Genomic DNA, 69,476 nt, shown 5'->3' with positions numbered 1-69,476 from the left:
GCACAGTTGCAACCTGTAGTGCTGTATTCAAAGCAACAAATAATTACTACCATCAGTAATTAATTAAATCAGGTAACAATCCAGTTCCCTTTACTGTTAAATTAGACTACTGACTAACACTTACTCTACTGAATGTTAATTCAGTGTTAGGACCTAAGTAAACACTATATGTGTTTTTAATTTGTGTTTAGTCCTCACCAGTGTATCTTTGCCCTGGTTCCTGTCCTCAGTGTTAATCCCAAACCGCTCCCTGTTCCCTATAAAAGTGCACTACATAGGGAACACGGAAAACTGAACACCCTGTGTGTTCAGTACAAAGGCATTTGGGATGAAGCCGCGGTCAGAGCATCCTCTGATGAGCTCCGGTGCTGCGTGTGCAGGACGTCTGTCTGTCTGCCTGTCTAATCTATCTGTCTGTCACCCGGTACCGGCTACGATGATTAATTAACGGAAATCCGGCTCTGACACTCGGGCACGAGGAACAATAGGAGGCAGAGCGCTCGAGAGAGCTCGAGAGGGGGAGAGGAGAGGAGTAGAGGAGAGGAGGGGGAAATCCTTTTCTTTTAAAGGGGACGCGCACGCTGTTGACAGATTAGGGAGAGATGAAGGTGCGCGCGCGGCGTGTGTTCTTTAAGAACCAGGGGGGATCCGGGGTTCTCCTCACCGAGCATCAGAGACCAGCATCATTACAGAGATTACAGAGGAAAAAAGATAAGAAGCTGATTGGCAAAGAAACGACCAAACATCAGCAAACAATAAAGATCTAATAAAAAAGAGAAATGTATAAACACGATACTTTATGATTATTCAATTTATCTGATTCATCACCAACAAGTCAGCTTCTGCTATGAGAAATAAATACACACACACACACACACACACGAGAAAACGAGAAATACACTACAAAATGAAACAAAATAAAAAATTACTATCTAAAATAAAAATATTTTTACTCTATTTCATCAAAAAACAATTCTGTGTTTTTCCTTGTGGCTGCACATGTAATCAGGTAAAGTCCTGTAGTAGCTGTAGTTTGGATATTTTACCTGTGTGTGGTGTGGCTATTAGATTTTAGAGTAAAGTTTTTGGGTTACATTACTGCTCATGTACACATTAGTGCAACGATCAGACCAACTGGGACCAAACTTTCACTTTAAAAGGAAATAACTGAATTTGGATCAAAACAACAATTGTAAATCCACTGCTAATTATGAGGTTCTATGTAAATATTCAAGGTGCGGGCAGTGCAATACTCTGGAGTGTATTATTTTTGTATGACAGCGTGGTCTGAAGTATGTTATTCCTCTTGTATCGATTCAGCAACAATTACACCACTTAATTTATTAATGTACAAAACCTTCTACATTTGACAGATACAGTATGTGTACTTCCTTATCCTCTCACACTAATCCTGTTTTTTGTTTCAGTGAGATATTGTAATGAGACAGACAGATGTAACCATGTTAGTTAGTAACTCCCCCAACACAGACACACACACACACACTCACACCACATCTGTTTTTGGAGATTAATGATATTGTTTTGTGGCCATTATGTCCTACCAATCCCCCCAACATGATGTTAGAGCTACTGTTATTACGTTGAATATTTTCTAACAGCATGTCTCCGTGTGTTTAATTCCTTTTACACCACAGCAATTTACCAACACTTACATTTTTGAAATCAAAGAGCGCCTCATACTTTTTATCCATTTATAGTTACCTATATTAACCTAACAAGGCATGTCCTTGTACACTTGTGTACTATCAGCTATAAACAGTGTTTCCCTCAGCAGTGTCTCTTCATTCTCTCTCTTTAAGTTAATATGAGAAAAATCTCAGCTTGTCATGTTACTGAGAAACCACAAAGAAGTGTAAGCACTGACACTGGAGACTCCTTCCATGTTAAATAGCTCTGTTCATCATCAGTGGAGTGTGTTGTATACGTCCACGTGAATGACATGTTGCTCTAAAAACACTAACACATTAAAGCAAGTGCATTAATATAAATATGTGATTAGCAGCTGCACTACTGTCAAAGCTGCTGTTATAAAGAATTAATCAACGCCTTCTGACCAACAGTCATGTGGTGTAAATGTAAATATCTGACAGACATCAGAAGTGATTATGTGTTAGAGCATGTCTAACATAGCATCTCCCAACATGACTTCCAAACAACTCTCACTCCTTTCTCCTGATCTTCATGTTCCTCGGTACAGTCAAACCTGATCAGATTCCTTAGCTAGCCAAACAGCAGTTCATGACAAGTTCTCTCTCTTACACATACACACACATGCAGAGAGCGCCATAAAGATTCTTCTCTTTCCTCCCATAGAAAACTAGGACCATTAGCCATCCAAAGAATCCCTTAAAGAAACTATTTCTTTTCCAGACCATGTCTCTAAGCTCTATCTAACAAGGTGATAATTGTGTATAGCCACTGTTTAATGATGTTTGTGTGTGTGTGTGTTTGTGTGTGTGTGTTGCGGTACTCACACTCTCTCTTATTGCAGTAAGTCCTCGAGGTAAGAAACATTCATCGGCTCTCTCCTTCTCTAGATGAAAAGTGTTTTTCACATGTTTTTCACTACAAACACGCCTTCCCAGTCTGTCTCTCTCTCGGACACTGAAACAATAGGGCCCATTTCCTCTCTTCCCCTATTTCTGTTCCCAAGTGCCACACACACACACACACACATATGCGTAAAAATGCATAAAAATGAAATATTAATAAATTATTAAATAAATGATTATAAATGTAATGTAATAAATTACATTACATAAATAATTAATAAATTAAAACATAAAAAAGGACAAAATCCCTAGATGCATCTCTCTCTCCCTCTCTCTCACTGTCACAGAAGTCTTTCGGTCGTTTGTTTGTTTGTTTGTTTTAAGCAGTAAGACAGACTCTCAAATGGCTCATATCCAAATAAGAACACTAGCCTACATATGAATTGTAGAATTTGGTATTGAGCCTAAATTAGTGTTAGTCACAGAGTCCTTCACTCTGCCTCTGATCACTCTCTACTCTGAATCTAATCCGAATCTTATCTAATATCTACGTAACACCAAAGTACTCAAAGCCTGGTTCCACTCAGTGAGGTCAGCAGAGTGTTTTAAGATGATCTCTGGTCACAGTGTACGAGATCCTGTATGATAGACTGTGTAGTGATTCTATAACACTCTGTGAGAGTTCTGAGGGGAATTTTCTTTCCATTACAATGCTTCGTTTACGTTTTCCCATGAGTTTGCAACCCTCTAATTTGTAGATATTAGATAAGTGTCATAGAAGCACTCATACACTGACAGTTTAATCACATATTTCCTACACTCACACAATGGCACTAAATTGGCATTTTTCAGTCATTTTTGTACATCTGAATATTAACAAACCACTCTGACTATTAGTATGTGAGCTTTTTCTCCTCCTGTGCCTGTTCAGACCTGTTTCTGGTTATTAGTCTCATTAGTGATTATTGACCTGTGTGTGTGTGTTCAGCTTATGACTGTGTGATAACTAATTCTGTTGTTGAGTTTGGAGTGATACAGCCTGAGTCAGCCATTGTTCAACCTTTTCCTGTTTTTACCCTGTTCATATCTGTCTGTAAGAGAGAGAGAGAGGGAGAGAGAGAGAGAGAGAGAGAGAGAGAGAGTGACCGTAGAGAGAGATAAAGAGAGAGAGAACAAGAAAAACATGCGCATACACACACACCCACACAAACTGGATTTTTAATGATGTTGCAATAAATAAATGAATGAACAAATAAATAAACAAATAAGTTAATTAGCATTTAATTAGTAGTTAATGTGTTATTAATTTTTTACCAGTTAACATGAAAAGTGTTATTCATTCACTTTAAAATAGAACTACAACATAGTGTGTGTGTGTGCACTTAACTTAAAACACTTTGGTTCTCAAATCACACACATACCAAGACAATAAACAACATGAGAACATGGTGCACTCCAATATACAATGCACTGTTTAGTGTGGTACTGTGAGGGTTAAAACATAGCGAGAGACTATGAGTTATTATCTATGAGTTAGAGTTATTATCCAGTGTGTGTACGCACACAGGCCTCATCCCAAATCTCACTAGCACACTTGTGTGTTTAGTCCTTCCAGCAAGAGGGAGAACTGTCATGCTCTTTCTCACTGTCCTCCACCTAACTGTCATGCACATCCTTGTGTTCTTCATCATCTTCCTCCTCGTCATGTCTCCCTTCTCCAGCCCTTCTTTCCTTCAGTTTTTCTGATCTACACTTCTCCCTCTCTCTTTTTCTCTCCTTCTCTTCTCCATAAAATTGCACCATCTGGTCTGCTATGTTTAGAAAATTGCATTAGTGTACTACTTAACGTTTGGAGGACAGTGGATCTTGACAATCTTCACATATTTTGAAGTTTGCATTAAGTAAAATAATATTTGATTTTTTAAAGTATAAATTATAAGGTATTAATTCATTTATACTTTATATACTTTAGGGATATGATTATTAGTAAATTTATTCTACATTCTATCTCAAAACTCTTCTCCAGCTAATGGGAAAATTAAATCTAACCTGTCCTGCTTGCCGGATTCGTGCAGCTATTAGAGGTCGTGTCAGTGACATCACCTGTTTTGTGTTGTTTCTTTTTCTTCAGAGAGAATGTAGGCGTGTGAGAATTTTTCTCTTTTCCTTCTTTCACAGGTACACCATCAATCAAATCTAGAAAACAGAGAGAGAGACAGAGAACATACAAGAAATAAAGAGAGACAAACAGCCAGTTGAAATGTTAATGGTGCGATATCTCTTTACGACCTTTCTGTTCTTTCTCGCCCTCATTTCTTTCTTTCAGCTTCTTCTTCTTCTTCTTCACTCTTTTCTTGTTCTCACCCGCTCTGTACGCCTTGTCCTCTGTCACCCATCTGCTCTTCTTCCTTTCTCTCTTCCTCTCTATGAGGGAGAAGTTCTTATAAGTCTGACTGAGTTATGCACCTTGCACTGTTTTTATAGGCTCTGAAAGTGCTCTCTACCAGAATTTCTATTAAAATTTTTTAAAAATATATCTTCAATATTGTGACATAAAAACTGCATATTGTGACATAATTTATCAGAATATCGATATTACATTGTCATCTCACCCAGTTCCACGGATGATTATCTAATAACCAGACTGATTCCTTTCCTTTTATTTTAAAATAGGCTATAAAGTATATGGTGATCATAGGCTTAACCAGATTATTATAACAAATAAATTAGAGACACAAACTTTATTACACAAGACATTTTACTGTTTACACACCTTTTTGTTTGCTTCCTGTTGATCTCTGCTTTTTACTCCATGAATCCTGAAAGACAAGTTTTTGCAAACATAAACTTTTTGTGTGTGTGTGTGTGTGTGTGTTTAATGAACCTCATTGTTGCAGTCATTTCCAGCCTTCCCAAAAATCACCTCAAACATCTCTACAAAGGCACAAATACACACACACACACAGCAGCAGCATATGTGTCAGTACAACAATCCCAACCTAAATGTGTGTGTGCATGTGATTGTGTGTACCTGCGATATCACTGTCCTCTGAGCTCTCTCTGTCTGACACATAACGACTATGAAACCCAAACTTCACTAACCTCTCCTGAGAGAGAGAGAGAGAGAGAGAGAGAGAGACACACACACACACACAGAGAGAGAGAGAGTGAGAGAGAGAGAGAGAGAGAGAGAAGGTATGCATAAATAAGATGCCACCACAATCGCTGCTGGTATTCTTTTAATTCTAGGTATGTCTACAAATCTCCTGCAATGCATTGTGAGTATTCTGTAGTGGTTTAGTGTACTTTGGCTGTGTGTGTGGGTGTGTTTTACCTTTAGAGACAACTGGAGTGCTTCCTTGGCTCTACAAATGGAATCTTTTAGGCCCTTCTCACCTACCTACACACACACACACACACACACACATATATGCAGAGATACACAGTGCAAAGTCCAAAAACCACAAACACACCATTCTTCCAATCAGGAAAATAATCAAAAAGAAAGATGTGTGCGTGTTTACATTAAGAAGCTTCTCCTCAGACAGGTCAGAGTAGATCCTCACTCTGCTGCAGGTGACCCAGGCCCGGGTCACCGGTTCTCCAAAATATGTCACATGGCACTTATACTGCGACATACAATCTGTTTATCTCAACCTGCTTTACTATTTATTTAAGTACTTTATATTTCCAAAAATATGCATAAATGCATTGCTCTAGTACACTGTAACATAGAATATATATGATGCTAGTGGAAATGTGAGTGAGATGGAAATAGTACCGGAAAGAGATCAGACTCTGTGCGGAATTCCAAATATTTCTCTGTGTCAGGATCTCGCTCTACAATTGCCGGCCACCTATAAACAAAATCATCATCAACATCATGGCTGTCATTTAAGAGACTTTCCAAAGCCATGCTCAAATTAATGTGTGAATATTATAAAACAACATCATCAACAGTGACTGCGAATCACAGACACACAAGACTTGTTCAAGAACTGTTTGCAATGCGCCATGGGCTAATTATCCCTAGCTGAGTTGATTTCTTAAAGGCCAATATGATAAAAGCTGGTCAGATGAAAACAAGTTACCCAGAAGGCACTGCCGCAGTTTCCTTTAGTGGATAAGGCAGTTTATTATAAGTGTAAAAACGAGTGTGTAAACTAATAATTATTTTTTTTATAAAAAAAGTGTAAACTATTTACCTAGACAAATCACACACATTATAAAACATTATTATACATTATAAAACACATGTGTGTATGTGTATGTGAGTGTACCAGGGACAGCCACTTTGCCGGGCCCAAACCAGTGATCCAGGCACCAGTCTATAAAAGAACATCTCCTCCTCAGGCACGTTGGACGTCTCTTCTGGAGCTGAGCAACTGCTAAAGGAGGCGTCTAAAACACACACACACAAAACAGAAAGACAAAGAGTGCTTAAACACCTCAAACAAGCAAATTAACTATCAGATAGCATTTATTCTCAGACTCCTCTAAACAATCAAGACTATTTTGTTGTTAGTGTAAAGTAAAGTAAACTAAAACTGTGAAGTAAAACTGTAATTTATTGAACAGCAGATGGGACCTTCACTATACGATCCAATAGACGAGCTACTGTTGCTCAAATTGCTGAAGAAGTTAATGCTGGTTCTGATAGAAAGGTGTCAGTTTGTTGTGTATGGGGTTGCATAGTAGCAGGCCAGTCAGGGTGCCCATGCTGACCCCTCTGCACGGCCAAAAGTGCCAACAATCGGCACATGAGCATCAGAACTGGACCACGGAGCAATGGAAGAAGGTAGCCTGCTCTGATAAATCACTTTTTCTTTTAAATCACATGGATGGCCGGGTGCATGTGCGTTGCTTACCTGGGGAACACACATGGCATGTGTGTCATGCTTTGGGCATTGTTCTGCTTTGAAACATTGGGTCCTGCCATCCATGTGGATGTTACTTTGACATGTACCACGTACCTAATCATTGTTGTAGACCATGTACACCCTTTCATGGAAACGGTATTCCCTGATGGCTGTGGCCTCTTTCAGTAGGATAATGTGCCGTGCCACAAAGCAAAAATGGCACAACAACGAGTTTTGAGGTGCTGAAATTCCCCATATCTTAATCCAATCGAGCATCTGTGTAATGTTCTGGACAAGAGGCCCCACCTCTCAACATACAGGACTTAAAGGATCTGCTGCTAATGTATAATGCTAATGTATAATGTATAACCTGATCTATTATCGTTTAACAGAGGGTTTAACAGAGTCTCTTCTTTAGTCACTCACACTGATGTCCATAACTGGCCTCATCCCTTTGATCCCTCTCTTCTTGACTCTTCTTCCTGTCTGTCTCTGTGTGAGTCTGAACCAGACTAGACTTATATACCTCATCCCGTACTTGCCTGTAAATATCAGGACAGTGATGAGGAGTGATCAAAGAGAGAGAGAAAGCGAGAGAGAGAGAGAGAGAGAGAGAGAGGGAGAGAAAGAGAGAGACTGTACCTGTGTTTCCCCTGTTTGATGTTCTTGTCTCCACCTTAATAAAAACAATTTTTAAATATTAACAATCTTTAAAACTCATGTTCTACGCTAGTGTAATATTGAAGATGTAAAAGTAAATTAAAAAATAGACACCACTTAAACAAACGTGGTGTGAATAAACCATATAAATGTCTACTCACCAATTAGATCCACCGAGGGGGAATATGACACACTCAAAAAAAGATTCTGCTGCGAACACACACACACACACAAACTTTTTCTTTCCATCACTAACCGAAAAATAATAATTTTCTGCTACACCACCTTGCTATCTTTTTCTCCTCTGCTTTTCTTTATAATCGGACTCTCTTTCATCTCCACTATGTTCTCATCCTCCCTTCTTTTCCTTGCTTTCTCCTCTCCAGATGCTCCTCCAGCACCTGACACATCCCTTCCTTTTTCTTTCTCACTTCTTTTCAGCTTCCTCACTTTCTTCTTCTGCTCTCTTTTGCTGTTTTTCTCAGTTGCTCCCTCCATCTCTCCTGATTTTCCCATCCCTGATGTTGAGGTTTTTATGTGTGAGGCTATGGGACGCTTCAATTTTTGACCTGACTTCAGTTCATTTGGCTTTGGTTCTCCATCTTTTCCTCCATCCATCAGCTGTCTCTTGAGCTGTTCTGTTGTTCTTTTCATGACTGTCTCTGTGTGGGCCATTACGGTGATTACGATTGGATTCTCCTTCTTACCTTACACACAAATTATTTAATTAATTAATTATCATCTTAATGTTATTATTATTATTGCTGTTGTTCTTACTATATCTTATAAGCTGAGTTATTGTGATTAATATGTACTTTAAACATACAGCACTTCTCTAATATAATTCAGTAAATAACCTAAGCTAATTTTCTGATAACGTTCTAGTAAGCTACCTCCAAAAAAATAAGGTTTTCTAGTAAGCTACCTCCTACTTTAGCTAAGTTAGTTAACTTTTACCCCAAAACCCTAAAATAATCTCTTCATCCTTATTTAAAGTGAATCATATATTTAACTCATTTCGCCGTTTGTCTTTAGCTACTAGGCTAAAAGCCTGAGAGAAAATTGACACGCGCTCGGTCAAGCTTGCGCCACAGGTGAGGAATGAATCTTTTTAATGATTCGAGTCATTTGGTTCGGTTCACTAAATGATTCAGATCTTGTATGCACAAATAAGCTGCCGGTGTTTCCTTAAAATTATAAAGGTTATATTATATAGGGATTATATTATATAGTGGCGACCCCGGATATATGCACCTCTCAGTCATAACATTATGACCACCTGCCTAATATTGTGTTGGTCCCCCTTTTGCTGCCAAAACAGTCCTGACCCATCAAGGCATGGACTCCACTAGATCCCTGAAGGTGTGCTGTGGTATCTGGCACCAAGATGTTAGCAGCAGATCCTTTAAGTCCTGTAAGTTGAGAGGTGGGGCCACCGTGGATCGGACTTGTTTGTCCAGAACATTCCACAGATGCTCGATTGGATTAAGATATGGGGAATTTAAACACATCAAAACTCGTTGTTTTGCCATTCCTGAACCATTTTTGCTTTATCCTACTGAAAGAGGCCACAGCCATCAGGAAATACCATTTCCATGAAAGTGTGTACATGGTCTGCAACAATGCTTAGGTAGGTGGTACGTGTACATGAATGGCAGGACCCAATGTTTCAAAGCAGAACATTGCCCAAAGCAAGACACTGCCTCTTCTGGCTTGCCTTCTTCCCATAGTGCATCCTGGTGCCATGTGTTCCCCAGGTAAGTGACGCACATGCACCCGGCCATCCACATGATGTAAAAGAAATCGTGATTTATCAGACCAGGCCACCTTTTTCCATTGCTGCATGGTCCAGTTCTGATGCTCACATGCGCTTTGTTGCCGCTTTCTGTGGTGCAACAGAGGGCAGCATGGGCACCCTGACTAGACATACACAACAAACTCCTTGTGATTCCCTGTGTATTCTGTCAACTTTCTATAAGAACCAGCATTAATTTCTTCAGCAGTTTGAGCAACAGTATCACATCTGATGGATCAGACCACACGGGCCAGCCTTCATTCCCCACATGCATCAATGAGTCTTAGCCATCCATGACCCTGTCGCCAGTTCACCACTGTTCCTTCCTTGGACCACTTTTGATAGATACTGACCACTGCAGATGGGAACACCCCACAAGAGCTGCAGTTTTGGAGATGCTCTGATCCAGTCATCTAGCCATCACAACTTGGTCCTTGTCAAACTCGCTCAAATCCTTACGCTTGTCTATTTTTCCTGCTTCTAACACATCAACTTTGAGGACAAAATGTTCACTTGCTGCCTAATATATCCCACCCACTAACAGGTGCCATGATGAGGAAATTATCAGTGTTATTCACCTCACCTGTCACTGCTCATAATGTTATGCCTGATCGGTGTATATATATATATATATATATATATATATATATATATATATATATATATATACATATATATATACACACACACACACAGTTGCAAGTATCTTTAGATCAGTCCAATCAATGCACTTCAAATATTCAGTCTGTTGTTGGTATGCTGCACATCACTAGAGACCATTAGATATTATATTTAGCAACTGTTAGACCCTGTAAGATCCTGACTCAGAGCTCAGCTCGCTAAGTAAGCTATGGATGAATCACTCTTATTAATACTAAACAGTCCAAAGAGTGATGCAAACAGTGACCATTAAGTATAGTGTAAATTCAAAATTCCTTTAAAAAGGTTCGCTTATTTTTGCTGTTACCTAGCAACAATAATAAACATGTAATAATGAATGGTGTAGTTTTAATGTATAAGACTGGAAATAGATGTTTTTTGTTTTGTCTATTTGTTTGTTTTCTTTTTCTTTTTTTCCATTTTTTTCCGATTAAATCTTGAGTACTGCATTTATAAACTTGGACTACATTTTCCAAAGGGTCACATCAGCGAAAAGTGGAAGCGTCTCCTTTTCTCTGTGCTAAGATTGGACAGAAGTACGCGGCCTTCTCAACTGTGATTGGCTAGTAGTTCTTCCTCTGGCGCAGTCCACCAATCATTGAAACAGGAGCTATTTACCGGAATATAGGTGGGAAAAGTAAGAATTTTAACTTGGTATGATTGTGTGTAAAAACAACTTCTTGTCGACTGAAACGCGGTATATTCGTAAACACTATTTATTTTGTGCAAAAGTGACTTTTAGATTAACTAACTGCTTTAAAATTGAACAAGTTTGATCAGAAACCTTGCTTGTTGTTTACACGGGAAGTTGGTGTCCGTGCAGATTCCTGAAAAACTTTTATGAATGTAGAAGGCTTTTAACAGTAAACATAATTCTCGACTTTCTCATAACGGAAATATGTGTGTATTCTGAATTGTATTTTCATTTGGATAATATTTGTTGATGATATGAAATGAAACGGATGATCGGCTACGTTTCAGGCAGATAGTTTAGACACCTAACGAGGCGTAAAGGCGGGACCTGGCAGCGCGTGCTTCAATATGAGCAATTCTATTGGTCATCACGACGCGTACGGATTCCATTCTCGTTTGTTATTGGTCGAATCGGCTGTCGGTTAGAGTTTCCTCAGGGCTGTAGTGAGGTATAAGAGCGTGGGTACCTCAGCAGTAACATACAGAAGCCTTGAAGGCTCAGAAGCATACACTCTTTTACATATTAGACAGAAAAAATTGAAAAATAATCTCGCAAACGTTCACGCACACACCATGCCGAGTCCTAACCGTGCTCGAATGATTTGAGAAATGCGTGTTTTTTGGAATGGACGTCACAGAGAGAGATTTTTTTGGTGCATTTTTTGGTTTGGGGTTCAAGGGTCACGGGATACAAACAAGTCCGACACGGTAAATAAGATGGCGCTGAAGTCACAACTGTGGGTTTTTCTTGGTGTTTTGCAGAGAAAGCAGTAACTTGGGGGAGGGAAGCTCTCAGCCACAGCTCAACACAAGCAAGAAGGCGGAGCTCCGTGTGTGTGTGTGTGTGTGTGTGTGTGTGTGTGTGTGTGTGTGTGTCTAAGAGAGAGAGAGAGAGTTAGGTAGAGGGAGATCTGTCTTAATTTTAGTCTCACCAGTTTTCCACAGTATTAATAATGATTAGCATTGCTGATTTATGTGTTAGCATTAACTGTATGGTTTGTAATTGTTTTCCAGCTCCACTGCAGTCTGACTGGTTCAGCCACAGTAACATGGGAACGTCTTTGAACCTATAAGCAGACAAGTTTTCTGCAAGTTTACAAAAGCAAACTTTATCCCGACAATTTTGGACGCCTTTCTCCCTGTCTTGCCCATGCATGCAGAACTGAGCAATAGAAGATGATTGAGATGTCCATAGAGAAAGAAACTGTCTTAACAGGAGATGGAACGGCGTCCATTTTGGGCCCACCACCTACCCAGAACCTTTCAGAGCGAGTTAAGGCTCTGAGTCCCTCTTCTTTGACACCCGTCAGTATTGATGCGCCGTTTATGGCTAATATGGTGCTAGCAGAAGTGCCTACTAACCCCACTTTGACAGACGAGGTGGGACAAGATGAGGAAGTCACAGAGACGATGCAGGCAAAAGGAAACAATAAGCTCTTGTATGCAAAAAATGGTATACAGTCCCAAGCCGGGCCTCAAAAACTTGGCAAACGACGCTACAGCATGAACGCTGGCTTTAAGCATCCCGGATTTAGCAAGCGCAGACGGAGAGCTAACTCTGAGTGTGACCCGGTGCTGCCCAGCAACTTCCTGTTGGGGGGAAACATCTTTGACCCATTGAATTTGAACAGCCTGTTGGACGAGGAGGTGAACCGGGCACTAAACGCAGAGACACCCAAATCGTCACCACTTCCCTCCAAGAGTAGGGAACCTGTCGAGATCCTGATCCCCAGAGACATCACTGACCCTCTGAACCTCAGCGGCAAGGGCGGAAATGCCAACAGAGGTGTCCTAGTGTCACCCTTAAAGAGGCGGCGTCATAGAAACAGGCACCATGGTGGTAGTGTCGGCCATCTTGAACCCTCAGACTCTGAAAAGGCAAAGGGTGCTGAAGAAGAGGGTGCCCTGTTTCCTACACAGCATTTAGAAGAGGAACAAGTTGAAGAGTCACCGCGACCCTACGAACTCAACACAACCATCAACTGCCGTGATGAAGTGGTCCCTCCCATACTGCCACGACGCCGGTCCACAAACTCCGCCCCTCAGGCAAGAACTAGAAACTCCACCACTCAGCCATCCAAACAAAGAAAGCGCAGACGAACAACCAGCCGTTCCGAACGCTTGTCCATCACGCCAACTCCCACCAATAAGCAGCTAGATTTAGACAGAGGGCGGAGTCAGACATTTCACACACCCATTGTGGGTGGAGCCACAGGAAGCCATCTTGAAGCAAACCATCGTGTGTCACTAAAAAATCAACGCAAACCGAAACGCGAGTACCATTATGGCACCTATAGCCATTACTATGGTTATCAGACACCGACTTTAAACATAGATCCCCGTCTGGCGGCGTTCCGGCCCGAATGGTTCCGTGGGAAAAAAGTCCTGGAAATTGGCTGCAATGTAGGTCACATGACTCTCGCCATCGCTAAGAACTGGAGCCCTGTCCACATCCTGGGCTTGGATATCGATGGCAGTGTGGTTCATGCAGCACGCCAGAACCTCCGGCACTTCCTGTCTGAGCTGCATAAACGGGAAGTGAGACAAAATACAGACACACGGGAGAAACCTTGTGAAGTGGAGACGAGGCGGACATTCCCTCTGTCTTTAAGACTATGCAGGGGGCCAATCAGTGCTCCTCCTTTACTGCCTCCTGCCCCTGGAGTGTTTCCTAACAATGTGTCCTTCATGAAGGTAAGTGTGTGTGTGTGTGTTTGAGAGAGAGAGAGAGAGAGACACACACACTGGCCTGATCATGTGTTTAGATATTTGCAAACTCAAAATGGAGTAGAGCCATAAAACAGAACGTCTGTAACAAAATGGTTCTTGCTTAGTGACACACACAGTGTAATTGAGGATGAAATACAAATCATTGTTGTTGTTGTTATTATTATTATTATTATTATTATTATTAAATATTCAGAAGTAAACAGGATGTAAATAAACACTCACAGCAGCTGGACCTCACATCTGAGGATGTCCTACTGGGTGTGGCCTAATATTCTAATGAGCATGTTTGACCGCCGTCAATCTTCCGTCACTCAACCCGAGGATCATGAGTCTATGTACAAATCACCTGATTTGAGTTCCGCAGTAGTTTTTCCTTCTGCTAGCTTAGCATTTGCTTAGTAGTTTAGCTTGAGTTCAGTCTCTCCCCCTGGGTTAGCTTTCATTTGCTAGTCTAAGGTTTGCTCACCTGGTTAGCTTTAGCTTTTGGCTGCAAATTTGCTTTTCACTTTTAAGTTTGTTTTTGTTCATTACTCTAGTAGAAACTTTTGCATGTTTCTTTGTATACTCTAGAGCTTGAGGACAAATGAAGTGTGTGCATGCATGCACATATATGTGTGTGTGATTGTAGGGGAACTACATGCCAGACAGCGATGCAGTGGTGATGTCACAGGGTGCAGAGTATGATGTCATCATGTGTCTGAACGTGACAAAGTGGATTCAGCTGAACTGGGGAGATGTCGGGCTTCAGCGACTCTTCAGGCGTGTTTACACACACCTGAACCCCGGGGGAGTGTTTATCCTCCAACCACAGCCATGGAGCTCCTACAGCAAGAGGAAGAGATTGACGGTAAACCTGTGTGTGTGTGTTTCCACTGTTTCTGGACTAAACTTATACCAAGCCCTTACTAAAGACATTAACTAAACACTAATCCCTAACTGAATCCAGAATAAACCCCTCTACTCTCAGACTAATCCCAGTTTGTGTGTGATTTATGATGTGTTTTTAGGAAACAACCCACAGGAACTACAACAGCATTCGGCTCAGGCCGGACCAGTTCAGCTCGTACCTCACTTCCGAGGTAGGATTCACCAGCTATGAGCTCATCAGTGCCACCAGGAGCTGTTCTAAAGGTAAGACACCATAACTCTGCCTCCTTCACTACACACACACACACAAAATATTCTATTTCCAGAGCAGTCTGTTATTTCAGAAATTACAATTACAAAGACAATTGAACAGCCTTCACCTTCCCCCACCTAACCCCGCCCCTTCAGCTGCATTTCATTATTTCTTTTGGCTGGGGGTTGAGCTTATTTCAGGGCTGGTACACTAACCAATCTTCAGTATCAGCTGTTCTACCATATGAGAACCTCAGAAATCAAACATGGGGCGATATCAGCTAACTGTCGCCCTCTAGTGTGACTGCAGGGTAAAGACACAAACATCAACGCGAGCATTTCTTCTGCAGCACATTTTCCTGAAGGGTGCCAATTATATTGGAACTTACCGCACTGTTATGCATCCGTGTGTTTCTGTACAACCATTTTTATGATCACTTTTTGTTGTTTTCTCTTTCTCAGGAATCCAGAGGCCAATCTATCTGTTCCACAAAGGCCCCGCCTCCAGCAGAAAATCATCCACTAGGAGAGGAAGTGACACACAGGATGAGGAAAGAGCGACCGAATGAATGTTTATGCTGCAGTGCTGCTTTAATTAGAGATGTGATCAGTTCCACAGGTCTCTGTTCCTAAAGAGCCACAGTGCGCGCGCACACATACACACACATCCACGTGCATCAGAACCCTCAGTTCTATCAAGTGGTCACCAGGGGGTGCCCATGTTTTAGTTAAACACGCGCGCGCACATCCACGTGCATCAGAACCCTCAGTTCTATCAAGTGGTCACCAGGGGGTGCCCATGTTTTAGTTAAACACGCGCGCACACAAACACACAGACAGATGGACTATTAATCTTTTTAATAAAGGGTTGTTGCGTCTTCATTCTAACAGCTCAACCCCTGTTTGTATTGTAAATTTTAGGCTTGTGTGTGTAGCTTTAACTGTAAGTGTAAAAAAAAGTTCATATAACCATTTTCAAACTTTCTTTTTTTTGGACAAAGTTTGTGAAAGAGAATTGGAGATGTTTGTTGTATAGAATAAATAATTGAGTCTTTGATTCATGGCTTGACGTGTCTTCAGAGCTGCTTGAAAAAGTGTTAATGTGTGTTCTGTTAGCCATCAGCGTTATCTTTGGCATCTGTACGATTATGCTAACATCTGCTCAGAGTGTGTGTGTGTGTGTGTGTGTGTTCGCCATTTTAACCTGGGCGTCATGGGGGTAAGTAACTAATAATGATTTTGATATTTGAATAATGAAGCTCTAGGTGGTTGTTTTCCCTCTCAAATCTCACTCTGAACTGATTATTTTCCTCTAACAGCGCAGAGCTTTATCTATTACATGTTTTACACACACTGTATTGTTTATTAATGATTGAAAAATTATATTTGTAAGCATATTTTTAACCGTGTGTAGCTACAGTTAGCGCTGCCGAACATCCTGTAAACACCTGCATTATAGCAGCACAGCGTCTCGCTTAATAACAGAAATCCTATGCTAAAAGTATGCTGGAAAACTTTTTAACTGTAGTAATTTCCTCATGTGGTGTACACACACAGGGGAATGCTGTGAAACAGTTTCAGCTCTTAATTATGACAAAAAAGACAAACTTTCTTAGTAACTGGATCTTCTGCATGTCACAATAACATGCCAAGTTGGATCATCCACAAAGAAAAACACACACACACACGCAATGTGGGACAGAAGAAAGTGGCAACAAAGGGAAGGAGCAGAAAAAGAGGGTAAAAGATAAAAGTGAGATTTTCTCCTCCTCTCTCCTGAGAGTCTCAGTTTTTTGGCTCGGTCACTTGAGTCCTCCTACTGGCCACAGCTCACAGGTGTGTGTGTGTGTAAGAGATGGAATGCTCTAACAAGGACAGACACATCCAAGCTTTGATGTCGTCCCCGGTTACTTAAAGTTTTCCATAAAGACACGATGTCCTAAAAGACATCAAATACTAATGACGAAAATAAAACGCACACACACAGCAGTTCTGTGAGTCAATAAAATAATGTTCAGTAGTGTATATCAACATATTCATTTTGAAAAAATCTGACTCACATGTAGTCAAAAAGTTTACACACCCCGTCTGTATGTGAGACACTTAAAACAACAAATGGTGTTTAAAGTCAATCAGAAGTAAGTGTGTGTGTGTGTGTGTGTGTGAGAGAGAGTCACCCTTTCTAATAGTAATGACCCATAAAGTTTGCTCACACACAGTGAACAGAAAAAAATCTCTCTCTCTCTCTCTCTCTCTCTCTCTCTCTCTCTCTTTCTGTCTGTCTGTCTCTCTCTCTCTCTCTCTCTCTCTCTCTCTATCTATCTATCTCTTCTTCCTCACAGAATCTGCGTCCTCAGACCATGAATAAACCTGATCCAATCACATCACTTTCCTGCTATCATTAAGTGGGTGGAGTCATGATATCTACATTTACAAAAGGACCAAGGGAGTGAAGGTGCAAAAATCTAATTACACACACACACACACACCACGAACAGGACTCATGCTGTTTAGAACTGGATCAGATGTGCAGTCATGGACACACACCGTCCACACACTAAATCAGCAGGTTTGTATTATTTTACACATATGCTGCCGCCTTAATTGCAGTTTTATTGTCTGATTTTTAATTGTTTCTGTAATATTTTTTGTTTATTAAACTGTATTTATATTCATTTTATTAACCACAGCACGTTTTCCATATTCTCCAATGTTCTAAATGTTGTCTAGATCTCTCTCTCTCTCTTTCTCTCTCTCTCTCTCTCCCTCGTTCTCTGTGATTGTGGTTATTAGGTTAGATCAGGTGATGGGTTTCTAAAATTATATAGGAAAATTATAGGATTTAATTAAACAAATTAATATAAAAAAATAATTTAACTATTCAGAATTTATTATTTACATTTATTTAAATATTTGATATTAATGTTAATTATATGTTTAGAGATTATTGGTCTTAAAGGTCAATCATTTACATTTTGTCTGCATTAAAATGAATGATATTTAATTGCTATTTGGTCAAATAAATAAATAACATTTTGATTCTTTTGTACAATTTTGATCTATTATTATTAAAAATCGTTGTACATCTTATCTAGCCTATTAATTATGTATATGATCAATTAGTCATTAAATTAATAAAATATTAATAATAAATAATAAGTAATTTATTATCAAGTACAAACAGCAGTTCATGAAATCATCATCATTTTTAGAATGATCAAATTATAGTTATAAATATTTTTAAATATCAGACACCAGTGTTAATGATAGTCATTTCCAGAAAATGCAGAATAATATTTATTTTTATATTTGTTAATATACATGTGTGTTAATCATTAAAACTTGTTTATTTGCAGGTGAGGTTTTTTGATTGTCAGTCAATTAAAAAAGAAAACGTTCTTGTCTTAGGTGTTCAGGTGTACAGATGCAAACTGCAGCTGTGAGGGTTTCCTGCCTGAACGACTCAACCTGAGGTCATGTGACCGCTGCCACCACGGATGGGTGACACATGGTGTGTGTGTGTGTGAGTGTGTGTGTATGTATGAGACAGAATCTCCAGCACTAACAGATGTGAACTTGTTTTCTTTGTGTGTGTGTGTGTGTTAGCTCTCAGTAAGCTAAGTGTGTGTTCAGATCAGGTGGAGGTTGTTCACTCGGCTGTTGTGTGTGACCTCAGCGCTCTGATTCTTTTCGGAACACACGCTTTTCCTATCAGGATGAAGATTCTCCTGGACCGACTCTTCAGTGTCCTTATACACCAACACGTCCTCAACACCCTGCACACACATGGCTGGACGCTGCACGATTATGTCCGAGGATACAAGCTGCAGGTTCACACACACACACACACATACACTGATGCAGAGGTGGTTTATCTGGTGCTCTAGTGAAGGATAAAAAGTGTAGAAGAAGAATATCAGCCGTTTGAGTGCTGAGCTCTGAGGAACACCGCAATAAACAGATAAAGCTCTTGAATTATTTATTTCTTGCTTCTGTTTGCTTTTTTTGTGCAGGACTCATCAGGAAAGGTTTTGGACCGCTGGGTGATCATGACACCTGAAGATGAATCTGTGACCCTGCACCAGTTTTTACGTTTCGGCGAAACTAAATCCAGTGCAGAGCTGATGATCTCTCAGCACCAGCAGCTTCCACTTTCACCAAACATCTCGGAACCCACACCACAGCTCTTTCCCAACACAAGCCAAACTCTCCAGACGAATGGAATCAACAAAGGTCAAAGGTCACCTGGATTGATCCATTTAGAAAATGTGTCAGGAGGCATAGAGGAGTGCAGCGATTCTTCCTCATCACTCCTTCACCAGTTTCCAGGAGAATTCTGTAAATTACAGAGACACCGAGAGATAAAATGTGGAGAAAAAGCAGAATCTCCAGCAGCGATCGTGACCAATCCTTCGATACGGAGAGGAGAAGAGAGAAAACACAGAGGTGACAAAAAACAGTTTCTTTGTTAGCAAAACCTTCCTCAGTATTTTTCATGTGAGTCAAAAGTGAAATTTCAGGCATATTGTATAAAGTAGCACTAAATCAGAGCTAAATGGGAAAGTAAAGCTCACATAGCAAGAGACGAGAAGAACATTTTTAAGTTCATAACCTTCAGTGAAATATTGAATCTTACACAGCACTCTTCATCCTTGTCCTCATCAGTTTGGCATCAGCAGCTGCAGCACTGCACTCACTTAACTTGCTTACTTTTCCTTGTTTTCTTCAGGAACGAGGGATCAGCGTTCGTGCTCATCTCCCGTGAGGAAGTCTCGCGTGAGCTGCGGCTCATGTGGGAAAACGTTCTACGACAGGGGAACGCTGAAGATCCACTACAATGCTGTGCATCTCAAAGTCAAACACCGCTGCACTGTGGAGGGCTGCAGCATGCTGTTCAGCTCGCTGAGGAGCCGGAACAGACACAGTGCTAATCCAAACCCACGCCTGCACAACACACACCACACACACTCCATGACATGTCAGTGGTCTTCATCCCAGTCCTCCACGTCTGCAGTGAAAATACAGGAAGTGAAAATATTTGAGGAGGCTATGCGAGCACCTGTTACCACATCAAGTGCTAACAAAAATAATTACACAGAAATGATCGATCAACATAAAATGTTAGATTACAGTGCAGGGGGTGGGCCTTCCACTCACCTCTGGACTACACAGGATGCATGTAAAGCGGTCACTGGTTCAACAGCCAGAAAGAAATCCCGCAAGTCCACCATGCCGATGAAGATCAAAATGGAAACAGGTGATAATGACACATGATAAACAGCTAGCATCTGATAGACATCTGATATAAACCACTAAAACACTGAAACCCCAGAGAGAGGAAGAGGGATGGCTGTAACAACAACATGCTGAAGAGAACAAGAGCTTAAACAGGATGTGTGTAATCCTGGTAATAACCTTTAGCCCCTCTTTTCTGTTCCCTACATAGCACTGCGATCTGAGTGTGTGAATAAAATGTTACTGTTATTGTGTAATAAGTGTAGAGTAAACATGTGTAACAGTAAACATGGTGAAAACATCTGGCTTGTGTTCATGCAAAAATACACAATCCTGAAAGCCTTATCATGAGTAAAAAATAAATAAATAAATAAATAAATGTTCAATATTATTAGAATTAATAAAAGTTAATGAACACCTGAGTGACCACAAAAACTCTGCAGTGGACAAAATTTACATCCTCAAGGCTCGAGGTACAAGGTGTGTAGGCACCCTGTACACTTGTCCTGGTTTGGGGCGCTGGTTTCTCACCTATCATGCATAAGGCCCGGGTTCGATTCCCAGCCAATGCCCAAATCCTAGCCACTGGATGCAGTGCCGGTCCAAAGCCCGAATAAAAATGGGAGGGTTGCGTCAGGAAGGGTATCTGGTGTTAAACCTGTGCCAAGTTGTTGTGTGTACCAGTTGGTCTGCTGTGGTGACCCCTCACACACGTAGGGAGCTGCCTAAAGATCGACAACAACACTTGTCCTGGATTGAATGTGTGCTTGCAGCTTTAATTTAGACTTAAAGTTGTGTGTAAATATGAAGAAATGTGTTGGAGTACAACAATTACAAACAATTACATGTGGGTGTAGCTGGCGAATGTTAAAACACAGGGCTGCAAAAAAAAGAATTTATTCATAGTTTATGAGAAGAAAATGTTTATTAAAGGTGCTTAGTGAAGCTGATAAATCGTGTATTTAGTTATAGGAGAATTTAAAAAAAAAGATTTTCGTGTTCATTCTCCAGCACAGCAGATGGCGGTACACCGGTGATTTCGTTCAGCGAGCCGCCATGTTGACTCTAAACAAGAACGAATAAGTCTAGGAAGCGTCTCTCAGCACGTCACTTGTGTTATAAAACCCGCCTCCTGAGCTGTGATTGGGTAAGCCACCTATATTTACGCTCACTCGCCAATTGGAGAGGTTAACTTCGTGAAGAGGATACTAACGAACCAATCTTAACGATGAAGGCGGGGCTTGTCGGAAAGCGGGTGAGGGGGGGAACAGTGTTCAATGGCATAGAGCGCGAGAGGAATTAAGTGTTAATTTGTTTTCATGAACACATTGGTGCTATAAAGCAGAGTCGGTAAGGCAACGAAGCTTAAACCTACACACTTTTCCTTACACACGTTATAAGTGTGCATTATGCTGCGATGGTGTGTTTTAGGTAGAGAGGTAGCGACATTCCTGCGCTATGTTGTGTTGTTCCTCTTGTTAGCGTGTTTAGCCGCTGGTTGCATTCCAAATGACTCCCTGTGTGAAAAATAAAGTGCACTAGGTAGTGTATAAGAGCTATTATAATATAAGCTGTTTAGTATATTTGTACAGAGTTGGGAGAGTTATTTAACTTTCAGCTGCTAATTTTGTTTATAGTGCAAAACGTATGTAAGTGTGCATTACTGGTGTGTATACAACAGATACAAACTGTTTGTGTGTGTGTTACAGTGTAAGATGAAGTGTGCACCTCTGCACCATGACTTCAGTCCAGGAGACGTCGTGTTTGCCAAAATGAAGGGTTATCCTTTCTGGCCAGCCCGGGTAACACACACACACACACACTTACAGAAAGAGCCCAAGATGAACTGGCAAATGGACAAAGAGAGACAGACAGACAAACATGCCTTATGACTTTTTATTTCCCACGGACAGATTGCTGTTGGGAAGGCTCCGGGGAATAAGATCCCAATCTTCTTTTATGGAACACACCAGACGTGAGTTCACACACACACACACACACACACACACACACACACACACACACACACACACACACACACACAGAGCATCTGCAAAAAAGGTCGGTATTATATAGAATGCAGTGATGTTTACTCCATGTGAGAATGTGATTTATTGTCAACAAGTTGCCTTACTTTACTCTGTCTCTGTGTGTGTTCTACTTAAAAACTTGTTTATGATTGTGCTTTTGTAGTTTTTTGTTAATTTGGTTTTTTATTTTTATTTTTTATTATTATTATTATTATTGTTACTACAGAACAACTCTATTTCCCAAGGACATTGTGCATTACTGGCCCAACAAAGAGAAACATGGGAAGCTCATCAAACGAGGAGGTTTTGATCTGGCCATGTGGGAGATTGAAAATAACCCAGGGGTTGGCCTCAAAGGTCAAAAGGTCAGAATTCACCATATCGAGATGTTAGGGCACGTATTTACTGTGAATATGGTTAATTTTCTGTTTCCTGCTTGCTCTCTACATTTCAAGAGACCTTGCCATGCTGGTTGTTGTGTGTCTGACAGAAAGCTGATATGGTGAAGAAGGTGGAGGAGATGCGGAGGAAGGCGAGGAATGTGGTAAAGAAGAATACTCGGAAGAAAAATGAAACCAGCTCTCCCGCTAATGCTGCAACTCCGATAAAGAATGATAAAACGCCTGTAAAAAACACCACTCCGGATAAACCGTCCACAGAGACGCAGAATAGGAGACAGACGCCAAGCCAAAAGAGGGCAGTAACACCTTCAGAAAAAGTGACTTCTGCCACTCCAGTTTCTAAAAAAGCAACTCCTGTTGATGGCACAACTCAAACTAAAAAACCCATTCCACACAAAAAAGTCATCCTGGCCAAAAAAGCAATCATTTCAAAGACAGCAAGTGTAGTGAAGAACAAGGACGCTGCCAGGATGAAGATTCTTACAAAAGCAAAGATGGCTAAAGCCAAAAAGACAACAAGGACTAAGCTGCCAGTCAGAGTAGAAGAGAATAAGGTATGTAATGTGAGTTTGGATGTTTTAATGCATGTAATTTTGATCAATTATGTAACTAAAGAATATTATTATGGTTAGTTAATCTCTAACAATTTATATGTAGCTTATCAAGAGCTTTCTGCAACATTTATGGGTTTTGTTTAGATTATCAGTACCTTGATTTTATCTTTTGTTTTTTATATATATAGACACAAGAGTTATGTTTTGAAGTACCTGTTGAATATTGAATTGTAGTTAACCAATTATTGGCACATGCCTATTACACTGCAGCCAAACCTAGAGAAGCGGCGCCATACAGCAGAGACTCCACTCCGGACATCCAAGGGTTGGGTAAAGGTCACAGATCCACAGATACAGAACCCTGAGACTCTGCCCCAGAAATCCAAGGGTTGGGTAAAGGTCACAGATCCACATTTACAGAACCCTAAGACTGGGCCCCGGAAATCCAAGGGTTGGGTGAAGGTCACAGATTCCCAGTTACAGAACCCTGAGACTCGGCCCCGGACATCCAAGGGTTGGGTAAAGGTCGCAGATCCACAGTTACAAAACCCTGAGACTCGGCCTCGTAAATCCATGGGTTGGGTAAAGGTCGCAGATCCACAGTTACAGGACCCTGAGACTCGGCCTCGTAAATCCATGGGTTGGGTAAAGCTCGCAGATCCACCATTACAGAACCCTGAGACTAGGTCCAAAACCACAGAGACTAGACCCCGAGCCCCAGAGACTCGGCCCCGGCGCTCCAGGGGTTGGGTAAAAGTCACAGATGCAGAGTTACAGATCCCTGAGCCTCAACTCCGAACCCCAGACACTAAGCCCCAGAATTTCAAGGGTTGGGTGAAGGTCACAGATCCAAAGTTAAAGAACCCTGAGACTCGGCTTCGGAGCTCCAAGGGTTGGGTAAAAGTTCCAGATCCACCATTAAAGATCCCAGAGTCTCAGCTACAGACCCCGAAGCCTCGACCCCGGAATTCAAAGAGATGGGTGCAGGACACGAAGCCACATGTGCAGGGCACAGAGCCACATGTGCAGGACACAGAGCCACGGGTGCAGGACACAGAGCCACAGCTACAGAACACTGAAATTCAGCTCCAAACTCCAGAGACTGGGCTCCAGACTCCAGAGACTCAGCTCCAAACTTTCAATACTCGGTTACGGAGATCAGGGACTCTGCTTCAGAATACCAACACGTTGAAGAAGGTCACAGGGCAACAGCCGCAGACTCAGCTCAGAACTCCAGAGCCTCAGCTTGAGACCACAGAGCCTCGGCTTCGAGCCTGTGAGACTCGGCTCAGCACAACAGAGACTTCCCTCCAAACCCCAGAGACTCGGCTCGGGAATAGCAAGAATTACTTGAAGGTCACAGTGCCATGCCAACATAGCCAAGAGGCCCGGCTCCAAACTCCAGAGACAGAACTAAAAACCCCAGATATTCAGCAGAGGGTAACAGAAAGACATATGCAACCCTCAGAGCCACGGCTCCAGAACCCAGGCACGCGGATCCTAAAACCCAAGACTTGGCTGAGGGTTACAGTGCCTCGGCTCCAGAGCTCTGAGACTCTCCACCAGAGTTCTGAGACTCGCCTCCGCAACCCAGAGATTCGGCTTCAAAACCTCAAAGTCTCAGCCTTAGAATGCAAATACTTAGCTCTCAAACCTCAAGATGACTCTCCAGTTGAACCCCACGTTGCTACCCATGAATACAGGAATGCAGTACCTGGAATCCCAGGTGCAACTTCAGTGAAACCCAAAGTCACTGCTCCTGTTGAGCCCCAAGGTGCTGCTCCTGTTGAGCCCCAAGGTGCTGCTCCTGATGAGCCCCAAGGTGCTGTTCTTGTTGGGTCGCAAGGTTTTGCTCTTATTGAGGGGCCAACAAGGAAACGGGAAGAAGAAAGTGAGGGAGAACGGAGAGTGCTGAGGCGGAGGACAGAAGAGCAGAAGGATAGAAAGGAAAAGGGTCAGAAGAAAGAGACTGAGAAGAAACAGACAGATGATGAATGGAAGAATAGAGAAGGGCGAAGGAAGAAGGAGGAGATTACTCCAGCTATCGCTGATATTGTCTCCAGCCCTGCAGGTAAACATGTTCAGGCTCAAAACTGCATGCAGATTGGTTACTGTGGCATTAGGACACAAATAATTTGTCATTTTGAACTCACCACATGTTTTAATATTTTTTGGTTTGTTTTCCCAAATTGGCACTAATCAGAAAATAACATCTTGTCCCACAGTTAGATGGATATGTGCTGCTAGCTGAAGTGAGAGAACACAGTTCTCACAGCAGAGACTTGTTTTTATGGTGTGTGTTAGCGAGCGTGCTTGTTTTTTGTGTTTTCAGCCTCGAAACAACAGGATGAGAATCCCTGCCTCTCAGAGCCAGAATTCAGTAAGGTAGGAAAGAGAAAAAGGCAAGAGGTGGACGAGGGAGGCCGGAGAGTTCTGAGATTGAGGACCGGAGAGCAGAATGGAAAAAGGGATGCAGACGAGAAGAAGGAAAAGAATTCACCAGAGGTTGAGTGGAACACTGGAGAGAAGGTGGGGGGAAAGGAGTACATTGGTGAGAAGAGGAAGAGAGAGGGGGAGGAGAAGAGAGTGGAGGAAATGGGGGAGAGAAAGAAGAAGCAGAAGAATGAAGAAGCAGTAGAGAAGGTGACTAGGAAAATGAGAGAGGAGGAGATTGATAAGAAGAAAAAAGGAGAGGAGGGGACAGAGGAGAAGGAGAAGAAAGTGAAGGAGACAATGGAGGAGAAGAAGAAGAAGAGGAGGAACAAAGATGTAGCAGAAAAGGTGACTGAGAAGAAGAAAGAGGAGATGGAGAGTAAGAAGAAGAGAGAGGAGGAGACAAGGGAAGTGGAGAAGAAGCAGAGGAACAAAAATGCAGTAGAGAAGACTGTGAAGAGGAGAAATGAGGAGACTGAGAAAAAAGGAGAAGACGAGGTGAGGGAGAAGAAGCAGAGAGAGGAAGAGACGAGGGAGAAGAAGCAGGGAGAGGAAGAGACGAGGGAGAAGAAGCAGGGAGAGGAAGAGACGAGGGAGAAGAAGCAGGGAGAGGAAGAGACGAGGGAGAAGAAGCAGGGAGTGGAGGAGACGAGGGAGAAGAAGCAGGGAGTGGAGGAGACGAGGGAGAAGAAGCAGGGAGTGGAGGAGACGAGGGAGAAGAAGCAGGGAGTGGAGGAGACGAGGGAGAAGAAGCAGGGAGTGGAGGAGACGAGGGAGAAGAAGCAGGGAGTGGAGGAGACGAGGGAGAAGAAGCAGGGAAAGCAGGAGACGAGGGAGAAGAATGAGGAGACGAGGGAGAAGAAGCAGCTGGATGACAAGCAGAGGAACAAAGATTTAGGAGATCAGAAAATAAATAAAAAAGAGGAAAAGACAGAAGAAAAGAAGAATAAAGAAGAAGAGGAGAAGGGAGAGGAGGAGCTGGAGTCCACAAAACAAAAGGAATTGGAGGATGAAAAGAGGAAGCAAGTAGGACAAAAAATTAGACTCAACTAAAATACTATTAGTTGGCCACACCCACTTTTTTTGTGTACATTAGATAATTACATGTGTATTAAACTCTTTCTTATTTTCTTCTGTCTCTCTCTCTCTCTCCCTCCCTCCCTTTTTTAGAGGAGTAAAATGTTGGCAGAGAAGAGGACGAGTGTTTTAAAGTCTCTTCAGGGGTTGGTCACATCCACCAAAAGCAGAAAGCAGAGTCAGGCCACAAACCAAGCGGAGACTCACGAAAAGAGCGACGGAAAAGCGACAGAAACAGAGATGAGTGGAGAGATGGAGCAGACAGAGGAGTGAGTGAATACAGGAGTGAATATGCTTTCATCTAACTAATACGTTTAAATACTAAGTAAATACTGTGTGTGTGTGTACAGGCAGAGTAAACATAACGGAGAAGAGGACAGATTGGACAAACGAAGAGGTAAGACTGACATCACATCAACTATTAAGTATCAAGTATCTTTAACATTTGCAAATGGGTTTTGAAATTTATGTAGTGTGTGTGTGTGTTTCAGCTCCTGCATTGTCAGTCACAGACTCTCTGCTGTACAGACTGCATGGTGATATCAGGATTTCCATGACCCTTGAAAAGCCTGTAAGACCTGTGCACTGTTCAGCTTCCTGATTGGTTAGAAGGTGTTGATTAGTTTTCTATAACAGCAGCTGTGACTGTAGCCTAGCTACTAATCCAGGTTTATATTAGTAGGTGTCAACAGCTCATTCACAGGGATGTGTTTAGGGCACACTCTACTGTTGTTATGGTGAAGATATGTGTTGTGTAGTTGTGTGGAAGGAGTCTCCAGTGTCAGCGGTTTGTCACAGTCAGAGGTAAAGCTGGAACTGTTTACACTTCTGTGTCAAAAAAGTACAAGCTGCATTTTTGTCCTATTATCTTGGAGAGAGGAAAAAAGAAAGGCTGTTAAGGGACTGTAACACAAGTGAGACTAGGAATCCTGAGGCAGGAAACATTTAAAAGTAATAATTCAAGAATTGTACATTGTGTGTGTGTTTTCGTATCCATTATACACAGATCACTGTATATTTATATTAGTGTTACTGTGTTTGTTCCTCTCTGTAGGATGTGAATAAGTGTTTGTTGGCGTTGGATGAGTTGAGTTCTGTGTCTGTTTCCTCTCGACACATTCAGAACCACAGTGAGCTCATGGACACACTCCGAAAGGTGTGCACACACCTATACAAATGTTATTACAGTTTACTAGCATAACAATGGCAACTCTTTAAAAACTAGAATAATAGTAGTTGGGAATGCAAATAGTGTGTGTGTGTGTGTGTGTGTATGTGTATATGTGTATGTATGTGTGTGTATATGTGTGTGTGTATGTGTATATATATATATATATATACATATATATATATATATATATATATATATATATATATATATATATATATATATATATATATATATATATACATACATACATATACATATACATATATATATACATATATTATATGTATATGTATGTGTGTGTGTAGATGCGGTGGTTCCGGGGGAGTGAGGCGATCATGTTTAAAGCATCCATGCTGTACTACCGCTTTAAGAACATTTATCTGATCGGAGAACCGGAGGACACACTCAGCCCTGAATACATCCACTCACTGCAGGAGGAGAGAGAGAGACAGGAGGAGCAACACACACCTCAGACTGCTGCTGGTACATAAAACACACACACATGCACACACAGTTGTTGTTTACATTTTTCATGTTTCCATATCGCACTGCATTGTGAGTAATAAATGTGTGTGTGTCTGTGTGTGAACGAAATTATAGCTGAGGAGAACCATACACACACCAGCAATATCATCCAGCACAGGTAGGAGTATATGGGAGTGTGTTTAAGCTGTTATTCAAACTTTACTACACACACACAAGTTCAGGATGGCTTTAGTTTAGCCCTTTATGAGGAAAGTAATGAATCTCCTGCCGAGGACATGAGTTGTGTGCAAAAAACAAAGTATGAATAACAGTTTACAAACTGTAAATTATAATGCGTCGTAATTCCATACTATTTTTTTTATTATTATTTACGACAGCTCTGATAGTATGGTCTAACCTAATCTCATCTATGTTTCTCTGTAGTGACTGTGCAACAAAGACAAGCTGAAACACATATACACACGTCTGGAGTTCTTTATGGCTGTCCAGATGTTAATCGGTGCTCCATGATGATCAACAATAAGCTTAGTATCTCTTACACACACAGTACACACTTCTCCTGTTGACTTTGAGAAGATCAGAGGAAGAGTTTGAACAGAATGCTAACCTGCTAACAGCGACCTGATTAGATTTATGCACACAGAATCATGATCAAGAATGACCAGCCTTCATTCGCTGTTAGCGGTGTTGGCATGCTCATTTTCGTTATACCTCTGTAATCATGATGATCTGCAATGATAATGTTTGTTGTCGTTTCTGCCGGTCCACATGCCAGCAGGGACACACGCTAACCCTGCTCCGGACAGCTGGACTCTGTCTCATTTGCAGCATTAAGAGCCATTTCCTTTAGGGGGTTTCCTGTGTTTCTGTTTTAGACATTCATTGTATACAGTGTTTTATCTTAAATGTGCTTTATATTTAAATCTGCTGCGCTAGTCACTACTGATTGGCTGAGTGGACAAACACACACACACACACACTCACTCTTATTTTCGTTTCGGTGTGTCCTGAGATGAACACACTAACATTTTATCAGTATTACAGCATTATTGTATTCTCCTGATCTAAAACCATAGTGAGTGGAGGAGAGGAAAAGCACCTAACTCTCATTGCTGTACATATCCTCAAACATTTGACAGACAGACACACACAATGTTAAATGTGTGTTGACGTTATAACCTCACTCTGTAGCGCCCTCTTATTCCCCGGATTATTACTTCATTCGGTCGTTTCGACTCCTTTTTAACACGTTCAGCATTCCAGAGACGCATCAGATCTCGCAAACCGGTACCACTACAGCAGCTGTTTCCCTTTTCTTTACCTTCTCTTTTACATGAGTCCTGCAGTATGTTCTAAAGTACACAGCCTTCATAAAGTGTATATTAAACATTACAGATACTAAAACTAGACACCTTTATAAGCATGCCGTGTTCCAGTAACAATGGGATGTGATTAAGTGAACTCTCGTCCAAAACCACTGTGCGTGTGAGTGCATGTGTGTACGTGAGTGCATGTGTTTCAGAATGTGTGTTTGTGTGAGAGTGACAGTGTTCTCTGAAGTGGATGAGGGTGTGTTTGAAGGTGCATTAAGTGAGATTAATAGTTAAGTAGCAGGATTCAGTGTGCACGTATTCCAGGTAATTTGTACAAGACGTTTTTAAAAATGGATTACTGCGCCTTTAAGATACGAGTCAGATTCTGAGATTTATAAGTTCTGAGATACACTCAGTGTGTTTATTCTGAATCTGCCATACACACCTACACATGTAATCATTAAACTGTTTTCAGGATTTTAAAATTGTTTCTGTATATAGTTCTGTTTGATTGTGTGTGTGTGTTTCTCACACTGTAAATCCATATTGTTTCTGCTCATTGTGAATAAAATGGGAAAAAAAAAAAACTAGTTTGTCACAATCTATTATTATTATTATTATTATATGAATTAATTATATTATATTAGTAATAATATAATTGTTAATGAGGTGGGGTGTGTAATTTGTAGTTTGTGTATTTGTATAATGTTCATTACCAATTTTGTAAATAATGATCTGTAACATCACTAAACAATTTCCAGGGTCCGTCACTGATTTTCAAAAATGAATTAAATGAATAAATAAAATGGATCAAATATTTATATTATTTGAATTCTTAGACAGCAATATTATTTTTAAACACATTATTATTTAACTTTATTATTTTTATCCTGACAGCTTTTATGAAGTTCTGTAGTCTGCGTGTCATTCTGCTGTTTGATTTCGGAGACTTCTTGCCTGTTCAGGCTGTAAATCACTCGGAGATGTGTTCGAGATCTTTGTCCTCTAGAGATAAAAACGTTTCTTTTCCTCCTTAAAGTTTCTGCACATTTCCTCTCAGTGTCTACATGTTACGGCCATTCAGTTAGGTGATAAATGGTAGAAAGTCCATGTTCTGTGAGTCACACAGCAGCTTCACAGCAGAGCAACGTTTGTGCCAGCGTTCTCCCCGAGGACCCTCAGCGTGTGTGTGTGTTTGAGTGTGAGAACAAAGCGTGACATGAGAAAATTGACTTGTTGATTCAAAAGACTCTTGATGGAATTGAAAGATAATGTGCACGTGTCAGAACGTGAAGTAATTCCAATGAATTAAGTAAAGTTAGTAAATGTTAATAATGTTAAATAAAGTTACAGATGTATTATTGCAATTAAGTACAGATATGTAAAGTTACGAAAGTGAGTAATAAGTACAGTTGTACTTTATACAGTACAGTATAAAAATTCTACACATCCCTGTTGAAATGCCAGGTTTCTATCACATAAAAAAAAAGATAAATCATTTCAGAATGTTTTCCACCTGTAATGTGACTATAACCTGTAAAACTCAAAGAAAAACAAACTGAAATCTTTTAGGGGGGTTGGATCAAAAATAAAAAACTAAAATATTTTGGTTGCATAAGTTTGCACACCCTCTTATAACTGGGGATGTGGCTGTGTTCAGAATTAAGCAATCACATTCAAACTCATGTTAAATAGGAGTCAGTACACACCTGCCATCATTTAAAGTGCCCCTGATTAACCCCAAATAAAGTTGCATCTTACAGCTTCCAAAGCATCAGGAGCATCGGGTCCAAAAGAATTTCCAAGGCATTAGATATACCATGGAACACAGTGAAGACAGTCATTGTTAAGTGGAGAAAATATGGTGTAACAGTGACATTACCAAGAACTGGACGTCCCTTCAAAATTGATGAAAAGACGAAAAGAAAACTGGTCAGGGAGGCTGCCAAAAGGCCTACAGCGAAATTAAAGGAGCTGCAGGAATTTCTGGCAAGAACTGGCTGTGTAGTACATGTGACAGCAATCTCCCGTATTATCCGTAAGTCTGGTCTATGGGGTAGGGTGGCAAGACGGAATCCTTCCAATCCAGAATCTGCAGAAAAACATCCAAGCCTGGGCTAAAGTCTCCCAAAAGCATGCAGGGTGTTATGGTTTAATTAAACTAAGGCTGAACTTTTTGGCCATAATTCCAAAAGGTATGTTTGGCACAAAAACAACACTGCACATCACCAAAAGAACACCATCCACACAGTGAAGCATGGTGGTGGCTGCATCATTTTTTGAGGCTGTTTTTCTTCAGCTGGAACTGGGGCCTTAGTCAAGGTGAAGGGAATTATGAACAGTTCCAGATACCAGTCACAAAACCTTCAGGCTTCTGCTGGAACGCTGAAGATGAAGAGGAACTTCATCTTTCAGCACAACAGTGACCCAAAGCATGCATCCAGCTAAAGCCCAGACCTGAATCCGTTTGAAAATCTGTAGGGTGATCTGAAGAGGGCTGTGCACAGGAGATGCCCTCGCAATCTGACAGATTCGGAGCGTTTTTGTAAAAAAGAGTGTGTGCCATGCTGATAGACTCAAACCAAAAAGACTGAGGGCTGTAATAAAATCAAAAAAGATGCTTTAACAATGTATTAGTTTAAGGGTGTGCATATTTATGCAACTACATTATTTTAGTTTATTATTTTTACCCAATACAACCCCCCCCCCCAAAAAAAAAAAAAAATCAGGTTATTTTTCAACTGAGTTGTACAAGTTAAAGGACACATTAAAGGTGGAAAACGATTTGAAATGAGGTGAAATGATTTATGATTTTTTTTTTACATCACAGAAAACTGGCACTTTACCAGGGGTGTGTAGATTTTTATATCCACTATAATTATATAAAGTAAGGTAAATAGACATAAAGTCTTTTAAATACAGTAATTAAATTGTCAAGAAATAAACGCATATGATTGGAGCTGATCAGAATTTTACTTTTTTCTTCTTCGGCATGTTTCACTCTGAGCTGAAATCTTCTAAAAGCAAAAATAAGTTGATATTTTTTTTGCATAATTATTAGCCCCCTTAGTAAAGATGGGCAAAAGTTTACAAACAAAAAGCACTGACGCTGAAGTCATTTCCTCTCACGCTGAAAACGAGAGAAAGTAGTGCCACTGCTACGCTTTAAAATGAACCCAGTGACATTCATGAGAAACCAGTGTTCCCAGTATGCCTGTGAGCATGGCGGTGTTCAGTAGAGTTAAGCCCTTTAGAGTTTCTGTAAGAAAAAGCAACACTAACGATGTATGATCTATCACACTGATACATACACACAGATACAGAGTCCGGAGGCAACATCACACTGACAACTTTATTAAGATCCTGACGTGTGTGTATGTGTGCATGTGTTAAATCCACTTTGTCCTGCTGAAGGGTGTGATGATTGGAGCAAGTTCAGGCAAAACGTGTTGGAGCAAATCATCACTACCTTCCTGGCTGTGATTCTGTATAATAACATCTTAAGTAACATAAAATATCTCACCTTTTGTCATTGTTACACAAAGCTCAGACGACTTACGCTTCCTGAACACATTCCTTTATCTTGAGCAAATGCTGCATCCTGCTCAGGAGTCGGAGTCTATCCTGGGAACACTGGGGTGAAGCAGGAAAACACACTAGACACCAGATCACACACTCATCCACATCCAGATTTACTGTCAGGTCTACAGGTAGGATTTTGGGCAGTGGGAGGAAACTGGACAACTCGGAGAGAACAGAACACGGGGAGAACCTGCGCTCAGGGTCGGACCTGCGGCTGTGAGGCAGCAACGCCACACATCAACACACTCTCTCTCTCTCATTCGTCATGTTCACACTGTCCTAAACCCACTCTCTGTCTTGTTCAGGCTGCTTCCCCCTTTTCCTTTTTTTCTACATTTTCATGTTCTCATTCTATTTTAATTTCTAGCTTTTCTTCTTCTCCTTCCTGCTTTACTCATTTATTTTCTTCCTCTGTCCTTTCCCTTCAGCCATTTTTCACATTTCACTGCTTCTCTTTCACTCCATCCCTCTTTATTCATTTTGTTTAACTTTTCCTCTTTACCTTCCTACGCTTCCACTTTTCTCTCCATTTTGCTTTATTTTATTTTTCTGATTCTCACAATTTCTTTCTTTGCATTTTGTTCTTTCTGCCATCATCATGTTCTTCTTCTTGCAGAAATTGCTATTATATTTTTTACACATTTTACTCCCATTGGTGGGCGTGGTCTCGATCGTTGACGTCACGCCGGTGTCCCCCGGTGCAAGCTACGCGGCCGTTTTGGGGCGGACAGAACACACACACACACACACACACACATTTTGATAGCGGTTATGCTGAATCTGTTAGTCGATGTGTGTTTCCTTCCCCTCATCCTGTAAGCTCACGGGACACGGCGACATGGCTGCGCGAGGAAGCGGAACAGAAAATACTGACACGACTGAGGTGAGTGCTGAAACCGGCATTTCTCTCTCTCTCTCTCTCTCTCTCTCTCTCTCTCTCTCACTCTCTCACACACACACAACACCCCACAATACCGCAGTAACACGATAAATGCATCCCAGAATAGTACAGTAGGGTTGGTTACCATAGTAACCTCATTTACACTGGGTTCCGTGTCGTGTTCCGATTGAGACGCAGCTTCCATCATCACCAAACATATACAACAGACATGTTACACACACACACACACACACTGCTTTTTTTCTCCTTTGGTTGTGTATTCTGTTTTTTCCCCTGGTAACTTGACGCCACAAACCGGAAGTGATAGGGCTTCACAGGACGCTCGGACGCTGTACGCACACACACACACACACACACAAACAAACTTGACATTTCTTTTTTCTGTGTTGTTGTTTTTTGTTGTTGTTGATTGAAGCTGTAAAGCAGAGTAAGACGCCACGTAGTCCGCGACCTTCACGGGAAGAGTTTTGCGTGATTGCGTGATGATGACGTCACTACTGTGTGTGTGTGTGTGTGTGTGTGTGTGTGTGTATATATATATATATATATATATATATATATATATATATATTCACTCTCTCTCTCTCTTATTCTTTATGCTGTGTTTTAGGATTGTGATTTTATTGTGTGTGTGTGTGTGTGTGTGTGTGTGCCGAGTTCTGTATTGTGATTAGGTCAGAAGGTGTTGATTACTCCTCTGTAACAGCAACTATAACAGTAGTTTTGGTTTATTTTAATGCACTCACTCTGATATGTTACTGTTTCCAATCTGTGTGTGTGTGTGTGTGTGTGATGTGCGCAAGGAGTCTCCAGTGTCAGCGTTGTGTAACAGTCAGAGGTGAAACTGGAACTTTAGGTTTTCCCACATACTCAGGACAGAAGATTATTAACTTGAGAAAGAGAATAGAGAGAGCCGCTGAGGGAACAGATGTTTATAGCTGCTATAACAGAAGAGACAAGAGACACTTCACAACATCAAATGTAACAATAAACAGATAAAAAGTGGCATGTCGTTCTTTTATAAATGAATAGATGTAATAGTTAATAGGTTGCTGTGGTGTGAGAGGAAGAATCACTTGGAGTCATGCTATTAGAGGAAATGAATCAGTTTCCGAGAGATCACAGTAACTGCTGATAATTTTCCTCTAACTGCATAACAGAGTAACTTGTTTCTTCTGGATTGTTTTGTGGATTAAATGATGATTTATAATTAGAACCTAGAATTATTTTGTCTTTTTCCCCATTGCTAGACATCAGGTTTTATTAACAAACCCTTCTGACTTACTCTTTGCCTTTAGCACATTTATATTATAAATACATAATTACAGATCTTTTAAAGATTCTCACCACTGACAGTGATGGATGACTGTGTGTGTGTGTGTGTCTCTGTGTGTGTGTGAGGGTGAGAGAGACATGGCACTGACAGATGCACACTACACTGTCAGTACCCCTTTGTCTGGCAAACACCATTCTCACACACACTTGCACACACGTGTGGTTTCCACACTCGGTTAATAATTTATTGATATTAGGCATGCTCACACACACACACCATGCTAATCTACTTACACATCAAAGCTTATCTAATTCCTTACCTTGTGTGTGTGTTGCTCAGGCAAGGAAAGGATAACTAATACTCTCTCTTTTGCTTTCATGTTTCACTTTAAAATGACTATGTCCAGACACACATGAGGACACACATGTCCTCATGTGTGTGTGTGTGTGTGTGTGTGTGTGTGTGCACAAAAGGATATTAACTTAAGTGGATTACTCTCATTACAGTATTACAGCTTGTTCAATCCTTTTGCGCGCACACACACACACACACGCACACACAGAATATGACGTGTTAGTAGAGGCTGGTGTATAGTGTCTTTCACAAGTTGCTGAAACTTGTAAGAAAAGCTGCACGCAAAGACAAATATTTAAATACTACATGATGGCTGCTCGACCACGAGCATTACCCAGAATGCACTGCAGATGAACCTATAACAATTTTTGGTTTCTTAAAGTGCATAAGGTCTCTAATGCTGAGTTGTGAGATATGATAGTTGGTTCAGGGAGATGTTTTTCTCCTCTTGTGCTCAAAGTAGAGGGAGACATGAAACAGAATTCCTGTTCGCTCCGCAGGGGTTCCATCATGAGTCCTGCTGAAGGATGAGTGGGCGGGGCTTTGGTTCAGCAAGAATTTGGGCCTAAGCGAAGGCTTTGCTCCTGGCCTTAGTTACATGTGAATGAAGGCACCAGCTCAGAATGGCCTTTAATAATTCACTGCAGTGCCTCATAAAACCTCAACCTCTGAACCAACAGCACCACCTGGAGCCCATCAAGTCTCCGCCCACAAACTCCTCTAACATTCACAATCCAGAGTCTTAACAGCTTAAAGATGAAATATTTGAACACATCGAACATAGGACTTGACAATTTCTGATATTCTCAGATTTATTCTGTTATTGTAATTCGCTCTGACTGGTGGTCAGTCAACAGGTAAAAGTCTATGGCAAAAAACAGAATGTTTACAGATGACTTGACAGAGTTTTTCTTTTTAGTGCTGTAGTCATAAACACTGTCCTTCTGAACACACACTGCTGTCTTCACTCGTCTTCACCTCTATACTGGAATAGACGAGGATGAGGACGCCTTCCACAAGGAGCCTCAGATTTCCCTCCTCGTGTCGTCTCAGGGAGTTTTCCCTCGACGCAGCTGCCTCTGGATTGTTCATTAGAGACTTGAAGCCAATGGATTTCTGAAAAGCTGCACTGAGATGATGCCCAGTGTTAAAGAGCCATTTAAGTCAAATTCTAATAAATTGAACTGAAGTATTTGCAGCTTGTGTGATTTCTCCTGTGCTAAAGTGTGTTTGTGTGTGTGTGTGTGTGTTTTGTGCAGGACTGCTTTGAAGATGCCTATGACCAAATCCCAGTGTGAGTACGCTCTTATTATATGAGAGTATGTTCTTATATAATGTTATAGAGATGTTAAAAATGTGTTATATAAAATATACAAATTAGGATTGAAAGGTTGAGCAGAAAGCGTGTGTGTGTGTAGTGCCTCTAGGATGGACCTGCCGTCATCTATAGAGGAGTGCACTCTGGCTCTCAACCTGCTGCTGAACAACAAGTTCACTGAAGCTCTGGATGTCCTCAGACCCTGGTACGCTAATACAATGCTTCAATCATGTTAGCTTTAGATACTAGGGTATTTCATCTGATAAATTAAACATGTTTACATTAAAAACATTTTGCAGATGTGTGTGTGTGATTTACAGGTATAAGGACAGTGTGTATCATGCTTTGGGATACAGCAGTATTCTGGTGATGCAGGCAGGAATGACTTTTGAGAACAAGGACATTCAGGTTGCCATGGCAGCCATCAAAGAGTCTCTGCAAACCTGCCAGAAGTAATTATGGGATGGTAATGTGGAATTCAGTCTAGCAGGCTGTGTCCTGCAGGCTGCAGACTCACTGAGTGTGTGTTTGTGTGCGCAGGTTCAGGAAGAGAAGGTCGATGGTGGACTCACTCTCCAGTTTGATCTCTAAACAGTCATCTAATGGCCTGAAAGCTGGTGTGTGTCTCTCAGTATATCGGTTGTCATGGTAACCATGTCTGTGAAAAAAAAAAAAAACTGTAAAAACCTGTCTGTTATGAGCAACTTGTCTGTCTAAACATTGGTGTTCCCACCCAGATAGCTCCACCCCCAGACAGCCCCAGGTCTAGGAGTTAATTCTAAAAATGCAGCCAGTCGACTCGAATATTTTAGAATAAATTCTGCACAATGAAGCTGATTCAGTTCACATTCACACACAAATGATTATAAAGTGAAGGAACAGGAGACGCTGCTGTCTCACTAATGCCTCGTTCCGTGACTCCATTGATCTTGCAGTCAACTCCAGTGTTTCAAATGTCCAGGATTCAGAAACACCAGAATCGGAGTTGACTCCAGATGTCGAGAGTCAAATAGCAAAAGTTTGCTTTTACTGGACCCTGGATTAGCAAAGATACAGTATAACCACCATGCACATGCACATAGACACACACACACACACACACACACACACACACGCACACCATAGAAGAAAAGCTTGTGCAGCCCTAATTGATTTACATTTCTGTTAAGGACACTGTGCTGTATATATACATATTTTGTGTGCGTGTGTGTGTGTGTGTTTTTGTTACAGAGGAGATGCATGCAGAGATTTGTTATGCTGAATGTCTGCTACAGAAAGCTGCGCTGACCTTCATACAGGTCTGTCACTGTGTGTGTGTGTGTATATGTGTGTGTGTTTGTGTGTGTTTGTGATGGTGATGTGTCTGTGTGTTTGCAGGATGAGAACATGATCAGCTTCATTAAGGGTGGCATGAAAATCCGCACCAGCTATCAGATATACAAGTGAGTCTACACACACACACACTCGCTCACTCACTCACTCACTCACTCACTCACTCACTCACACACATGCACGCTCGCTCACTCACTCACTCACTCACTCACTCACTCACTCACTCACACACATGCACGCTCGCTCACTCACTCACTCACTCACTCACTCACTCACTCACACACATGCACGCTCGCTCACTCACTCACTCACTCACTCACTCACTCACACACATGCACGCTCGCTCGCTCACTCACTCACTCACTCACTCACTCACTAACACACATGCACGCTTGCTCGCTCACTCACTCACTCACTCACTCACTCACACACATGCACGCTCGCTCGCTCACTCACTCACTCACTCACTCATTTACTCACACACACACACACACACACTCACACACACTCACTCACTCACTCACTCATTTACTCACACACACACACACACACACACTCACTCACTCACTCACTCACTCACACACATGCACGCTCGCTCGCTCACTCACTCACTCACTCACTCACTCATTTACTCACACACACACACACACACACTCACACACACTCACTCACTCACTCACTCACTCATTTACTCACACACACACACACACACTCACTCACTCACTCACTCACTCACACACATGCACGCTTGCTCGCTCACTCACTCACTCACTCACATGCACGCTCGCTCGCTCACTCACTCACTCACTCACACACTCATTTACTCACTCACTCACTCATTTACTCACACACACACTCACACACACTCACTCACTCACTCACTCACTCTCACTCATTTACTCACACACACACACACACTCACTCACACACTCACTCACTCAAAAACAAATCACTCACACGACCCACCCCATCACACACACACACACACATTATAAATCTCACTAATTTAACTGACAGGTAAGGGAAGTTAACCTGAGCCAAATTGATTTGTGTAAATATATAATTGTGTGTGTGTATGTGTGTGTGTGTGTGTGTGTGTAGGGATTGCCAGGATGTGCTAAGCGTGTCTCAGCGTGTGGACGGACACATTGAGACCTTCACACAGTTTGAAAGTGGAGTGAAGCTGGGCATCGGCTCATTCAACCTGGTGAGTGTTATTTTATTACTAAAGACCAAATCATTACACACACATAAACAACACACACACACAACAAAAGTATGTGCACCCTCAAAATCTGGGAGCCTTAAGCATGATTATTAATGTTTACTTATTTGTGTGTGTGTGCATGTGTGTGTGTTTGTGTGTGTTGAATGTTTTGTGCCAGATGTTGTCACTGCTGCCTGCACGAATCCTCCGACTGCTAGAGTTCATCGGCTTCTCAGGGAACAGAGTGAGACAAATGCACGCTCACACGCTCAAACACACACACACGCACACACACACAAACACACACACACTACATCCGGACCTCTTTTTTTTACACATTTACTGTTTCTGATTTTATTACAGTGTTAAGGAATGGGAGCATTGGTGTGTGTGTGTGTGTGTGTACAGGACTTTGGGCTGGCCCAGCTAAGAGAAGGAGCAGCGAGTCACAGTCTAAGATCCATCTTGTGTGTATTAACACTGCTGGTGTACCACACCTACGTCTGCCTCATCCTCGGTAACACACACACACACACACACACACACACAATAAAATCATGTCCCAAAACACAGCATAAAGTATAAGAGAGAGAGAGAGAGTATATACATATATATATATATATATATATATATATATATATATATATATATATATACACTATATTGCCAAAAGTATTCGCTCACCCATCCAAATAAACAGAATCTGGTGTTCCAATCACTTCCATGGCCACAGGTATATAAAATCAAGCACCTAGGCATGCAGACTATTTTTACAAACATTTGTGAAGGAATGGGTCGCTCTCAGGAGCTCAGTGAATTCCAGCGTGGAACTGTGATAGGATGCCACCTGTGCAACAAATCCAGTCTTGAATTTTCCTCGCTCCTAAATATTCCACAGTCAACTGTCAGCTGTATTATAAGAACGTGGAAGTGTTTGGGAACGACAGCAACTCAGCCACGAAGTGGTAGGCCACGTAAACTGACGGAGCGGGGTCAGCGGATGCTGAGGCGCATAGTGCGAAGAGGTCGCCAACTTTCTGCAGAGTCAATCGCTACAGACCTCCAAACTTCATGTGGCCTTCAGATTAGCTTAAGAACAGTGCGCAGAGAGCTTCATGGAATGGGTTTCCATGGCTGAGCAGCTGCATCCAAGCCATACATCACCAAGTGCAATGCAAAGCGTCGGATGCAGTGGTGTAAAGCACGCCGCCACTGGACTCTAGAGCAGTGGAGACGCGTTCTCTGGAGTGACGAATCGCGCTTCTCCATCTGGCAATCTGATGGACGAGTCTGGGTTTGGCGGTTGCCAGGAGAACGGTACTTGTCTGACTGCATTGTGCCAAGTGTAAAGTTTGGTGGAGGGGGGATTATGGTGTGGGGTTGTTTTTCAGGAGCTGGGCTTGGCCCCTTAGTTCCAGTGAAAGGAACTCTGAATGCTTCAGCATACCAAGACATTTTGGACAATTCCAGGCTCCCAACTTTGTGGGAACAGTTTGGAGCTGGCCCCTTCCTCTTCCAACATGACTGTGCACCAGTGCACAAAGCAAGGTCCATAAAGACATGGATGACAGAGTCTGGTGTGGATGAACTTGACTGGCCTGTACAGAGTCCTGACCTCAACCCGATAGAACACCTTTGGGATGAATTAGAGCGGAGACAGAGAGCCAGGCCTTCTCGTCCAACATCAGTGTGTGACCTCACAAATGCGCTTCTGGAAGAATGGTCAAAAATTCCCATAAACACACTCCTAAACCTTGTGGACAGCCTTCCCAGAAGAGTTGAAGCTGTTATAGCTGCAAAGGGTGGACCGACGTCATATTGAACCCTATGGATTAGGAATGGGATGTCACTTAAGTTCATATGCGAGTCAAGGCAGGTGAGCGAATACTTTTGGCAATATAGTGTATATATATATATACATACACTATATTGCCAAAAGTATTTGCTCACCCATCCAAATAATCAGAATCAGGTGTTCCAATCACTTCCATGGCCACAGGTGTATAAAATCAAGCACCTAGGCATGCAGACTGTTTTTACAAACATTTGTGAAAGAATGGGTCGCTCTCAGGAGCTCAGTGAATTCCAGCGTGGAACTGTGACAGGATGCCACCTGTGCAACAAATCCAGTCGTGAAATTTCCTCGCTCCTAAATATTCCACAGTCAACTGTCAGCTGTATTATAAGAACGTGGAAGTGTTTGGGAACGACAGCAACTCAGCCACGAAGTGGTAGGCCACATAAATTGACGGAGCGGGGTCAGCGGATGCTGAGGCGCATAGTGCGAAGAGGTCGCCAACTTTCTGCAGAGTCGATCGCTACAGACCTCCAAACTTCATGTGGCCTTCAGATTAGCTCAAGAACAGTGCGCAGAGAGCTTCATGGAATGGGTTTCCATGGCCGAGCAGCTGCAGCCAAGCCATACATCACCAAGTGCAATGCAAAGCGTCGGATGCAGTGGTGTAAAGCACGCCGCCACTGGACTCTAGAGCAGTGGAGACGCGTTCTCTGGAGTGACGAATCGCGCTTCTCCATCTGGCAGTCTGATGGACGAGTCTGGGTTTGGCGGTTGCCAGGAGAACGGTACTTGTCTGACTGCATTGTGCCAAGTGTAAAGTTTGGTGGAGGGGGGATTATGGTGTGGGGTTGTTTTTCAGGAGCTGGGCTTGGCCCCTTAGTTCCAGTGAAAGGAACTCTGAATGCTTCAGCATACCAAGACATTTTGGACAATTCCATGCTCCCAACTTTGTGGGAACAGTTTGGAGCTGGCCCCTTCCTCTTCCAACATGACTGTGCACCAGTGCACAAAGCAAGGTCTATAAAGACATGGATGACAGAGTCTGGTGTGGATGAACTTGACTGGCCTGCACAGAGTCCTGACCTCAACCCGATAGAACACCTTTGGGATGAATTAGAGCGGAGACTGAGAGCCAGGCCTTCTCGTCCAACATCAGTGTGTGACCTCACAAATGCGGTCAAAAATTCCCATAAACACACTCCTAAACCTTGTGGACAGCCTTCCCAGAAGAGTTGAAGCTGTTATAGCTGCAAAGGGTGGACCGACATCATATTGAACCCTATGGATTAGGAATGGGATGTCACTTAAGTTCATATGCGAGTCAAGGCAGGTGAGCGAATACTTTTGGCAATATAGTGTGTATATATATATATATATATACACAGTAGTGACATCATCATCACGCATAGCATCAAAACTCTTCCCATGAAGGTCGCGGACTATGTGGCATCTTACTCTGCTTTACAGCTTCAATCAACAACAACACCAAAAAACAACAACACAAAATAACCAACAAAACAAATGTCAAGTGTCTGTGTGTGTGTATGTGTGTGTGTGTGCATACAGCATCCAAGTGTGCTGTGAAGCCCTATCACTTCCGGGTTGTGGCATCAAGTTACTGCGGAAGAATCAGAAAACACAACCAAAGGAGAAAAAAAGCAATGTGTGTGTGTGTGTGTGTTTTACCCTGTAGTTTTCACACTTTAATGTGTGTGATGTATTACAGGAACAGGAGAAGGGGACTTGGTGGAAGCAGAGGCTCTGTTAGAGCCATATGTGGACAAATTTCCTAAAGTAAGAAGACAGACACACACACGTCCACACCAACCCTGTATAAACACAAAAAAATAATATCCACTTTCTTACACAGTTTTTCACTCTCTCTCTCTCTCTCTCTCTCTCTCTCTCTCTCTCTCTCTCTTTCTCTCCCGTGTGTGTGTGTGTGTTCTTCTCAGGGTTCTATCATCCTGTTCTACACAGCACGGATTGCTGTACTGCGTGGACATTTCCAGAAGGTCAGAATCAGACACACTCTTACTGTGTAGAGTCACAGATTACATACATTTGCTTACATAAACACAGTGTGTTTCCATTCAGTGTATGCTGTAAAATACTGCCAAGATATAGAGAGTTTAAAGCCACAAATAAAGAAGTGTGTGTGTGTGTGTGTGTGTGTCTGTGTGTGTGTGCGTGTGTTTAGGCACAGCAGAAGTTTGAGGAATGTATCAGTTCTCAGCATCAGTGGCATCAGATTCATCACCTGTGTTACTGGGAGCTGATGTGGTGTCACTCGTTCCAGCAGCAGTGGAGTGAAGCGTATCGTTACGCTGACCTACTGTGCAGAGAGAGCCGCTGGTCTAAAGTAACACACACACACACTCACACATACAGAGTCTTCGGATTTAGATTTCTTGTTTGTGTTCACTTCACAGATGTCAAACCTCAAGGTTCTATTCTATCACTATAGATCTGACATGACATCTGACGTGTCTGTGTGTGTGTGTGTGGCTGCAGGCGATCTATGTGTATCAGAAGGCTGCTATTCTCAGCATGATGAGTGAAGATGAGGTGAAGAACACTGGGGAGGACATTGTTGACTTATTCCGGTAACATACACACATAGATATATATATATATATATATATATATATATATATATATATATATATATATATATATATATATATATATATATATATATATATATTACATACACTCATGTATAATAGCCTGTGTGTGTTTGTGTGTGTGTGTGTGTGTGTGTATGTATGTGTTTGCAGGCAGGTAGAGGGGCTGAAGCAGCGTTTAGCCGGAAAGTCCATCCCCACTGAGAAGTTTGCAGTGAGGAAAGCTCGCCGATACTCAGGAGCCAAACCCATCACACTGGTCATCCCTGCACTGGTGAGACTCACACACACACACGCACACACTCTCTCTCTCTTGCTGTGTGTGTGTGTGTGCGTGTGCGTGTGCATGCGTGCATGTGTGCATGTGTTTGTGTTTGTGTGTGTGTGTCTATGTGCGTGTGCATGCATGCATGTGTTTGTGTGTGTGTGCATGTGTGCATGCGTGTGTGTGTGTGCGTGCGTACATGTGATTCATTCATTGTCATTGTTACAGTACTTACTCTAAATCACTAACTTGTTTCTAGGAGTTAACTTTAAATGAGCAGTAATTATTGAGACAGGAAGTGATGTAACAGGTAGTGCTTTGCATTAACAGGAAATGATGTACGTGTGGAATGGGTTCACCATTGTGGGGAAGCAACCGGATGCCACGGAGGCGTTACTGATCACTATAGAGAGAGCAGAGGAACAACTGAGGAATAATCCCAGTGAGTGTCGTCACACACACCCACGAACACACTCACACACACATATGCGCATACACACACCCATACACATGCACACATACACAAAGACTGTAAAACTTAACAGTTACATTAAAACTGATTAAATTAAATTAAAAACTCTCTTGTGTGTGTGTGTCTCAGAGCCTACAGAGTATCACACGGATGACGAGTGTTTGGTGCAGATGTTGAAGGGTTTGTGTCTGAAACATCTGGGCAGGTTATTGCAGGCAGAGCTCTGCTACTCACATGTCATCGCAAGGTGTGTGTGTGCATGTGTGTGTGTTTCATACACTCAGGATGTTTGTGTGTGGCATATGCTGAAGTGTGTGTGTTTGTACAGTGAGAAGAGGATTCATTATGATCATTATTTGATACCCTTCACTCTCTATGAGCTCGGTTTACTCTACAAACTACAGGGAGAGTTTGCCAAGGCAACGAGATACATCGAAGATGCCAAGTAAGTACACACACACACATAGTACAAGTAGTTTAATTACATTATTAATTTATTCCAGTCTTATTACTTAATGAATAGATTAATGATGTTATTAATCTCAACAGAATAAAATAAATGAATAGTTTGTAATCTGTGTGTGTTAATGAATACAGGGTGAATTATAAAGATTACTCAATGGAGTCTCGGCTGCATTTCCGCATCCACGCTGCACTGAACAGCCTGAAAGGTACTCCGGGAAACTCGCCATAGCGACGGCCACACCACACGCTGACCTTTACGATGGGAGCAGCATCGTTACAGTACTGTACTGAGTGAAACACTCGTCTATAAAAACACACCAAAGTGCTTTTCCTCCTCTGGGTATTAGCAGAGAGGAGAGGTTAGAACACACAAACACGCACACACACACAGACACACACATACTCACACACATGCACACATACACAAGTACATGCACACATACACACACACACACAAGTACACGCACACATACACACACACACAAGTACAAGCACACATACGCACACACACAAGTACAAGCACACATACGCACACACACACACACACACAAGTACACACACACATGCATACACAAGTACAAGCACACATACGCACACACACAAGTATTTGCACACACACACATACTCACATACGCGCACACACACATACACACACACGTGCATGTACATGCACACACACATGCACACACACCCTCACGCACACACACACACACACACGCTTGTACCTCAGCAGGTGTAAAACAAAACGTGAAAACAAGACAAACTTGAAATGGGGTTTAGTTGTTTGTATAAAAATTACATAAAGGGGAATAATGTATAGATTTTGTTTGATTTTCCTTTTAATCTTCTGTTATTTTTATTTCCCGTGATAATAATAATGCAGTTAAAATAATCAGTGAGCTGAAACACGCTGCAAACTCCAACATGGCTACTTTTACAGATGTACTGACTTCTTCTAGTTAAAGCTGCAGTATAACTATAATTATAAAAATAAATATAAAAATAATTATTAATGAGGCAGTCCTGCTGTCTGAGTGGGAGGGGCTTCCTCACTCACCTGTCAATCACAGCAGCACTAGCCAGTCATTGGTGTCTGCTGCAGTCCCGATGCGTTTGCACTCTCTGATGACTTGCTCAGCTAGCAAGTGCTGGAAATTGGCTATGGGTGATTTTGCGAGTCACACGGCTTTCTGACACGGATATTAAGTTACATGCTGCAGCTTTAAAGTTTTTTTTTATTTGAGTTATTTTTAAAGTTCTAGCACGTTTTAGACAATCATAAAGCCTTTGTTACTGATGCTGTGCTGATGTCTAATTGAGACACTTCCATGCTGCTCCACTGCATCTCTTCATCACCATGACAACTGGAAGAGCGACTCAGATACAATGAGAAACAGTAGGCGAGATGCTGCATGTTATTATTGAAAGTTGCAGAATTGTGTAATGAAGACACGCCCACATTTTATGATGTAATAGTTGTGACTCCTAAAGCGGAGGAGGTGTGCGGCGATTCAGCTCCTTTCAGACTCAGAACATTTACTGAAAACATTCGAGATGCTTTCAGGAGTGTGACGTCTTCTGTACGTGTTTTATTCACATCAAATATTTGTATTTATTTGTGAAAGTATGTGGGTGTGTGTTGCCCCTCAGGGTGTAGTGTGTACTATTTTATCGTCTTTTTTGCTGAACCTTTTAAACGACCCTCACCATGTCACAGCGAATGTTGCGTTTGTGTAAATGATGTTGATTTATTCAGACTGCTGTGTGATAAGAGATCAGTTCTACGATAAATCATCTTATTATCTGCATAAAATCCATCCCATAATACTCTTTCTAACCGAACGTGATTGTCTCAGGAGCTGAACTTAAACATTACTAATTCTACAGAATTAGTCGAAATGCTGGAGTTACATTTCTTGGGGTTTGGTTTAGACACAAAATCCTACATGTGAAAGTACAGAGTTCAGATCAGACACAGATTTAAACATTTTATAAATAATTATTAGAAAATTATAAACATAGATAAATGATAAATTCTAAACTAAAATAATTTGACATTAAATACATTAAGAAGATTAGACACAACATTTTAAGTAATATTTCAGAAAATCAGACATGAATTATTAAACTGGAGAATTAGATGTGGAACATTTGATGTTAACTTTATACATTTAGAAGAAAACACAAAGTTTTACTTCAGAAGATCAGATGCAAATTTTTGTCCATTTAAAATGAATAGATTCAGATCATATTTAGCTCAGATTCCCTTTCGATTTAGAATTGAAGATTAGATCTAAATCTCACACTGAATACTCTCGAGAGAAATAAAACTTTAAAATGAGTTCCTCAAAAAAAAAATGTGATGATCAGTTAAAGACAGTCAGAAAGGCTTGTGTTCCTCGTCTTGTGCTCGGGTTCGGGGTCACACGTATAGATTACAGCGTATACAGTGACACTCACTCACCTCAGCCAATCACATGCCAGCTCTGTGTACTGATTCATTAATATTCATGATCTGGCCTCAATGGCTCACTGGACACCAGCTCAATTACAATGGAGTTTTTCATAACGTCATCATCATCATCATCATCATCATCATCAGCCATACTGAGCAGCTCTTCACCACTGTTTATGCTTTAAACAAGTCAGAAAATACAAGCAGCTATTAAACACAAGTATTCATCATAAAAACAACAACAACAATAATAATGAGTTTAGACTGATTAGGATCAAAGTGTACGTTTTAGTTCTCTTTTATACTCTCTCTCTCTCTCTGTCTCTCTCTCTCTGTCTCTCACACTTTAAGGAATATATAGGTGAATCAGGTGGAATTGCTCCAGTTCACTACACTACACAGATTAAATTAATGATTTTTCTGTAGCGTATTATAATAACTGAACACAACTTTAGTCCTAAGCTGTAACGCCTATGTTCACACACAGAAATATTTGTTGCTTTACTCTGCAGCTTTTCACACATTCATAAAAATAAAAATAGAACATTAGGGCATTGATAAAATACATCGCAGAAGCCGCTTTAGTTTCATCCTCAAACACCAGCACATGAACTTTTAGGAGCTCTGCTATGTCACCGCTGTGTGTGTGTGTGTGTGTGTGTTTGTGTGTGTGTGTGTGTTTCAGCTGGGACACAGGTTCTTGGTGTTCACTCAGTCAGAGGATTTTTCCCAAGCCCATACTACAATACTAAATAGTGCACAAGTGCTTAGTTACAGGATTTACAGGATTTGCGCTGTGTTCTAATCTACACTCTGCTGCACTAAATATTCTGCTGGTTGTGTTTGTTAAGGCTGTATCCCAAAACATATACTACACTGCTAGCAAGTGTACTACATAGTGTTAGTAGGTGCTCATTTTTAGGAGATGATTAAGACATGAACTGCATACTAAATAGTGTGTATAGGCTTGAGGCTGTGTCCTGAACACACAGTAAACCATGTGATGATGTTTATAGAGCAAAGATGCCCAAACTAGGTAACCTTTGATTTGGCCCGCCATACCATCCGAGAAGAGAAGGAGAGGGAGGGGGAGTTGGGATGCCTTCGACACGGATCATCATTTCTAATTTAACATAACAGTTTTGTTTGTTTTATTGTTGACCTACAACAGAGTAAACTGAAATTAAATGTTTAAATAAAAAGTTGGAAATGAATTAGTACATTCAATAATGGAGAAATCAAGGCGGTGGCACACAGACGAGAAATTTTAGAAAGGTTTGGCAAGAGGGGTTTTTATTCACTGAAGTCAAATCAAAGGCAGTATGTCTAGTTTGCAAACAGTCTGTTGCTGTGTTAAAAGAGTGCAATATCTGTCGTCATTATGAAACAAAACATTCTGCAGCTTTCTCGAAGTACAACGGCTAGGCGTGAAAACAGAAGGCTAACGAGCTGCTTGCCAAACTTCGACCTGATCAGAGTGTGCCGCTATGTTATCAGACCAGTTATCAGATTTCCACTCTAATTGTTAAAAGTAGAAGAGCATTCACTACTGGAGAGTTTGTCAAAGAATGTCTTGCAGTGGCTGCAGAAGCAGTGTGTCCTCAGGTACGAATGTTCTCACAAATCAGCCTGTCAAGAAATACTGTTACCCAACGCATAGAGCTTGCATGGCCCTCGGTCAAATTTGATTTTTGGCCCTTCATAGGAAAAAGTTTGGGCATCCCTGTTATAGAGGAAGCTAAACACTACTAAAAGTGTTATATGTAGAGACTCCTGTTGAATAGGTGGTGTAGGGGGTTGAAGAGTATTTAGTGGAGTGGTGTGTGGTTTTGGACACAGCCTGAGTTTCCCAAAAATAACGTCTGATCTTACGTTTCACGCTCTTCACAATTCAGCCTGCATCTTTATTTTCTTATAACAATTTAATTATTAAAGCTAAATTATTATTATTATTATTATTATTATTGCTACAAAATCAAAGTTGTTGTATTTCTGTGTTCTGTACATTTTGTTCCTCTTCATTTCAGTAAAGCACCAAATGTTGATGTGTGTAAAAATGGAATAAAATTATGGAAAATATCTGTTGAGCTGAGTTGCAAAAGTTTTTACACCCCTACTACAAAAATAAAGAGGAATTCTAATTTATAACAACAACAAAAAATGCAGTGTGTTGATTTCACACCTTCTTCCGTCAGTAACACAGTCAAACAAAGCACTCGAATAATCTGAGCTGATATTATTAATGAATAAATAAAGCAAAAATAAATTACAAAAGTTAGGGCCTCCGTTCTGAATGTGATATGAATCTTAAATTAAATCATTTGGGTTCCTAAATTTGATAACACGTGTGTATGTAATGAAATGTATTTTATTACACTATTACATTATTATTTATTACTCTACTGTTTGCTCTGGTGGTGAGAGCTCTGGCCTTTATACTACACATAAACACTAGCATACTGTGTAGTACTGAAGTATACAGACTGCTAAAATAATCCTACAAATCAAATCTAAGTTAAATTATTACACACACACACACACACACTGTTTGTTTTGCTGTGTTTTATGTGCTGGTATATTCCAGTAAAGGGTCGGTGTCTATTTACAGAAGTTAATGATTACTGAAGGTCAGTTCCAGACTCTGGGTTCAGGATAAAGGACAGAAAGAAGACGAGAGAGAGGAGCGATAGAAGGATAGCATGATGAGGATTATACTCGTTCTTCTTCTCTCTGTCCTCCTGCTGCAGCTTAGCTGCTCGGTGAGTCACGACATCTTTATTTATTAAATTTTAATCTGAACTCAGGGTCAGAACTGGATAATATTTATGAATCATTTTTTAAAGTTAAAGTTTCCTCAGCTGTGTGCAGTAACACAAAGACACAGGCAGTGTGAGCTGAAGAGTCCAAGCTTTTAAACTCCACAAACTTTAATGTAGATTTTTTATTGTAGCTGCTTTACTGGATAAAATAAAGTGACAATGCGCTGATTGTGTTTACACATCCACCCACCCACCCACACACAAACACACAGACATATACACATACATACGCACACAAACACACGTTTATTAATTAGATGGTGTGTAAGAGTGAAGATCTGAGTGCTTATGTGAATCTTTAAATCATAACTAATTCTAATCCCATATTAAACTCCCATAGTGAAGATAAAATTGTGATAAAATCATAATGTTCCAGTAAAAATACAAGTTTATCAAGTTTAAGAGAAGTTGAAGCTCAGAACATGGCGTGTAAGTTGCTTGTGTTCATCATGCTGCTGTTGTTCAACACCCTTCGTGTGGTTTGGGTTCCAGTGCAGCTGAGGATCAGTCAGTACAGGATTGTTTAACAGCGATGATGAAAAGTCAATATTCACACCGATCATGTGCTCTTCGCTCTCTGGCCCCTGAATCAATCCATTTTATTGATTAATGTGATGAGTCTCTGAAGAAGTGCTTCTCAAATGATTTACAAATGGAGTCATGAGAGAATTTCTTCTTTTGCTTTATTCACTTCTTTTTCAAATTCATTTTAGAAATTTCATTCCTTATGTTTCGTGTCTAACTGGATGTGACTCCTGAGCAGTTCCTCCACTCTTCTCACTATCACATGAAAGTCAGCACTGGGAATGTTTGTTGTTAAGTCTCTTGTGTTACCCAGATGTTTCTGACCTAATGAATTGTCCAGATGTTACAGTAATGGAGAGTGGTGAAGACCTGCAGAAAATTCATAATGGCCATTTGAGGTCATTTACCCAAAACGTTTGGGAAGTTAGTGAATGAATCAATGCAGAAATATTTTTTTTTAACCCCACATCACTGCTGAGTTCTAGACTCTGATTGGTGGTAGGTGTTGATTAGCTCTCTCTAACAGCAGCTCTGACTGTAGCGCAGGTTTATATTAATGCACTCAGTCTCATACCTTAAGGTTTCTATAGTAACAGCTCATTCACAGGGACGTGGACAGCACACACTCCACTGTTAATAAACTGATTATAAATATGTGAGTAATTGTTGATACACAGATCAGCCATAACATTATGACCACTGAGAGGTGAAGTGCTCATCATCATGGCACCTGTTAGTGTGTGGGATATATTAGGCAGCAAGTCTTTGGTCCTCAAAGTTGATGTGTTAGAAGCAGGAAAAATGGGCAAGCGTAAGTGAGTTTGACAAGGACCAAACTGTGATGGCTAGATGACTGGATCAGAGCATCTCCAAAACTGCAGGTCTTGTGGGGTGTTCCTGGTCTGCAGTGGTCAGTATCTATCAAAAGTGCTCCAAGTGAGGAACAGTGGTGACCAAGGTTGGGTGGCCAAGGTTCATTGATGCACATGGGGAGCGAAGGCTGGCCTGTGTGATCCGATCCAACAGACAAGCTACTGTTGCTCAAATTGCTGAAGAAGTTAATGCTGGTTCTGATAGAAAGGTGTCAGAATACACAGTGCATGACGGGTCAGGGCTGTTTTGGCAGCAAAAGGGGACCAACACAATATTAGGCAGGCAGTCATAATGTTAGGTCTGGTCTGTGTATGGTGAAGCGAACCACAGCATGTGAAGATTCCACCCAAACACCCTGTGGTGAGGTTTACTCTTATTTCCCTCAGCGTTTTTCCTCAGGTAGAGTCTGGAGTAGTTTGATGATGACTTTGTAATTTGTGTAACACTTTTCATGCAACAATTAGCAACATGCACAAATACAGAATTACATTCATGTATGCTACTGTAGATCCTGTAGGCATTATGAACATGGGCGGGAATGAGGGAATGGGTTTAAGGAGTAAAAAAGAAATAATAAAAATCTTGTCCCCGCCCACTTTACCAGTACAGACCTTACCTAATTGCTTAACTAATGCACTTTTAAAGAATAAACATAATAAATACAAACTGCCACTTTAATTAAACTCTGCTTCTGTTTATCCAGAAAGAAGAAACGAAGGATTCATCCAGATTCACAGACACACAGCAATCACAGAAAATATCTAAACCCCCCCACAAATTAACCACTCCCACTCCCCCTCCTACTCCCACTCCTACTCCCACTCCTACTCCCACTCGTTCTGAAATCCCACCCTCCAGCCTGTTCTCTCAGGAGTGTAGGTTTGGGAAATACACACGTTCGTCCTGTGCTAAAGTCTTCTGTCCTCCATGGCAGCGCTGCATCAATGGTCAGTGTGTGTGTAAACTGCCCTATCAGTGTCCTCGGAACAGACCTCTAGTGTGTGGACTGGACGGGAATAGTCACCTGACCATGTGCCACTCTCAGGCCCACGCCTGCCGATCTAAAAAACCTGTCTTCTCGCACTTCTCAAACCTCGGATCATGTGAAGGTGAAGAGACACGAAGAACAATAAATATCATTATCATCATCATCATCATCATCATCATAATCCACAATATCAAAAGAAATAATAAAACTTTCTAAAACTCTTAATGATGAGATTAGCTAAACTGATGAAAAAGTGCACAAAAAGTACAGACGACATTATAACTGAATCTGACTAAACTAGCTATAAAAGTTGCTAATCATACCTTGTCGTAACAGCAAAAAATCATTTAAAAATCCATGGATGTCACAAAATGATTATTTTGAATGATTACCTCATGCACGAGTGTGATCGTTCTTACTTTTATCAGAGACAACAGAGAAGGAACAGAGGCAGAGCACAGAACCTACACTTAAGTTGTGATCTTGAGAAAACAGCTTCCATTATCTTCCACAAAATAGCTGTAATTGTTCATTTTTATTGATAGAAATTATGTTTTAAATTAATTAATTAATTAATTAATTGATGAGCAAGTTTGACTCTGTGTGTGTGTGTGTGTGTCACAGAAAACTTTTTTAAAGTGCAGTTACAGGAGATCAAGGGTCTGCAGGTGGTTAAGATGGCAGCAGGTCAAGATAATCTGCCGATCTGTGCTTTAGACTCGTGGAACATGGCGGCAGCTAATGTCATCTGCAGGCAAACAAATAATGATGCTAGGTACACACACACATACACACACACACACACACACACACACACGCACACCCACACTATCCATGTGTTTGTGTCTCAGAGGAGCCCTGGCGTTGGGGAAGACAAAGTTCAAGGATGTAAAAGAAGCCTTTCCTAAAAAGAAGCAGTGTATGAGTGTGAGGTGTACGGGGGCGGAGCGTAGTCTGCCTGAGTGTGTACTTTACAAACCTCAAAACATGACAAAGCAAACACCTGTTGCTACGGTAACATGCTACACGGAACAACAAGGTAATAACAGGACATCACACACTGATCTAATCTATTCTGTCTAATCTATTGATTGTTTCTTTTGTGTTCATGGGACCTAGTGAATAACAAAAAATACAAACACACACACACACACTGTTCTCTGGGCACCTACAGACAGGGAGGAGTGTTCCGAGTTCCACTGTGTTAATGAGAAGTGTGTGTCTTGGGCACAAATTTGTGATGGAGTGGACGACTGTGGAGACAACAGTGACGAAATGTGCTGCACTGGTACGACAACTTAGATACACTACAACACTACACAACAATACACAATACTACACTGTACCACAATGTAGTACATTGTTTACTACTGTAGTATTGTGTAGTGTAGTGTTGTGTAATGCTGTATGTTATGTTGTGTCGTTTAGTGTATTGTGTATTGTTATGTAGTTTTGTATTGTGTTGTGTTTAGGTTGCCAAAATGATGCTTTCCACTGTACCAGTGGAGTGTGTCTCCCACGTTACGCTGTTAAAGATCAGATACGGGATTGTTTAGGAGGAGAAGACGAACTGGAACCAGACACACATCTCGGACCAAACGTCACAGAGATTCACCCGAAAACAGATTCAACAGTGGAAAAGGTAGAGAAAGGTTAGTGCCAGATATCACAGATTTTTAATGATGATGATGCTAATAACACCTAATTTATGCTAATTAAGTTCTTTCTGTTTCAATAGCACCAGAGCGAAAGGTGAAGCCTGAAATAGGTTACCGTTGTTCTACTACGCTATAGTCCACATGCACATAGTGAAAAATTTACAATATTGTTAATGCTAGTGCTAATTAAGCTACATTTATGTCAAAAACAATTTACACATTATTTGACATCATGCTTCTCAACGTAAAAAAAAAAAAAAACCTGAGCCGAGCAACACAATGAGCTAATGTTAGCTAGTGTAAGTTATAAACACTGTCAGGTTGTGAAACTATAAATAAATGTTCTATTTTAGATTATAATCTTGTTTAAAAGTAATATTTTAATCTGAAATGCACACACACACAAACACACACTCACACACACCATGATAACATGACCTGTCTGTTTGTTTTACAGAGGTCTGGTCGAGTCCTGTAGAAGGTAATTAGATTAACACACACACACACACACACGTCACATGTTCAGACACACAACTATACAATACCACAATAGCAGTAATTCTAATGTGTGTGTGTGTGTTTGTGTGTGTGTGTGTGCCAGATATCCAGCAATCACGCAATCACACTGAGACCCTGCATTGTGGAATTCCCAACACAGACTATCTGAATAAGGCAGAGGAAGAAATACGACCTAGGCGCATTAAACGTGTGGTGGGCGGAGAAGAAGCTCGGCCGGTCAGAATGCACAACACACACAACACACAACAATGTACAACAATACACAAAGATGGTCAACTTTACACAACAGTACACAACACCATGCAATTCTACACAGAAGTACACAACACCACACAACAGTACAAAACACTACACAACAGTACACAGTAAGTTGTGTGTTGTTGTGTTCAGACTCAGATACAGTGGCACGTGGCTGTGCAGACTGTTCCAGATGATAGAATCTACTGTGGTGGTGTTTATCTGGGCGGCTGCTGGGTACTAACTGCAGCACACTGCCTCAGGTATCTAATCAGGGCTTAGAACCTCCACTAAAAATTTTAAATGTTTTAAGTTAACCGTAACACAAAACAATGTGTGTGTGTGTGCAGCCAGAAGCCCCATGCATTCAAGATTAAATTCTCTCTCTGGAAAAAGTTGTCTAATCAGAAGACCACTGACATCGTCCCTGTGAAAAACATCTTCATGCACCATAATTACAACCCACGCACCTATGAGAATGACATCGCGCTCATCCAACTAAAGGAGCTGGCTAACGAGAAGATTTGTATCAATCCAAACCCGGCCGTGCGGCCCATCTGTGTTCCCTGGTCCCCGCTGCAGTTTCCTGACAACTACACCTGCACCATCTCTGGTTGGGGACGCAACAAAGGTACACCACACCTGACTGCACACATAATGCTAATGCTAAGAAAATGCTAATGTTGTCCCACCTGTCTCACATTTCTCAAACTTCACTTGTCTCACCCCTCCACAACACAGCTATCTTTCCTCTGCGTAAACATCTCACCTGTCCAGAACTTTCTACACTGGCCTCACCTGTCTCAATTCAGTTCAATTTTTTGTATTGTGCTTTTAACAACAGACATTATCTCAAAGCTTTTCAGAAATATAAAACTGATAAAATTTTCAACCCAATTTATACTCATCCCTAGTAGGAGCACTTCTGTCTTGTCAGAGTTAAGCAGGAGGAAGTTAGTGAGCATCCACTGTCTAATGTCTTTTACATATTCTTCAAGCTTAATAAGCTGGTGTCTCTCATCTGGCTTAGCTGAAACATATAGCTGTGTGTGATCAGCATAACAGTGGAAGCATGTTTACGACTAATTTCACCAAGTGGTAGCATATATAAGGAGAAACGCAGTGGGCCTATAATAGAACCTTGTGGAACACCAAACATAACTTTAGTATGCTTAGAAAAGTCTAACAACACCAAGAACATGTTCTAGTTTATCTGGTAGATCAAGTAACAGCAGCAAGGAGACAGCAAGGAGGCTAGTAACAGGTCATTTACTACTTTAACGAGTGTTGTGTCAACTATCCTACCCGTCCACACCAGTCTCACCTCTCCACAACTCAACTATACTACATGTCCATACTATATTACCTGTTCCTAGTGGTATCACCTATCCAAGACCTGCCTGTCTCTCCTATCCAACTTGTCTTTTCTGTCTCCACTGTTCACTGTTCATACCTGTCTCACTTCCCCACATAAATCTCTCTCTCTCTCTCTGTCTTTGTAGAGGGACAGAGTGTGAATATACTGAGGTGGGCCAATGTGAGTCTCATCTCTAACTGCAGGAACTACTACAAGGAACGCTTCCATGATGGAATGATGTGTGCAGGTTTGTGTCTCATTTCACCTGTCTAACCGATCTCACCACATCTAGACTATGCATATGCACCTGTCTCACGTGTCTCTGTGTCAGGTGATCTGGAAGGGAAGGTGGACTCGTGCCAGGGCGACTCCGGAGGCCCGTTAGTGTGTCAGGATGCGAGCGGTGTGTCGTACGTCTGGGGAATCGTGAGCTGGGGAGAAAAGTGCGGGGAAGCCGGCTACCCTGGAGTGTATACTAAAGTTGCTCACTATTTCGAGTGGATTCGACTAATCACCGGCTGGTCTGTTGTCACCAAGTACAATCAGTGAGGTGGAAACAAGCTAATAATGCTAATGATGTAGCTGAAGTTGAAACAGATGATGTATTTTAAAGTAAATGCCTTGTTTTGATTATAATTTTTGCTATATTAATAGCAACGTTTCATGAGAGTTAATTCTTTGACTTTAATTTCATGGTTCTCATTAAAAGTTTTACAAGCCAATTTAAGTGTGTTTTTCTTTGTGCTCATCATAAAAATTATGCACAGCGATAAGGATACTGTTATCAGGAATCAGAAAGATTTTTCTGAAGCTAAAAAAACCCATATTTACTCGTAGTGAATAATCTCCCGCTAAATCCAGTGCAGAGAGCGCTTCGAAACAACAGAGCGCCCTCTGGTGGTAGCCTAAAGAATTTGAAACATTCCTTGCGAAGAAGTTAAACCTGAAGTATAGATTCTGGTTAGGTGACTTAGAAAATAATGTGTGTGTGTGTGTGTGTGTGCATACATAAATGCATAGTTCTATGTTGAGCTGGATTTAACAGAGCGCACACACACACACACACACACACAGATTAACGTTAGTGACATTTTGATAAAATCCTGGTATGTTAATCATCCAACTAAGAATTTTCATCTCTTCATTTTATTTCTTATTTCTTTTCCTTCTCTTCCCTGTTGTCTTTCTCTTTTTTCTTTCTTCTCTCTTTCCCCCATCCTTTTGTTATTTCACTCCATCACTATAATCATAACCTTTTGTTGTATTATGTTTTTTAATTCGATTTCTTCTCATCTTTTGCACAAATCGACGCTAATCATTTCCTTCACAACACACAGAAGCTACTGTTTATTGTTTGTGCTGTTACTAGTTTTAATTTTTACTCAGTAACTGGTTGTTGTTTATGAATGATTAGATCCTCATTAGCTCTATTAGCTCATCATGCTAGCATTAGCTCAGGTCTGTGATGAATGTGATTTGAACTGCGAGTTTGTGTATGAGAAGTGGCAGCACTGTGTTTGTGTGTGTGTATGTGTGTGTATGTGTTATGCTGTTTGTTCATTAAAAGTAGCACATGTTCTTTGTGTGGTACATGACCACAGTGACGCATGCTCAGCTGAGAAATCTTATACACACACACACACATACACACACAGGTTTGTTCAGGATTCTTTCAGAAGTGTCTTGTGTTGACTGAAGGCTGGAGTGTTTGCTCTGTTATCAGTGACACACCGACTGGGCGACATTTTTGAGTGTGAGGTGTGAGGAGTTCATTTCGGGTGTGAAGCAGTGGAGATTAAAGTGCCGAGTTGGATGGTTGATGTTATAATGAGCTGAATTTCAGTGCTGTCACTTCCTGTTTGAATCTGGGTAATTAGGTGATCAGACCTGGGCTTTGGAGTGTGATGCGAAAATCAAATCTGTGCTGTTAGTCTTCACCTTGTTCACAACACAACTTCACACCACACTCCATTGCCCAGATCTGGTCATCTAATACTCAACAAATTCCACTCCATAATAACCAGTTTTAGACAAACATATTTAAACAGGAAACACACATTGCAAAAATTATAATACTATAAGTAATTACTGTCTAATATATAGTATTGTGTCCTGAAGTATTGACTAGTAGTATTTTTGGTGTTGTATAAAGTGCAGTGTGTTGTGGAGTGAAGCACTGTATAACTGTGTAGTAGAGTGTGTAGTATAGTTTGTAGTACATTGTGTAATGTTGTGAAGTATCATGTATTGCTGTGTAGAGTTGTTGAGAGTGTGTAGTGTTGTGCACTGGGGAAGGTATTTGCATCATCAACAAAAAACCCCAGTATGTGAAATCAGAGTCTGTATTCAGTGTTATATAGGAAAATATTTTATTATTTTACATTATGACCAAATAAACAACACAATCATACCGAATGAATGCAAAAGATATTCACACTGAAATCAAATAAAATACAGTACGTGTAAATAACAATAATAAACAGTACTTCAGTACAATCAGTAAACACACAGTCACTGTGGTGATGCTAACGGCATGCAATAAAACATCCTTCATTAAAATAAATTATTTTCTTCTTCTTCACCAGATAGTCTTTAAAGCACTTAGGTGCACACTCACTCACACACACACACACACACAGACACTCAGTCTGTCAAATACTGCTGTGTGTGTGTGAGCCTGAGCTGTAATGTTCTGTCCGGAGTGTGTGTGTGTGTCACTCGTCTCGGGTCAGTTGCACTTTGGAGTACGAGTCACAGGGTGAAGTTAGACAGGAGGTGGGCAGAGTGATCGGCCAGCAGAACTTACAGGGCACCACGGAGTGAACGTTCCTCTCAAGAAAGTTGAAGATGAACCTCCACCACACACGATGGAGATAATTCTGAGGAGAATCTTTTAGAGACTGGAGAGAGAGAGAGAGAAGGTGAAAGAATAATTATAAAGCTATTATACTTTAAACACATACAAGCAACTAAATCTGATACTGAATCTATTTTTTCTGCTTGTTTTTAATGAATCAAATGACTCATCCAGCTAAACTGACTCATTTATAGGTTTGAGCCAAACCAGGAAGAGATGTTCCTCAGTGTGAAGTTACACTGCAAACACTACACAAGATTTCTTAAACGAATAACACTAACGTTGCTCAGATGACACCCAGTCTGTGGTTCAGGCGGGCTTGTGATCCAGTTCTCCTGATTTATTAAAAAGATTCGTCAAAAACATGATTCTTTGCATATTGGACCTTGTTGATTTGAAACATGGTGTCAGCCTTAGTGTTAGTTATATAACTACTTTTAGAGATTCCATTCAGTGCTGTTTATCCTCTCACACATGGAGATTGTTGTTTCTAGGGAAATGCTGGGTGGTCTATTAAAACCAATCTCTCAGCTTAGTTTTGACAGGATGCTAACTTCACCTGACTGTAGCAGACAGATGATGATGATGTCATTAGTAGAAGATGATGGCTACAGTTTGGACAGAGATGTGACTGGTGACTAATTGATACAGAAGTTCCAATGTTACAAACTAAAAGGATGAGAGTTTATTATTTTCCTGGTTGATGGACAGGACGTGTTAGACAGGACTTTCAGTATTATGCCCTGACAATATTTACCTGGTTGTTGGCCATGGTGTGGTACCAGTAGAAGAGGCGTGATGTAACGAAATACGCCACCACCACATCCACGCTGTAGTGCTCATGAGCTACAAGGATGAAGACCATGCCCACTACACTCAGAAGCCAGCAGATCCAGTGATACCACCACATCCTGCGGGGGGAGTCTGCAACAGAGAATACAGCAGTGCTGAAGACATGCATTTCCGTGTGGTGGCAGATTTTTTGGTCACAGTTTCACCCTTATGATTTTACACATCCGATGTAACTAGTTTAACTGGTGGAATCTGTGGCTGTGGTTCTAGAACTCTCTAGTGTGATTTAATAAGCAGCTAGCTAAATTAACCAAGTGTGTGTGCAATCATGCATTTAATTTAACAAGTGCAGAAGTGATGATGATGATAAGGATGATGATGATACACACACTCACATTCACTGATAAAGAGGGAGTTGAGTGTGAGGATGACTGTGTGCCCGCTGTACAGGAAATCACCACACATCATATGTGAGCCTGTGATGGACAAACCTCCTCCTGAGACGAGCTGGAAGACCCGATACACTTTCCCCAAGGAGTCATCATTCAACTGGAGAGGGGGGAGGGGTAACTCAGGTCTAACTCATTACAGAGGACACAAAAACAAAGTATACACACACACACACACCAACCTTGGGAGCACAGTTCATGTGTGTGCTAGGGACAGGCAGCGTGGTGATGTACATGGTGATGATGCGATACAGATACAGAATCCCCATCAGGAAGAAGAATCTGCGGCCTACGATTGACCTGAATGCGTGCACACACACACAAACACACACACACTTCCTTTACTATTTACAACCTGTCGTCGGTGGATAAACCCTGAGCATATGGTAGAAACTCGAACACAACTCCTCTCTGAATGGACCTCAGTGGACGTGATGAGTGATATGATATGTATTGTGATGGTGGAGAATGCTTGTTTTTGATTGGCTGGCACTGTGTGTGTGTGTGTGTGTGTGTGTGTTTTACTGTGCTCTGTCAGGGCAGGTTGTGCAGAGCCCCATGATTTATATCATCAAACACTAATCTCAATACCAAGTACTGATTCATAACTACATACATTTTGAAATTTAGTTGAATCACTAATCACCTCTTCTGAGTGACAACCATTCAAACACATCAACTGTATCAGTGGGTCTATCACAGGGTTACTGTAAAAGTCAGCAGATATTAGCCTGAGTCATTCACAGGAGTCTGGTGTAATAAAGTTCATGCTTCACTAACACGGCTGAACAACTACTCCCACACAGACAGAAAGAGACAGACAATGTGAATGAAAAACCTACAGACAGACAGCATGAAAGAAAGACAGACAGAGTGATGGACACAGAGACAAGGTGAAGTACAGAGAGAGACAGACAGAGAGAAATATACTGACTTGTGTTTGAGGAAGACCCACTGCATGGTCCAGACGAGCGTCAGTCCGATGCCGATGACCTCGGTGACAGTAAATGCCCACTCCAAACGTGGTACATAGTCGAAAAACTTATCGGGCAGTGGCGGGTTATCCACCTTATTTGGGACGCGCTCGTGCACAATTGTGATCATGACAGTGGTGAAAAAGAGCATAGACACCGCCCACAGGAAGGACAAGCCCGTTTTCCACCATTCTGCTGGTAGATGCTCAACTTGGGCTCTGCACAGCTGCTGAAGGCGTGGCTCGCCCATACTGATGCGGATGTAGTCCTGGTTCTTACGCAGTAAACGTGCAAAACCTCGTGACAGACGGGACTGGGGTGCAGCATGGTCTGTGGTGTGGTCTGTAGCTCTGCCTTCTTTCAAATTTCCCGGGGTTTGGTCTGTAGGCGGAGTCTGAGAGTGTTGGGAAGTGTCCGAAACTAATATTTCAGTGTGGCTGTCATTTTCACCTTCGTGCTTCACTGATTCAGGAAACTCAGTCACTGCCATCATTAATGTACACAATTGCACACACTTACACACACACACTGTCTCTTTCACACGCACACTGTCTCTCACACAATGTCTCTTACACACCCAATAAGAAAACAATCTCTTCAGTGGAACAGAAACAGACTGCTGAATTTCTGCTGCTTCTGCTGACCTGAAATAAGAGCAAGAGAGAAACATTATGTGTTATATATGACTTGTGTTTGTGTGATGGCATTAAATAAACACTGATGTGTAAACAGGACATAAATATCAGACTCCAGTATGTCTAAGAGCAGGGGATTTTGGCAGCTGATGGTTTGTGATTAAAATTTTCTCTGGATGTTCTGTTGACTTTATGCCAATTCCTATAATAAAACACACACACACACACACCATTATAACTTTTCCTGATTAATGGATTGTTGTGAGGATTACTTTCACTCCATGTGTCCCACATGCCCTGCACTCATAGTGAAACACGTCTCTGCTTGCTATTTCACATCTAACATGAGAAAGACCTTACTCCAAGCTACTTCCTGTTTTTCCTTAGTCCAAGTTGTTTTATGCAAAAGACTATTGCTTCATTTTGCATGTCATTCCTAATTTCCTCAACAGTACCTTTTTCCAACCAATCCTGAAAGTCGGCTTTGTTTAGAGCGTGAAAGATCACATCATCATAATTACAAATAAAAACTGACACAGGGTTCATGAGATCGGTCTCGTTTTGGATTTTTCCAGCTCTGAAATTAGACGAAGTTGTTCAACTCCACCCCTTTTCCTTAAAAGGGAACTCACAAGAAAAGTGACAGAGACGCTGTGAAGGTTTGTAAATTTGCCTCTCTGAGGATGCAGAGAAAACACTGGCAAAGTGAAGTAGGCGGAGCCAACACGTCTCTACGACTGTAAGGAACACGTTTAAGAAAGGAGCTGTTTGGCTATGAATTAAATGGTTACCGTGTCCTTGTTACATCCATGAGAGAAGCCGGTGAGATTAACTGTTTATAGATGATTTACGATACAGGAGCTAATGTGATCCTAATGAGGTACCACATCACTCAAAGTAACTATAAACAGAAACGTATGAGGTCTCATTCTTCAACTAAATAAACTGTCGTTGTTGGTAAATAGCTGTGGGGACATGGAGACAATAAACTTTAAACTTATAGGAGGATCTCTGCTTCATCACACCACCCAGACAGGATTTATTATAGTGATGTAATAATTGAGGAGGTCTGAGTAGTTCAAGGTTGTGTTTTCACACTGTACATGCTGCACATGTCATGATGCTTTGTTACACTTTAACCACTTTAAACTTTTGTTCACACACACACACAAAGCATTATACATTTATTCTGGCATTACGGCGAAACCGCAAATTGTAAACTCCTCTGTCCTGAAGATGTGGAAAACTTCAAGTTCCAGCTTCACCTCTGACTGATACACAGTGCTGACAGTGGGGACTCCTTCCACACATCACACATCATACACACACACACACACGTGCATACACACAAACACATTTTTCTTTAATGAAAACTTCACATGCTTGTTTTATCAGCTGGTTAGAGGACTGCCTGCTATACACGTCCCTGAGAATGATCTGTTACTACTGAAAGAAATACGTATTGAAACGAGAGCATTAATATAAATCTGTCATCTGCAGCTGCACTACTGTCAGAGCTGCTGTTATAGAGAGTTAATCAACTGCTTCTGATTTGAGAACTCACATAATGACGAATCATTTTGACGACCCATGGGTGTGTGTGGGTGTGTGTATACAGAAGCATTCTAAAGGGTTTGTGAAACAATCAGCTTACAGACAATACTTCTCCCACCTAATTTGTAGAATATGTTATAAAATGAGCTTAATTATGCTTAGTAAAAAATAACACCATAAATAAAATATAGCCTATATCATTGCCATGGTTAAACAATCAACAATCAGTGTGCGTGTGTGTGAGCAGCAAACAAAGGTGTGTTTTAGCTGGAAAAAAAAACCTTAGCAGAAGGCTGAAAGGTGCTGGTGTGTGAATGTGTGTGTGTGTGAGCTGACACACCCTGCTCAAACTCGTCTTTCCACACAGGGTCACATTCTTTCACTCCTCTGGACCTCTTCATCTTTCGTATTCTTTTGTTTTAAGCACCATTAAAAACTCAGCAAACTTGTGTTTTAAGTATGGATTTATATGTCTGGTTAACTGTAGATGTGTTTCTTACTCAGTTAACCGAAACAGTAAATCATTCGAAATGACCACGGAGTCCGAAGTTCTGGAAAATGGCGGATGGTTCCGACGTTTCTAAGTTGTTTGTTGGGATTAAACGAAAAAAAAAAAACACGCCAACCTAAAAGCAGAGCATAGTTCAAATGCCCTTAAAATGGTCATCTTTCTAGTCGGTGTGATTTGCGGTTCTGTGATAAAGATTAAAATGTGGAGAATTTCTGTTACTGGCCAGTGCGGCGGGGTGAATGCTCTGCGCATGCGCGACACATCACTTATCACCGACCTGAAATGAATACGGTATAGTAGCTATACTGTAGACTATCACATTAATGTACTGTACTTATTATGTTTAAACGTTGTGTAACAGTAGTGATCTCTACGTATTGTAGAAAGAACAGTAAGTGTCTTTCTACAAGAACGAATGCCGAAATTCATCACAACCGAAACAAGTCCACCTGTAGCCCTCAGAGCAACATGGCGCCTGATTCGGGAAAGTGATGAACAATAAAACCAAACAAACACGGACATGTAAAAACACTGCTTACTAACAATATTCTCCTGACACCTGAACACACAAAGACACGTAAAGCTAGGTAAATGTCCTGTGTGAGGAGATGGAAAAAGGACATATGGATATTTGCTTATTATTTGTTTACACAGTTATCTTTCTCTTATTCTTTATAACTGCAAAGTGCGCGTGCAACCTGACATCATATTAACTTATTAATAAACAACATCTGAGAATAAACACTTCAGCTTCACTCCTTAGATATGTTTATCCTCATCATATTTCAGGATGGTAAGCAATCGTTTAATAAATGAAAGCCCTCACCTGGACCTGGATTTGGATCTTCAGCTGGTTCCAATGGCTGAACCTCACAGGACTGTGTGTGTTAATGTTCCGCAGCTGATCAGCATTTTCATGTCCATTTCACACGGATAGAGACCGAAACTAAATCTGAATCCTTCACCTGCCACTAATGCACACCTGTCTCACAAACACGCCTACATCCGGATAAACGCCACTCCCACTCGCGTCTTGAAGACGTGGTTCAAGGAGAGCTTAAATGTTAACTTAAAAAACACTAAACTAAGATCAAAAATAATAAGTCTAAATATATGATGCATCAATAAAACAAAAACATGAAATAACATTATAACATGTTCCATCAACTAGATTATTTATTTATTTTTTTCCTGTTTTTGGATCATAAACTGTTTTGTAGATGTTTTTTGTAAACTGTGTTCTCTTCATGCTTTGAAGTTTATAAATCTCATTTTAATGTTTCGTTTCTTTCTATTATAATTGATATCGATGTTTGTAAATATTATTATTATTATTATTATTACATGATTATACAATTGTTATTTATTTATTACTGACTATTATAAAGTAATTAGTTATCTAATACTAGTTAACTGTTTGAACCAGTTTAATAAATTCGATTCATATAATTTTTTTTAACCATGCTCAACCATCTGCATTTTTCTGCTCGGCAGTGTGAGTCAGATACTGTGGGATTACCAGCCTCCAGTTTACACCATGCTAATTGGTGGCCATAAGCTTGCATTGTTTTGATTAGCTATTATTCTTCTTTTTGTTTGTTGTTGTTGCTGTAGTTTTAAATTAGAATTAAAGAATCAACACTCTTGTAAAACAAACATGACCTCCCTAGATCGTCTACATTTAAGGTGTCTTTGACTTTACTTGAGCCATTTCTTTAACCTCATTCATTACGGGAAAAACCACGCCCAGTTGCATTATCCCTGCCCATCCCTTCCGGAACACCTTAAAAGATAATGTATCAGTGGAAATGTCACGTAGTCTAACTTAGCGCTGATACTTGTGTTTTATACTCTTTGGCGCGGTCTAGTGGTGACTATGTGAAACTGCAGCAGCTGTTGCTTTAAACTGAGAGATTGAAGTTGTAAGATTATAAACGTAATAACATAAACATTTCAGGAATATTACAATCATATATATAATGCTGCTGTTTCACAAATATCTTAGACAAAAAGTAGCCTGCTAACATGCTTATAATTATCTTTTCCAAAGTACCCAAGCATTTCCAACTGCTTTAGACAATATAATAGTCCTTTATAAGCTTGTTGGTCACAGTCATAATGCAGTGGATGTGATTGGGAAAGAGTGAAGCAACTGCAGTGAGACTAGACAGAAATACAGATGTGACAGACAGCACACTGATCTGCAGTAAAGCCAGTTCAAATGATTAAGTTTATAAGTGTCTTATATATGATAAGACACACACACACACAGAGCATACTTATATAACTCATACCAGATGTGATCAAATACAAACCCTGTCAAAGAAAATCTGCCCCTCAGTCAATGTCCCTGCACACACACACACACACACACACACACATTACAAATTAATTGATCTCCTCTGTTGACATGAAAAAAAAGATGGAGAAATTGTACCACATTTTCCACACTTTTCCACACATGAAACACAGGAGTTTGTTCACTGTGTGTGTGTGTTTTATGAATGAGTGCTCTGTCATTTCTTATTTGACAACATGTTTGCTCTTTGGCTCTATGACATGGTCATGTGGAGGAGACAGAATATAATCTCCTCAATCCACAGACTGCACTGAGATCCTGAGATCAGTGGAACAGTAAAACCTTTTACGCTGTAGTTCCACCTCATCATCACAACTCTAACTCTGTTGATGAAGATGTTCTGTATTTCTCCATCACGAATAATTACATGCAGCTCCTGATGTTACTCTAGGCATTTCCTTGATGTTTGACTGTCTGATGTACTGCTGGCTCTTACTGGGTCGACACGCTCAGATTTAATTTCAAGCTGAGGTCAGAACTACACTTTTAAAAGATGTCATTATACTCCAGAATTTACAAATATGTCACAATACTGGAGAACTGCAGGATTTTCTCCACATCAAACAACATGAACTAAACAGACACAGCCAGCAGCTACAACAGGACAAGCATCTAAATACGAAAACACAGAACAGAATTTCAGAAACTAGTGAACGGATCACAAGGCAGGTGCACGTGAGAGAGGAGAAGTTGATAAAGACCTGTGATTGCACCCTCTGGTGGCTTAGTGGTGATGGGTCAATGGAGGTTGTGGTGATGAACTTAGTAAAATTCTCCTCAGTTATATCAGAAGTGAGTGAAAGAAGTCTGGGACTGTCATCACCATGGACACACAACACAGGTTTTGTTGTTCTGCCTAGCTTACATTGCTGTGAACTTTTCACTCAGCCCTTATTAAGTCATTTCTGCATTTTTTCTCACTGATATCACGCGGCTTGTCACTGATACAGAGCCACCGTGTGCCGTCGGGTCTTTGTTAACAATAGCATGCTAACAATAATGGATCTTAATCATAAAGTAAGCGCCGTGCTGTGATGAAATGCTATCTGGTTTTGTGTGGTAATGCTACACTGATGTGAACTCCTGTATACACACACACACACAGAAACAGATGCTTGGAGTCAGCGTGTCTTGGACTTTGTGTAGTTTATTTAGCTGCACTGGTACATTACTCACACTGCTGTTTCTAACACAATGCTGTAATGTTTATTGAACACAGTTCTCAAAAGGTGAAGCGAGTAACTTGATATATTTTATTTTTTGTCTGATTTATTTTCCGTTCGTCCACTTTTTCCAAAACACAACATACACTGTACGGTATTTACCATAGTGACATACGTTAACAAACAAACAAAGAAGAAAACATTAAAGAGCAACACCTTCAAACACATCCCTCACTGTCTGAGCTGAGAAGGTTAATGTACATGTGTAAATGTGTTGGTGTTTGTGTGTAAATGTGTTGGTGTTTGTGTGTAAATGTGTTTGTGTGTAAATGTGTTGGTGTTTGTGTGTAAATGTGTTTGTGTGCAAATGTGGTGGTGTTTGTGTGTAGATGTGTTGGTGTTTGTGTGTAAATGTGTTTGTGTGCAAATGTGGTGGTGTTTGTGTGTAGATGTGTTGGTGTTTGTGTGTAAATGTGTTGGTGTTTGTGTGTAAATGTTTGTGTGCAAATGTGTTGGTGTTTGTGTGTAAATGTGGTGGTGTTTGTATTGGTGTGGTGTTTGTGTGTAAATGTGTTTGTGTGTAAATGTGTCTGTGTTTGTGTGTAAATGTGTTGGTGTTTGTGTATAAATGTGTTTGTGTGTAAATGTGTCTGTGTTTATGTGTAAGAATGTTGGTGTTTGTGTTGGTGTAGTGTTTGTGTGTAAAAGTTTTGGTGTTTGTGTGTAAATGTGGTGGTGTTTGTATTGGTGTGGTGTTTGTGTGTAAATGTGTTTGTGTGTAAATGTGTCTGTTTGTGTGTAAATGTGTTGGTGTTTGTGTATAAATGTGTTTGTGTGTAAATGTGTCTGTGTTTATGTGTAAGAATGTTGGTGTTTGTGTTGGTGTAGTGTTTGTGTGTAAAAGTTTTGGTGTCTGTGTGTAAATGTGTCTGTGTGTAAATGTGTTTGTGTGTAAATGTGTCGGTGTTTGTGTGTAAATGTGTCGGTGTTTGTGTGTAAATGTGTCGGTGTTTGTGTGTAAATGTGTCAGTGTTTGTGTGTATATGTGTTTGTGTGTAAATTTGTTGGTGTTTGTGTGCAAATGTGTTGGTGTCTGTGTGTAAATGTGTTGGTGTTTGTGTGTAAATGTGTTGGTGTTTGTGTGTAAATGTGGTGTTGTTTGTATTGGTGTGGTGTTTGTGTGTTAATGTGTCAGTGTTTTTTGTGTGTAAAATGTGTTTGTGTGTAAATGTGTTGGTGTTTGTGTGTAATGTGTCTGTGTGTAAATGTGTTGGTGTTTCAAGAAGCTTTTTTCAAGAAGCTTTTATTGTCATTTCAACCACATACAGCTGGCGCAGTACATAGTGAAATGAAACAACGTTTCTCCAGGACCTGGTGCTACATAAACAAACAACAAGTTCAACACAAAACAACAAACACCACCAC

General features: G+C 41.0%; 7 protein-coding genes across 17 annotated transcripts in view; 5 read left to right on the top strand and 2 right to left on the bottom strand.

Annotated features, from left to right (window-relative positions):
- The window catches only part of zgc:158659 (uncharacterized protein LOC791141 homolog), an 18,361-nt gene extending 10,097 nt beyond the window's left edge, over positions 1-8,264 (bottom strand). The window contains exons 1-6 of one of the 6 annotated variants that reach the window (XM_058410708.1): positions 8,015-8,259; positions 6,794-6,914; positions 4,803-4,937; positions 4,617-4,709; positions 3,590-3,604; positions 2,496-2,663 (exon numbers count right to left, since the gene is read on the bottom strand). The gene's annotated coding sequence lies outside the window, so the exon portion shown is untranslated. Of the gene's footprint in view, positions 1-198; positions 375-2,495; positions 3,605-4,616; positions 4,938-6,793; positions 6,915-8,014 lie in introns of those variants that run through there. The other 5 variants (XM_058410707.1, XM_058410709.1, XM_058410711.1 and 2 more) reach the window with 5 other exon arrangements.
- Positions 8,265-11,644: 3,380 nt separating this feature from the next.
- On the top strand, positions 11,645-16,086 carry mepceb (methylphosphate capping enzyme b). Its single transcript, XM_058410715.1, has 5 exons — positions 11,645-11,888; positions 12,195-13,874; positions 14,539-14,757; positions 14,918-15,041; positions 15,492-16,086. Exons 2-5 carry the CDS (start codon positions 12,357-12,359, stop codon positions 15,596-15,598), a joined length of 1,968 nt encoding a protein of 655 aa, XP_058266698.1. The 5' UTR covers positions 11,645-11,888; positions 12,195-12,356; the 3' UTR covers positions 15,599-16,086.
- Positions 16,087-16,221: 135 nt separating this feature from the next.
- On the top strand, positions 16,222-20,565 carry LOC131366338 (zinc finger protein basonuclin-2). The gene is made up of 5 exons (XM_058410732.1): positions 16,222-17,598; positions 18,438-18,540; positions 18,636-18,859; positions 19,043-19,475; positions 19,759-20,565. The coding sequence occupies exons 1-5, from the start codon at positions 17,533-17,535 to the stop codon at positions 20,301-20,303; spliced, it is 1,371 nt and encodes a 456-aa protein (XP_058266715.1). The 5' UTR covers positions 16,222-17,532; the 3' UTR covers positions 20,304-20,565.
- Positions 20,566-21,509: 944 nt separating this feature from the next.
- Positions 21,510-30,323, top strand: LOC131366325 (trichohyalin-like). 3 transcript variants are annotated; one of them, XM_058410702.1, is made up of 14 exons: positions 21,510-21,614; positions 21,974-22,066; positions 22,178-22,239; positions 22,521-22,659; positions 22,785-23,249; positions 23,520-25,320; positions 25,582-26,708; positions 26,853-27,028; positions 27,110-27,156; positions 27,251-27,330; positions 27,814-27,915; positions 28,236-28,413; positions 28,531-28,573; positions 28,840-30,323. In XM_058410702.1, the coding sequence occupies exons 2-14, from the start codon at positions 21,980-21,982 to the stop codon at positions 28,862-28,864; spliced, it is 4,332 nt and encodes a 1,443-aa protein (XP_058266685.1). In that variant the 5' UTR covers positions 21,510-21,614; positions 21,974-21,979; the 3' UTR covers positions 28,865-30,323. The 3 variants fall into 3 exon arrangements, with proteins under 3 accessions (XP_058266685.1, XP_058266684.1, XP_058266686.1); XM_058410701.1 differs by having other exon boundaries at positions 27,233-27,330; XM_058410703.1 differs by lacking the exons at positions 27,110-27,156; positions 27,251-27,330; positions 27,814-27,915; ... (1 more) ...; positions 28,531-28,573; positions 28,840-30,323 and having other exon boundaries at positions 25,582-26,704; positions 26,853-27,023.
- Positions 30,324-33,899: 3,576 nt separating this feature from the next.
- Positions 33,900-49,860, top strand: LOC131366333 (tetratricopeptide repeat protein 39B). Of its 3 annotated transcripts, none has more exons than XM_058410723.1 (19): positions 33,901-34,194; positions 37,102-37,136; positions 37,261-37,365; positions 37,481-37,612; positions 37,701-37,777; positions 38,391-38,458; positions 38,538-38,602; positions 39,594-39,699; positions 39,878-39,943; positions 40,108-40,216; positions 43,224-43,291; positions 43,453-43,512; positions 43,698-43,859; positions 44,012-44,103; positions 44,278-44,398; positions 44,720-44,831; positions 44,991-45,108; positions 45,190-45,306; positions 45,459-49,860. In XM_058410723.1, exons 1-19 carry the CDS (start codon positions 34,102-34,104, stop codon positions 45,553-45,555), a joined length of 1,803 nt encoding a protein of 600 aa, XP_058266706.1. In that variant the 5' UTR covers positions 33,901-34,101; the 3' UTR covers positions 45,556-49,860. The 3 variants fall into 3 exon arrangements, with proteins under 3 accessions (XP_058266707.1, XP_058266706.1, XP_058266708.1); XM_058410725.1 differs by having other exon boundaries at positions 33,902-34,194; positions 37,460-37,612; XM_058410724.1 differs by lacking the exon at positions 37,481-37,612 and having other exon boundaries at positions 33,900-34,194.
- Positions 49,861-50,389: 529 nt separating this feature from the next.
- On the top strand, positions 50,390-57,479 carry cfi (complement factor I). Of its 2 annotated transcripts, XM_058410713.1 has the most exons (13): positions 50,390-50,540; positions 52,702-53,107; positions 53,611-53,761; positions 53,838-54,025; positions 54,161-54,274; positions 54,459-54,638; positions 54,725-54,754; positions 55,102-55,125; positions 55,246-55,379; positions 55,554-55,663; positions 55,751-56,031; positions 56,903-57,004; positions 57,089-57,479. In XM_058410713.1, the coding sequence occupies exons 1-13, from the start codon at positions 50,481-50,483 to the stop codon at positions 57,304-57,306; spliced, it is 1,998 nt and encodes a 665-aa protein (XP_058266696.1). In that variant the 5' UTR covers positions 50,390-50,480; the 3' UTR covers positions 57,307-57,479. The 2 variants fall into 2 exon arrangements, with proteins under 2 accessions (XP_058266696.1, XP_058266697.1); XM_058410714.1 differs by lacking the exon at positions 54,725-54,754.
- A 1,651-nt stretch (positions 57,480-59,130) lies between these two features.
- Positions 59,131-65,513, bottom strand: sgms2b (sphingomyelin synthase 2b). The gene is made up of 6 exons (XM_058410735.1): positions 65,356-65,513; positions 61,790-62,473; positions 61,038-61,155; positions 60,802-60,955; positions 60,372-60,538; positions 59,131-59,657 (listed from the first exon to the last, which is right to left on the bottom strand). The coding sequence occupies exons 2-6, from the start codon at positions 62,320-62,322 to the stop codon at positions 59,472-59,474; spliced, it is 1,158 nt and encodes a 385-aa protein (XP_058266718.1). The 5' UTR covers positions 62,323-62,473; positions 65,356-65,513; the 3' UTR covers positions 59,131-59,471.
- Positions 65,514-69,476: the final 3,963 nt, after the last annotated feature.

Source organism: Hemibagrus wyckioides, linkage group LG15 (genome assembly GCF_019097595.1).
Source record: "Hemibagrus wyckioides isolate EC202008001 linkage group LG15, SWU_Hwy_1.0, whole genome shotgun sequence".
NCBI classification, from domain to species: Eukaryota; Metazoa; Chordata; class Actinopteri; order Siluriformes; family Bagridae; genus Hemibagrus; species Hemibagrus wyckioides.
Note: the sequence above shows the minus strand (reverse complement) of the source record. Positions and strands in the feature narration are given on the sequence as shown.

What these genes read in the sequence shown, in the direction of transcription:
- cfi (XM_058410713.1), top strand. Translation starts at nt 50,481, where the DNA reads ATGATGAGGATTATACTCGTTCTTCTTCTCTCTGTCCTCCTGCTGCAG. An exon ending in CAAACAAATAATGATGCTAG is followed by an intron (nt 53,762 to 53,837) that starts GTACACACACAC and finishes TTTGTGTCTCAG; the next exon opens with AGGAGCCCTGGCGTTGGGGA. An exon ending in TGATGGAATGATGTGTGCAG is followed by an intron (nt 57,005 to 57,088) that starts GTTTGTGTCTCA and finishes TCTCTGTGTCAG; the next exon opens with GTGATCTGGAAGGGAAGGTG.
- LOC131366333 (XM_058410723.1), top strand. Translation starts at nt 34,102, where the DNA reads ATGTGTGTTTCCTTCCCCTCATCCTGTAAGCTCACGGGACACGGCGAC. An exon ending in GAGAGAGCCGCTGGTCTAAA is followed by an intron (nt 43,860 to 44,011) that starts GTAACACACACA and finishes GTGTGGCTGCAG; the next exon opens with GCGATCTATGTGTATCAGAA. An exon ending in GACATTGTTGACTTATTCCG is followed by an intron (nt 44,104 to 44,277) that starts GTAACATACACA and finishes ATGTGTTTGCAG; the next exon opens with GCAGGTAGAGGGGCTGAAGC.
- LOC131366325 (XM_058410701.1), top strand. Translation starts at nt 21,980, where the DNA reads ATGAAGTGTGCACCTCTGCACCATGACTTCAGTCCAGGAGACGTCGTG. An exon ending in TTTTATGGAACACACCAGAC is followed by an intron (nt 22,240 to 22,520) that starts GTGAGTTCACAC and finishes TTGTTACTACAG; the next exon opens with AACAACTCTATTTCCCAAGG. An exon ending in CACACCTCAGACTGCTGCTG is followed by an intron (nt 28,414 to 28,530) that starts GTACATAAAACA and finishes ACGAAATTATAG; the next exon opens with CTGAGGAGAACCATACACAC.
- LOC131366338 (XM_058410732.1), top strand. Translation starts at nt 17,533, where the DNA reads ATGCTGTTTAGAACTGGATCAGATGTGCAGTCATGGACACACACCGTC. An exon ending in TCCACACACTAAATCAGCAG is followed by an intron (nt 17,599 to 18,437) that starts GTTTGTATTATT and finishes TTCTTGTCTTAG; the next exon opens with GTGTTCAGGTGTACAGATGC. An exon ending in TCCGAGGATACAAGCTGCAG is followed by an intron (nt 18,860 to 19,042) that starts GTTCACACACAC and finishes TTTTTTGTGCAG; the next exon opens with GACTCATCAGGAAAGGTTTT.
- mepceb (XM_058410715.1), top strand. Translation starts at nt 12,357, where the DNA reads ATGATTGAGATGTCCATAGAGAAAGAAACTGTCTTAACAGGAGATGGA. An exon ending in ACAATGTGTCCTTCATGAAG is followed by an intron (nt 13,875 to 14,538) that starts GTAAGTGTGTGT and finishes GTGTGATTGTAG; the next exon opens with GGGAACTACATGCCAGACAG. An exon ending in GCAAGAGGAAGAGATTGACG is followed by an intron (nt 14,758 to 14,917) that starts GTAAACCTGTGT and finishes ATGTGTTTTTAG; the next exon opens with GAAACAACCCACAGGAACTA.
- sgms2b (XM_058410735.1), bottom strand. Translation starts at nt 62,322, where the DNA reads ATGATGGCAGTGACTGAGTTTCCTGAATCAGTGAAGCACGAAGGTGAA. An exon ending in TGGGTCTTCCTCAAACACAA is followed by an intron (nt 61,156 to 61,789) that starts GTCAGTATATTT and finishes GCACGCATTCAG; the next exon opens with GTCAATCGTAGGCCGCAGAT. An exon ending in ACATGAACTGTGCTCCCAAG is followed by an intron (nt 60,956 to 61,037) that starts GTTGGTGTGTGT and finishes CCCCCTCTCCAG; the next exon opens with TTGAATGATGACTCCTTGGG.